At 46.0% G+C, this 64,548-nt stretch overlaps 2 protein-coding genes across 2 annotated transcripts in view; one reads left to right on the top strand and one right to left on the bottom strand.

Moving 5' to 3' along the window:
• The first annotated feature begins 3,858 nt into the window (after positions 1-3,858).
• On the top strand, positions 3,859-40,277 carry PPL (periplakin). Its single transcript, XM_015819257.1, has 21 exons — positions 3,859-3,867; positions 4,988-5,142; positions 7,574-7,694; positions 9,271-9,396; positions 10,267-10,308; positions 11,332-11,493; positions 12,705-12,812; positions 12,949-13,044; positions 17,182-17,304; positions 21,132-21,278; positions 22,645-22,796; positions 22,957-23,054; positions 23,539-23,696; positions 24,441-24,619; positions 27,767-27,905; positions 29,776-29,966; positions 32,724-32,874; positions 33,624-33,707; positions 33,829-33,945; positions 34,794-34,886; positions 36,531-40,277. Exons 1-21 carry the CDS (start codon positions 3,859-3,861, stop codon positions 39,192-39,194), a joined length of 5,115 nt encoding a protein of 1,704 aa, XP_015674743.1. The 3' UTR covers positions 39,195-40,277.
• A 4,768-nt stretch (positions 40,278-45,045) lies between these two features.
• Positions 45,046-64,548, bottom strand: part of UBN1 (ubinuclein 1) — a 41,585-nt gene continuing 22,082 nt past the window's right edge. The window contains exons 9-18 of the mRNA XM_015819256.1: positions 63,236-63,365; positions 61,745-61,863; positions 61,003-61,131; positions 59,445-59,588; positions 57,535-57,585; positions 55,514-55,556; positions 53,802-55,052; positions 51,115-51,367; positions 48,845-48,916; positions 45,046-45,110 (exon numbers count right to left, since the gene is read on the bottom strand). Of these exons, the coding sequence (XP_015674742.1) occupies positions 45,058-45,110; positions 48,845-48,916; positions 51,115-51,367; positions 53,802-55,052; positions 55,514-55,556; positions 57,535-57,585; positions 59,445-59,588; positions 61,003-61,131; positions 61,745-61,863; positions 63,236-63,365 (2,245 nt within the window). The 3' untranslated portion in view covers positions 45,046-45,057. The remainder of the gene's footprint in view (positions 45,111-48,844; positions 48,917-51,114; positions 51,368-53,801; positions 55,053-55,513; positions 55,557-57,534; positions 57,586-59,444; positions 59,589-61,002; positions 61,132-61,744; positions 61,864-63,235; positions 63,366-64,548) is intronic.

Raw genomic sequence — 64,548 nt, 5'->3', positions numbered from 1 at the left:
TCCGTAACGTCTTGGCCTCAAGTGCATTGAAAAATAGGTTGTCCCCATCTTCTTTGTGCATTGAAATATAGGTTGTCCCCCTCTTCTTTGTGTCAGCATCTCAAATATTGGAAGACTGCTATCATGTCACTCCGAGTTCTTCTTTTCATCGGATTGGACCTATCCAGTTCCTGTAATGTTCACTTGCATATAGTAGTGGAAAAAAATTGTATTCATTCATTTCTGTAATCCATATTTCCTTTCCCATCCATGTTTGCCACACTCTGGTAGAAAGGATCTCCAGAAGGGCCTTTTAAATTATTGTCATGGTTCATCACACAGACAGCCAGATGTTTAGATTTGGCATTTTTATCCATCTCTAGAGTCCTTCCCAAGGATCTGGGATAGGCAGATGTGGGTGTTTGATGGTGTTAAAGGTATCTTCACAGGATGTAAGCTGTTCCAAGTAAAGCTGCCTTTTGCAATTGACCAGTGGAGATTTTGTCAATGCCAGTGGTGCTCAAGTGGTGCTCCAGTTGTTTTGGATTGTTATTATTAGTTTCATATGTATTTTTATTAAAGCTTTGTGTTAGAGTTGCTGAAAATCAAATAACCCAAGAGTTGGGGTGCCCATATTGCTTAGTTTCTCCAGAAGAGGTTGACTGTTGTCAGCTCCGGGCTCAGATCAGCAACTCACGTAGAGAGCAATTTGCGTTTTCGTACTCTTTGAACCTTTGGAATGTAAGAACGAAGGGGAGGGAGGATGTATTCCAGCTCTAGAAAAATGGGGATGGGATTGCTTAAGAAAATCCAGAAAGAAGAGCCAGACTGCAGATGGAGGAATCAGGGGTACAAATAGGAGCTGAGGGCGATTAACTGATCCTCAGACGGGAAAAGAGAGACATGTCTTGACTTACATAAGGCATGAAGGAAGATAAGGGTTGGCTGTAAGATTATCTGTCTGTCATAGAAAATGTCACGGTTGGTTCCCAGGCTAATGAGAATGTGGGAGACAAAGTTATCAACAGCTGCCTACATGCTATCAGGGAAATGATCTGCAAATTTGTAGAAAACTATTTTTTTAAACAAGCTAAAGAGATCTCTGCCTAAGTATCCTTAGGGATGTATTGGCTCTCGAGGGGCTATGTCCAACCTGCCATCCTTCGCTGTCTACTGTGCTCCACTAGATGCCAATCTGTCACAAGCTATGGGGGGAGGCCCCAAAGGTGCTTTTGTCACGAGGCAACTGGACTTCCTTGTCTTTCTTTGAACACATTTCGCTTCTCATCCAGGAAGCTTCTTCAGCTCTGACTGGAAGGTGGAGAATGAAAGGATTTAGCTATCCGCTCCCCGCCATCCAGTCAGAGCTGAAGAAGCTTCTTAGATGAGAAGTGAAACATCTTCAAAGAAAAACAAAGAAAGCCCAGTTGCCTTCTGAAAAAGCACCTTTGGGACAGTCGTGACTTGGATGGCGGAGAATCCCCATAGACATCTATGGGGGGAGGGAGCGATGGGAAGATGGGGGAAACCAAAAGCTATCTTCGTGCCACCCTGAGACATCCCAAGGCCGCCGACCTGTTATTTGTAGCTCAGGATTGAAATGAGGGGTCCCTGGTGCCCTCTGTGCTTGGTTGTTTTCTTGCAGATGTTTCATTACCCAAACTAGGTAAAGTCATCAGTGCTAGAAGAGAGGGGTGGTTTGTGGAGAGGAGGAGGAGGAGGAGGAGGAGGAGGAGGAGGAGGAGGAGGAGGAGGACTGTGGGATCCTTGGTACTCTCTGAGCTTGGTTGTTTTCTTGCAGATGTTTCATTACCCAAACTAGGTAACATCATCAATGCTAGTCAGTGAAAGGTCTGCAAGAAAGCAACCAATCTCAGAGAGCACCAAGGACCCCTCGTGCGTAACTCTTGAGTTTGCTAACTTGATGGAGCAGCATTGAGGTAGACAGGTTCTAAGCAGACATTAGTTTCTCTCTCCAGTGCTAGGAACCATCCCAAGTAGGACAACTGCCACAACTTGTTCGGTTGCAGAACACCCACCGAACTTGCTCAACACTACTTCCAACTTTGCCCAGAGCTGGAGAGAGAGAGAGAGAGACGTCCTTGCCAAATCTCCCCATTTCTGGAAGCTTCCTGGTATCTTTAGCAGCAGTCTGACATGAGGAGGGGAGGAGAAAAAACACTCTCAATTAGCCAGCATCAAGTCAGACCAAGTTTCATTTGTGTAATTGATTGAAGATCCAGGGAAGGCCAGAGACAAAAGGACTTGGCAGCTCCTCCCTGCAAATCTGCTTTTGGCCAAGGGCAAAACAAAGTTTCCCAAACAATAACGTGTTGCGGTTCGGGGGAATACGCAAGTTGCAAAACCATTTTGTAAACTGAAAGGAGACCTACAGCAAAAGTAATTCTAAAATGGTTGGTTTCTCTCGGCGAATGAACCATCACAACTGTTGCCGTTTCATAAGCTAGCTAGGTGAATTGGGGACAGAAAAACTACCCGTGACATTTTTCTGATGTTCAGTCCTTAAAATATTGAGGGCAATTCAAAAAACGTTTGAGAAATTCTTCTGTCCCTTAAAGCTCTGTGGAAAGAAGACGCTTGACAGAATCCCTTCGTGGACTTTTTGCAGGAGATGGGGGGGAGAGGGGGGAGAGAGAGAGAGAAATCAAATTCTGACATATGAATTTGATCATTGCAAAAAATTAAAAAAGAAAAAAAAACTTTGGGGGGAAAGCGGACACTATACAGGTAGTCCTTGACCACAGTTGAGCCCAGTATTTCCAAGGCCAGGGGTAGGCAACCTTGGCCCCCTCATGACTGGTGAACTTCAAATCCCAGAATTCCTAAGCCAGCATGGGGGAACTATGGCCCCTTCATGACTGGTGGACTTCAACTCCCAGAATTCCTGAGCCAGCATGGCTCAGCTTGGAAACCTCTCCCTTTCCCCTCAGCGTGGCTGGCTCAGGAATTCTGGGAGTTGAAGTCCACGCGTCATGAAAGAGCCAAGGTTGCCTACCCCAGTCCAAGGCTAAGCAAGACAGTTTTTAAGTGAATTTTGCCCCATTTTACGACTTTTCTTGCCACGGTTGTTAAGTGAACCGCTGCAGTCGTTAGGTTAGTAACCCGGTTGTTAAGTGAATCTGGCTCCCCCCCATTGGCTTTGCTTATCAGAAGGTTGCCAAAGGGGATCACGTGACTGCCGGGACAATGCAACGGTCATAAATATGAGTTACTTGCTAAGTGTCTGAATTTTGATCCCGTGACCGTGGGGGATGCTGCAACGGTCGTAAGTGTGAAAAATGGTCATAAGTCACTTTTTTCAGTGCCGTTTTAATTTCGAACGGTCACTAAACGAATGAGTGTAAGACCGAGGACTACCTGTGTTACGGTGTTAAACTAAACGCTGAAGGTGTCTTTTATATCCTGGGAGAAGAAGTTGGACGTCATTGTTTGCGTATATTTTTCTTTTCTTTTTATGCGTCTTTCTGCACCTCCATCTATCTCTCCCTTTCCTCTTTGGCTTAATCTTTATCTTTCTTTTTCTTGATTGTCGGTTTATGTTCGTTTTTAGGTGTTCGTTTTGTAAAATGTAATAAAATTATTGCGAAATACACCTTATGTAGATTATGGTGGAGGACAATTTTTTTAAAAAAAGTCTCTGATTTCTACAGCCAAATCTGGGTCTGGTTAGACGGAACTGTGCTCCCCCCTCCCTTTGGCACACACTTCAAACGACAACAAGGACAACAAGTAACAAGTAACAACTTTCTTGCGTTCTCCTTTCACAGCATTTCCAGCAAGGAGTTGTCAGAACTGATTGAAAAGCTCCAGAAAAATGCTGACCAAGTGGAAAAGAACATTGTGGAAACGGACTCAAAAATGCAAAGTGTAAGTTGCGGTTGTGCCCTGGGTTGTGAGTTGCTGAATTGTTCATTAGATTTGTTTAGAAAGAGCATGTTAGGGCTTGAGTCAGCTGGAACTCTCTTAGGGTGAAAAGGGTTAGTTTTTGTTCAGGGCAGATCTGTGTCTGTTTGTGCCATCTGGCATTTCTGTTCTTTCATTTTCTATTTTATTCTTCTGTTTTTTTCCTCATGGATGTCAAGATTAATCCTAATCTCCATTTTTTAGGTTAAATGGAAGATGTAAATTTGGTCCATTGCATCTATCAATAAAATTTGTTTTTCTGCTACTACTTTGATGTCTAGCATGTTGTGTTCTAAATGTTAGTCTATATCTCCTTCCTTCCTCCCTCCCTCCCTCCCTCCCTCCTTCCTTCCTTCCTTCCTTCCTCCCTTCTTCCTCCTTCCTTCCTTTCTTCCTCCTTCTTTCCTTCCCTCCTTCCTCCTTCCTTCCTTCTTCCTTCCTTTCTTCCTTCCTTCCTTCTTCTTCTTCCGCCTCCTTCCTTCCTTCCTTCCTTCCTTCCTTCCTTCCTTCCTTCCTTCCTTCCTTCCTTCCTTCCTTCCTTCCTTCCTTCCTTCCTTCCTTCTTCCCTATACCTCTGTCCTTTCTATCTGTAAATATTCATTTGAAACAGAACATAAAGAATTAAAACCCTGCAAATGTTTAGTGATGCAACTCTTATGGAGATGCCAGGTGATCCCTTTTGAACGTAGCAACTCTTTTATTAGGAGAGCTTCTCCTTCAAAGACTCTGTTTATGTTCTGTTTTAAAAAAAATTCTCACACTGAGGACAAGAGAATAGAATTGTATTGGATTTATAAAGGGTTTCCAGCATCTATTTGTATCATGTCAGTTTGGGAACTGGGAGGAAAGCGCAGGGGATAATTTTATGCCATTTTAAATGTTATGCATTGTGATTGTAAGTCAAGGGTTATCTGTAGTTGAAAAAAAATATTTTGAAAATATTAAACGTTGTCTTTGAGCCAAATTAATATACTTTCTGCCATTTCTATTTTCCAAGCACACGATGATGCTAGGACGTTGCAAAAATATGTTTTGATGAAGCTTTATTCTCATTGTTTGTCTCTGACAACTTGTTGGTTTCTAGGACCTGCACAAACTTAAGGCTGGGCAGCCCACACAATACCAAGAGCTCACTGCTGATAAATTGATTGAATCTGACAAACTCCTTTATGTTCTGGATGGAGACGCTGCCATCGCTCGCCACATGAAACACCCCCAGGGGGACATGATCACGGAAGAGTAAGTCTGGGGTGATAGCACAAAGGCCACGTTGACCAGGAGACCTGTGTTACTTTTTGTCGTGTGGTTCTGGGTTCTTCTCCGGTTTCAAAACGAGGCATGAGGATAACACCTGTTTTTAGCTTTTTAAAGAAATATTTAATTCGGGGTGCGCCTTGGTGTTGTTCTCGGATTCAAGTATTTTTAGTCGTTTATCAAAATATAAAATACAGAAATAAAAAGAAAAAATGAAAATAATGGGAAAATAGGAGAGAGGAGGGGAAAGAAGAAAAAGTCTAGGGTAAAGGGGAGAAGAAAAAGAGAAGCATTGACTTCTGACTCCGTTTGGTGCAGTAGAATAAGGTAATAACACACAACCTCAACATTTTACTTTTACATAATAATAGGAATAGAATAGAATAGAATAGAATAGAATAGAATAGAATAGAATAGAATAGAATAGAATAGAAGCTGGAAGGGACCTTGGAGGTCTTCTAGTCCAGCCCCCTGCTCAAGCAGGAAGACTTATACCGTCTGAGACAGGTGAATGTCAAGTCTCTTCTTAAAAATCTCCAGTGATGGAGCGCAAGCTGTTCCACTGGTGGATTGTCCTCACTGTCAGGAAGTTTCTCCTTAATTCCACGTTGCTTCTCTCCTTGATCAGCTTCCAACCATTGTTTCTTGTCCTTCCCTCTGGTGCTTTGGAGAATAATGTGACCCCCTCTGCCTTGTGGCAGCCCCTCAGATACTGGAACACTGCTATCATGTCTCCCCTATTTCTTCTTTTCTTTAGACTGGCCAAACCCAGGTCCCGCAGCCATTCTTCATATTTTTTTAGTCTCCAGGCCTTTGATCATCTTAGTTGCTCTTCTCTGAATTTTTACCAGTCTCTCAACATCTTTTTTGTGATATGGTGATATATACTAGCCACTTCTCTAACAACAACAAACCTACCTAATCAGCAAAACCCAAAATCAAAATTTCATTTTTTCCCACCTCAATTGGTATTATTCTCAAAGAAAAACAGCCAAAGGCTTGTGAGCTCTTTCATGGAGGTTTTTTTTTGTTTTTTTTTTTTTGGGGGGGGGTTGAATCCAATTCCTGATGACTTCATGAAAAGATCCATATTGTTTTCTCCACTATTAAATGGAATCATTTGGCGCTGCTTTCTTATGGGATCTGTTTTGATAGTACCCTGGTTTAACACATTGCCTTGGTGTTCCATTTAAATACTTCCATTTTTGTAGGTCAACTAGAGGCTGTTTTTGACCTATAGATATGAAAGGGAAACCTGCATGCTACCTCTGCAGATTCAGATACAGGAAAACATCAGTAGGAAATTGCTGTGATTGTCCTAGCTTGCCAGCAGCTTCTCAGGGAGCTGAGCTACACATTACACTCACTATTTTTTTTTCTTTTCGACATTTTATGCCCATTTATAAACCAGAAAATATAAATAGCAGCTGGCATTTTTCACCCTTTTTCTTCTATGCAGTTATTAGGACTGCAGTCCTGATCTAACCGTGTTCTCTTCTGAAGCTGATATTTGTGTTGAGGGACCACACTTGGAATATTGCATCCAGTTTTGGTCACCATGATACAAAAAAGATGTTGAGATTCTAGAAAGAGTGTAGAGAAGAGCAACAAAGATAACTAGGGGGCTGGAGGCTAACACATATGAATTGGGTATGTCTAGTTTAATGAAAAGAAGGACTAGGAGTGACATAGTAGCCATGTTCCAATATCTGATGGGTTGCCACAAAGAAGACGGGGTCAACCTATTCTCCAAAGTCCCTGAAAACAGAACAAGAATCAATGGATGGAAACTAATCAAGGAGAGAAGCAACCTAGAACTAAAGCGAAATTTCATGACAGTGAGAACAATTAACTAGTGAAACGATTTGCCCCCAGAGGTTGTGAGTGTTTCATCACTGGAGGTTTTAAAGAAGATATTGGACAGCCACGTCTGAAACAGTATAGAGGTTGGATTAGAAGGCCTTCAAGGTTGTTTCCGACTGTTATTCTGCAAAGTTCTTCCATCAAGGCCCATGGAAATTGGAACTTCTGAGTGGAGCAAGAGAGGCAGAACTCTCCAGTTTGGGCTAAATTCAGTTTATAATGGAGAATTATAATGGAGTGGGTGTAAGGAGGTTGAAACTCTCGTCCAAGGGTCATTGTAGGAGAAGGAGTGGCAGAATCTGGGGGTGGAGTCAAAAGAGGAATCAACCTAGAGTCTCTACATAGTCACAAATGGACTAAGTCCAACACCTCTTGAATTCTGTTGACCCTTATCTAGCCAAACCAGGACTCACTGTTAGTTGAGTAGATTCCTGTGCATAGGCATGAGGAGTAGTAGTAAATTAACTGGACCTTCATGTGTGGTCCTGATCTTTTGCTCCTGATGGTCATGGAAAAAAAAACAGACGAGAATTCTTGGTTTTCTTTTCTTCAGTATCCGGCAGTTAAAGGAAAGAGTGAACAATTTGCGAGGGAAACATGATCAGATTTACAATTTCACCCCACGTGAAATTGAACCCGAGGTCAACTGGTCCTCAACAATCGAAGAGAAGCAGGTAGGCCTTCTCCAAATCAAGAAATACCCTTCTTTGCTTTGAGACATGGGCTGGGAGGGGGGGCTTATGGGTCTTCAATCATAAATGTAGCCCCAAAGAGGAAATCAGCTGGGCTGGACTGTTTTTTCCTAAATTCTGCTTAAAAGGACTTTTTTTGAAATATTAAATGAGTTTTCTCCGAGTTGGTGACCGTTCAAGTGCATTGAAGCCCACCCCAACTGGGTGTGGTGGGAATTGAATTAATCTGGGGACATCCATTTTGGGAATGACAAGTTCCAATTGTTCAAATCAGCTCCCCGGCTCGGTTTTTCCAATACTACGTTACTTTCATATCAGAAGCACCTTCCAGGTTGCAAGGAGTAGCTGGTGACATCACTGCTTCCCCGAGGGAGGCCTTTCATGTCCTTGTTATTTTTCCCACCCAAGTGGTACCTATTTATCTACTTGCATTTGCGTGCTTTCGAACTGCTAGGTTTTTTTTTTTTTAATAGCCATGCAAGAAGCAGAGAAAGCTAAGAAGTAGGATCAGGATAAGAAGTATATGGAATATACTTAGCCACCTCCTATCTTCCCTGCCGTGTTATCCACGAAAATTATCCTTCACCAAGCTGTTACTTTCATTGGGAGAGATACCTACCCACTGCTAGCAATCCCAATAAATGCCCATTGCATTACTTGTCCTTTTCTTACCCGTAAATCAGGAAGCATTACATATGTGCTCTGCAGCCTAGCATGACACTTCTAGATTTGGGGGCTGGCATTCTTCTACAAAGAACCACTTTCTCCTCCAGATTGTATCATCATCATCATCACAATTTGATGGGGAGGATGGAGTTCACTTTAGGTCAGCAATAAGCAACCTGCAGCCCTCAGCCAGGTGAGCCACCAAATCTAACTTGGCAGCTCATTGAAATGGTCTTCTGAAAATTGGTGGCAGATAGTCTTGACTCCTTCCCAGTTTTCAGCACTCACCATAACAAAGGTGCAAGAGTTGTGAAGCGGAGGAAGACACACAGCTTCTAGCATTTCCAAAACTGCAACAGGTTTTGGGTGGACCACAAAGGGCCACCTCCTGCTACGTCCTTCTCCCAAGGATTCTCATTTTTTTTTAAACTTTTAATAAAAGCTATCTAAAATCTGCAGAAATCATAATCAGTAGATGCCACCGTGCTTGTGTGGTGGAATGTGGTCTGGAGTCACAGGAGGGAGGGGCTCCTTCCCAGAGGGCGAAGAGACAGCAGAGCTTGGAAGGTCTGGTAGACAGGAAGAGAGCAAGGTTGGACCCTCCCTAGGAATTCAGAGAGTGTATCTATAGCTATGCAAATAATTGCAGATAATTGCCTTAGTCTGAAACTTTAGATTCTGTCTGTAGGCAAACGACAACAAAGAAGCTACTCAAAAGTTACTCCATTCTTGGTTCTTTGGGCAGGTCCAAATGTTCTTCGGAGCATGAGATACCACTGGTCTGACTTGCTAAGAGGCCCATTCTTGGTGTCTAGATTTATTTGTGTGCCCGGGCTTCTGGGGCTATGGGGAATGATGTCCTTACCACCTTTCCTGTGCCCTCTTTCCCAAGGAAACCTTGAACAGCAGAGGCTTTGGCACAGACCTGCCGTCAGTCAACGGTCAAGTAGAAGAGCACAATATCTTCCACAATGAGGTGATGGCTATTGGACCGCATATCAACAAAGAAGGCGAAAAGGTATCCCCCCTGTCTCTTGGGTCTTTGATAGGATGGGGAGTGGCGGGGAAGCAACAGCAGATGTTTCTATGCTGCAAGAGAAATCCAGCACATGCAACTTTGGTAGAGCAGTGCTTCTCAACCTTGACCATGCTGGTTGGGGAACTCTGGGAGTTGAAGTCCACACATCTTAAAATGGCTGAGGTTGACTACACTGGAGTAGAGAGCAAGGGACATGAAGATAGGAACCATCACCTATCAAGGTGATAGGGGCTGAAACATTTTTTAAGTCCAGAACAACAAGACAACACTCAAAAGCAACTCAGACAGACATCTTACGAATTCACGGCAGTATAAGCAGGGGCAGAACAATCAGACATTCGAGTTTCTGTTTGTTCTAGCCCAGAGGTAGGCAACCTCGGCTCTTTTATGACTCGTGGACTTCCAACTCCCAGAATTCCTGAGCCAGCATGGCTCAGCTTGGAAACCTCTCCCTTTCCCCTCAGCGTGGCTGGCTCAGGAATTCTGGGAGTTGAAGTCCACGAGTCATAAAAGAGCCGAGGTTGCCTACCCCTGGTCTAGCCAATCTTAATTAAAGTAGTTCTACTCTTTCTGTGGAATTGTTTTCCTGGGGGGTGGGGGGCAACAGTCATGTATGTTCATTTACCTGATGGCTTTCCAGGTATGTTAGAGTTAAAATTCTTAGAATTTCCTGTATACTCAAGTCAAGAATTTGGGGAGTTATCACATGAACTGGACACCTAACTATGGAGGCTCTAATAAAATGGCCAGACGCTTAACTGGGATGCATTTACGATAAAAGTATGGTCTTGCTGGTCACCTTTTTTTCTTTTTCTTTTTTTGAGATTGGTCTTTTCTTTTTGTTTCCAGGAGTATACAAGTGAGCTTCAGATGAAATACCAGAAACTGCTGGTAAGATGCTTTTTTTTTTTGTCTAAACAGATGTGTGTAATTATGAAACATCTAAGCAAATCAGAGATGAAATGAGAAATCCTGCCTAGGGCAGAGGACACAGAGAAGAAGATGCATTGTTTGGTAATCATCAAGGAATAAAATTATTGGGCCAGGGAGAAGGAGCATGCTTTCTGCAAATTGGGTCATCGTCACATCTGGAATATAAAAAAAATAAAACTTACAGTATTGATGATGGGATTTTGCAGTTCAGGTTCCTGTATTCTTCTGGGGAATAGAGTAGATGGGAAGAAGGACAAGAATAGGCCATAAGACAAATTTCTGCAACTGTGTAATTTCCAGAATTCTCAGATTTGAAGTCCATCACATCAAATCGGGTGAGCTACTATCCATAAAAGAAAACATAGCAGTCCATGGAGAAGAGACTTTAAACACACAGTGAAAATAATTCAGGGTTTGTTGAATATAGGATATAGCCAATAAAGATCAGCCAATTTTTTTTTAACCCAAAGCCATTTTAGGAAGCTAAGAGAACCATTCATTTATAGGGGAAGACTCAAAAGCGCTTTTTCCAAAAGGCAACTGGACTTTCTTGAGTTTTTTTCCTTGAAAAGGTTTCGCTTCTCATCCAAGAACAACTGAAGAACTGAAGAAGCTTCTTGGATGAGAAGCGAAACTTTTTCAAGGACGAAAACCAAGAAAGTCCAGTTGCCTTTTGTTAAAGCACCTTTGAGACAACCATGACCTGGATGATTGAGAATGCCCATAGATATTTATTGAGAAAGAATTGTTTTGTGGTGCTAGCTGGATATTTTTTCTTGCAGTTCCTAATCCGATCTCAGCTGGGGTGGGGGGTTTGCATACGTTGGACCCATCAGCAAGCAACCAGCTCTAAAACTCCTGGATTTTGCCCTCTGGAGACAGAGATGGTTTGAAAACTGTCTTCAGGCGAGACTTTTTTTCCCCCTAGAGCTGTTTTTTTCCATCTTTCAAACCTTGAGCAAATGCTCTTTCTGTTTGCAGTCGGAATCCCAACGAAGGCAGGAAAACCTGAATTTATTGCAAGATTTTATGCAGCGCTGCACCAATAAACTCTACTGGCTAGATCAGCAGGCGAAGGACAGATTGCAGTTTGACTGGAGTGACCAAAACCTTGATTACCCGAGCCGCCGTCGCCAGTACGAAGTGAGTCTTACTCTTGACAACCTCTTTCTCCTAAAAAAACAAACAAAACAAAAAAAAGCACAGGAGGACAGTTAGATGTTGAACGTCGGAGTCTGCAGGAAATCATTCTGGATCTGCAAATTTTAGCTAGCTCCATAATTGGAGCAGAAGTTGAATATTTAAAAGGAGGTGGATGGGGCTTTTTCTTCCAGCTGTTTGAGGTGGGAACGCTGGAACAATTCAGTTGTGCATATTTCAAATTAAATTGCACGTTAGGCTTGCAGCTGCAAAGTGCCACTGTAACTTTGAACCATCACTAAACAAATTATTGTAAGTCAAGGAGGACCAGTTGAGTACTTTTATGGAGACAGAATTCAGTGTTGGAGCAAGTTGGCAGGAACTTCTGTTTGAAAGTGTTCAAATGACCTACCCCCCGACCTACGTACAGTTGCGGACCTGCGCCTTTTTCGCCGAGCCCTGAAGGCCCATCTATTCCATGCGGCCGGCCTGGCGTAGTTTGATCATGTTTTAGTGGGGGGTTTTGTATGGGTGTGTTTTTAGAACAGGCCCGATATTTAATTTGATTTTAGAACTGCCTATATTTATCATGGTTTTTATTATCGCCTGTTCACCGCCCTGAGTCCCGTAAGGGAGATAGGGCGGTATATAAATTCAATAAATAAATAAATAAAGCATTGAGCAAACAAAGTTTACCGTAACTAGCTTTCTAGAAATAGATATTGTATGGGGATTCAAGTGAAACCTGATCCATGTAATTTGATTTAAGGTGGCTTTCCTTCAGCGATGGAAACCACAAAGGGAACAGTGGCTATTCTATAGTCTAGGAAACTCTTTTGAAGAACTTGCATAAATGTCCCAAAGTTGCTTTACAAAAGGCAACTGGACATTCTTGGTTTTTTTTCCCTTGAAAAGGTTTAGCTTCTCATCCAAGAAGCTTCTTCAGTTCTGAAGTGAAGAAGGGAACTGAGCTGAAGAAGCTTCTTGGATGAGAAGAAGAACATTTTCAAGGAAAAAAAGCAAGAAGGTCCAGTTGCCTTTTGGAAAAGCACCATGACCTGGATGATTGAGGACCTCCATTGACAACCTGCATCAATGCTCTTTCTTTTCTGGTTCCCCTCCCTTTCACTCAACTTGGAATTAGACCAAGCCACCTGCAAGTGGAGTGGTTCCATTTGGCTTCTCTGTTTCCTCATTCCTTCCCCTCTCCTTAGAATTTCATCAATAGGAAACTGGAAGACAAAGAGGCAGCCATCAACAAACTGCATGAAGATGGTAATAAACTCCTGTCAGAAAATCATCCCGGGAAGATCGCCATTGAGGTAAGCTTGATTTGAAGATGGCCATATTAGGAAAAGTTGTCTCAATGTAGGTGGGTTCTCGCTGACTCCCAGTTCATGTCTTATTGTGGGCATCAATGATTATTCTCCTGAGGTTCTACTCTTTACTCGTCTGCAGGCTCACATTGAGGCCGTCCATGCTGACTGGAAAGAATATCTCAATCTGCTTATCTGTGAGGAGAGCCACCTGAAGTTCATGGAGGACTATCACCAGGTACCACTTTGAAGCCAAAGACTAGTCAGGGAAATCTGCGGCAAGATGCTATCTCGCTCCTGGGGAGGGTTCTACCTGAACTGACCAGGATGAGAGTTGAATCTTAACAAGAGAGTATCTTCTATCTTTCCTGAGGCTGGGAAGCCAGTTTTAGGGAACACATAGCAATAGCAATAGCACTTAGACTTATATACCGCTTCACAGTGCTTTACAGCCCTGTCTAAGCGGTTCACAGAATCGGCATATTTGCCTCCAACAATCTGGGTCCTCATTTTACCAACCTTGGAAGGATGGAAGGCTGAGTCAACCTGGAGCTGGTCAGGATCGAACTCCTGGTACTGAGCAGAGTCAGCCTGCATTGTAACAACTGTGCCACTACGGCTTCCTCCCTCCCTCCCTCCCTCCTNCCACCACAGCTCTTAGCTGATCACTTTGGCTCCCAAGACTTTGCCAATAATTCTTGTTCTGTGAGGTCCTTGGTGCTCTCTGAGCTTGGTGATTTTTTCCCCCAGATGTTTCATTGCCAAACTAGGTAACATCATCAGTGCTAGGGCCAAGGACTAAAGAGCCCACAGTTCAAATACTGTCTTCTGTTGGTACTTTGGCATGACCTTGGCCCTTAAAATAGATGCTTGGTGTGAAGGCTGGCCCCGTTGCTCAGTAGGAGGATGCTTGGTTTGTATGCTAAGAATATTGCACCTGTAGCATCTTGAGGTAGGGTGAGAAAAACACCTTCTTGACATGCTACAAAGCTGCTTATTAGTGTGAATAATACTGAATCCTGTGTCGTGATTAAATCCAGCCAAAAAAAAAGGAGCTGAGAGGAAAAATAATGGTCCCATGATCATCGATTAAGTCCACTACAGATAGTCCTCAACGTAGGACCATAATTGAGCCTGACAATTATGGTCATAAGTTGTGACGGTCCTAAAGTGCGACATCCTGTGACCAGCCCTATTTGATGACCTATTTTTACGGCAGCTGTTATGTGAACACTGCAGCCATTGGGTGAATGGTACAGGTGTTAAATGAGCGCTGCTGTCGTTCAGTAGAGTTTGTTGGTGCAGCGCTGTGTAAAATCTTGCTCACTTTGGGCTGGATTTTGCGGAAATGGGCAATAAACATCTGTTACCGGTGAAAATCTTGTACATCACAGTCAAGGTCATAAATATGGGCCAGTTGCCCAACACCCAAAATGCAGGGTTAGAGTAAAATGCAGGGGGAGTCAAGCCATCAGAATTTTGAAACCAAGTCATAAGTGGTTTTTAGATGGGGAGGGCATCCTTTGTAACTTCAAACAGTCATTAAGCAAACCGCCATAATTCGAGGACTATCTGTATTGTTCCTTCTAGGGCTATTTGGTTTCAGTGAATTCCTTCCGTACTCATTTTGTAACTCAGAGCTTCAACTTTTCCAGACAAAGGGTGACCCTTGATCTGAATGGCAGAACTTTTGCTTTTCAAAAAGGAATGGGTGAGGCAAGGATAGAAACTACAATTGGTTAACATGGACATAATTCCTGTGGTTCCTTTCTCCAGTCGCACATTTGATGATTACGGTGATAATTTGTGATGGTCCTAAAGTGGGACATCACGTGACCAGCCCGATTTTATGACCTATTTTTAATGGCATCTGTTATAGGAACACTGCAAAAAGGAATGGGGCATCACAGACACTTCGTCTAAGTGCTATAGTGTCAGAGTTTGCAAAGATGGAGCAGCTGGCTCACACCCAGCCAGTTATGTTGTGAGATGCTGGGTTGATACCTAACTAATGCTAGTTAAGGGTGATGGAAATTGTGGTCTATCGCGTTTGAAGCACCACTAGTTGCCCTTGCGTTCATTAGGCTTCTTCTTTTCATTATTTTTGTCATGCATTCCTGAAATCATTCATAATTTGTTCTTGTTTTTTTTAAAAAATGTAAATCCCTACAAACACATCTGCTTCGCAAATAGATTGCACGTTATTTGATGGACTGTGTTTGTATAGTGCTGAATGCAGATTCCCAGGCTATAGAGTAGTGGTTCTCAACCTTTTTAATGCCGCGACCCCCCAACCAGTCGTAAGTCGAGGACTAAACCGGTCGTAAGTCGAGGACTAAACCGATCGTAAGTCGAGGACTACCCAACCGGTCATAAGTCGAGGACTTTCCCTGCCCGGGAGCGCCACGCATGCGTGGTTCCGCCCCCTGCGCCAGCCGAGGCGTAGCTGGCAAGCGGCAGAGACGGAGCAGGCCGACCACCAGCTGGCCCAGTCCAAGGGAGGTAAGGCACCTGCCGGAAAAGGGGGAAAAAATGGCGGACAAAAAAAATGGCGGACAGCCTTGCTTGGCGACCCCCGTGAAATGGTCGATCGACCCCAAATGGGGTCCCGACCCACAGGTTGAGAACCACTGCTATAGAGGAATAGAAAGATCTGGGCAGCTTTCAAACTTCTCTTGTTATAAGCAATATCAAAAAAAAAAAAAATAGAGAAAGGATAGAAACTACAATTAGTTAACATGGACATAATCCACGTAGTTAACAAAGGACATAATCCTTTGTCCAGTCACCCATTCGGTGATTATCCTGTTTACAATTATGGTTGGGGAAAACCTTTGGAAGACGGAAGTTTTGAGGTCTCCAGCTGAGTTCCAAATCGCATTCTTTTGTTAGAAAATTGTGCAGAGGTGCAGAGGTGTGCACCGGAGGTGGGAGAACGTTTCCAGGTGTGCCGTCACTGTAGGGCTGTTCTTCTTACATAGCAAAACCAAATCTGCTTTGTCTCCTTTGTAAGGGAGGAACCGGGAGGAGGCCACCTTGCATCCCGCTAGCAAACAAACCTGACAGACAGTTTGTCTAGCGCAGCTTTGCGTGAAGGTTGTCGAGGCAGGTCAGGTGTTGCAGCCGGACCTGTTTACAGAGGGAACATCTGAAAGAGCTGGTGGGAAAACAATCTTGTCAGACGAGTTCTTCTCCAAACCTCTCTTGTGCTGTAAGAGATGAGGCAACGCTCTGCTTTTGGAAGGTGGCTTAGGAGAAGACCTTCCTGGCCCATAGAAACCTCTGCCCTAGTCTCAAGGATGCGTTCGGTCCGTTTTGTTCCAAGGGCTGAATTTCCTCATTGGGTAGACCAGGGGTAGTCAACCTCGGCTCTTTTATGACTCGTGGACTTCAACTCCCAGAATTCCTGAGCCAGCACAGCTTCTGGGAGTTGAAGTCCATGAGTCATAAAAGAGCCAAGGTTGACTACCCCTGGGGTAGATGGTCCTGAACAAGGATGTCTCTGTCCTTCCCCTGCCGGAGGACGGTGCCTCCCCTTTGCGTAAGACAAAAGGCTCGCCTGCAACTAGGGGGACCGCTTTCAAGTCATGTTTTCATATGCAAGGGCGTGGCTTTGTCCCGAGGCCAACCGCATGAATGGAACGGCAGGGCTTTTTATGACTTGCGTAGAGCTGAGATGGGGGCTTTTCACAGGGAGAGGAGGGAAAGGAATAGCTGTACACGCCAATTATTTCATGTAATTGAACGGTATTCAAATTAGAGGGAGGGAGGGAGGGAGGGAGGGAGAAGAAAGAAAGAAAGAAAGAAAGGAAGGAAGGAAGGAAGGAAGGAAGGAAAGAAAGAAAGAGAGAGAGGGAGGGAGGGAGGGAGGGAGGAACAACAACAACAACAACAACAACTTTATTGTCACTTTGAATGTACACCAATCGGCATACATCAAAATGAAATTTCGTTGCATACAGCTCTCAAAGGGTCACCACCTCCGATATACACTCCTTGTTTATGGCCAGCTCAGGAAGGAAGGAAGGAAGGAAGGAAGGAAGGAAGGAAGGAAGGAAGGAAGGAAGGAAGGAAGGAAGGAAGGAAGGAAGGAAGGAAGGAGAGGGAGGACAGAGGAGGGAGGAAGGAAGGAACCACAGGATGTGTCAGTAAAGTCAATATGGTGGTCTTGAGCAAAATTCTGCCAAGGGGCGAGGCTCCTCTCCTCTCCTCTCCCTTCTCCTCTCCTCTCCCCTCCTCTCCTCTCTTATTCTCCCCTCCCCTCTCCCCATTTCCAGGTTTTCAGTGATGCTACCTTCTCATCTCTTCCCTCTCAAGAATGACTTGTTATCAAAAAGAAAAGAGGATTTGACTTTTTCTTCTCTCTTCCCTGCAGTTCCAAAAAGATGCCAAGGATGCACAGGAACTTCTCAGAAAAGTAGACACAGATCTGGACCAGAAATATAGCCCAGAATTCAAAGACCGGTACCAGATGGAAACCTTGTTGCATGACCTGGAGGCAAGTATTTAGAAAGAGAAAGGAAGGCTATTAATTATTTGGACAAGCCTGGGGATGGAGGTTGGCGGTAGGAAGGAGAATATCTTGATTGCGTGTGGCACCATCATGTTCCAAAATTGTATTAGTTTATCAAAACATAGTACAAAATACAAAAATACAAAAGAAAGTAATGGGGGAACAAGGGAGGGGAAGGGGAAGAAGGGGGAAAAGTGTAGGGTGGGGAGGAAAGAGAAAGAAAAAGTGTTGACTTCCAACTCCTTTTGGTGAAATCAAATAAGGTAACCTCAACTTTTTACTTTTATATTATAATATATGCTAGCCATTTCTACAACAACGAAGCTACCTAATCAGCAAAACCCAAAATCAAAGTTTCACATCACGTGGCACCATCATGGAGGGTGGCAACTCCCGGTGTTTGGGGGTGAGGGCAGTTGGAGCTGAAAGCATCTTGGCATGATGTCATGGTTCCGACTAATGAAACACCTCAAAGAACTTCCAGGCATTGTTTATCCTAAAAAGTCTTTATTCACGTAACAAAATGTCGGCATGGCATGAATGAAGGATGCCAAGATCTAAATTCTCCTCCCCATAGCACATATTTTGCCAGCATGTTCCCTCCCTTAATTTGCTCTCATAAATCACGTTCTCCAATCAGTTTGAAGGCCAAAGATTCCCTATTTGCAGCGCTGGATTTTTTTTTTTCTAAAATAATTCCCCACGTACATTCTTTCTCCTCCCCTCCCCAGCATCATCTTAAGTTAACTCTAAAAATACCACACAGCTCTGCATATTTTGTCAAAGCAAGAACATCCAATGTTAGCAGCGTTGACATCTAGCGTCATCCATCCCACTTGTTAGTTAGCAGAGAAAGTCTCCTGGCCCATCGTTTTCCAAGAGTATACTTCACTGAAAGCAAAAGTGGTTACAGAAGTCACAAAGCGGAATCTGCTGGTTTGGCGCACAAAGAACACAGTTAACTTTCTTTCTCCCCTGGCCAACCCCCTGTAATCGGTCAATGTCCAATTAGAAGCTCTCAGGTTGTTTAGGTAACGGACTCTCAGCTCGCACCTTCTTCGTCTCAACATTCCTTTGGGTGACCTTGGGCTGGATTGGTGCGTTTCACTGTTCGGGCCAGCACGGCGCGGCTCCCAAACCCTCCCTTGTCTTCCCGCATTCCAGTCTCTTCCTCCTCCCCCCCTCCCGTTGCTAATGTCAGGCTGGCAGGATGTGATGCAAAGCTAGCAGAATGGCAGCCACGATAGCTACCACAGCAAGCTAAGATCTACGCCAGTGGTGGCGAACCTATGGCACGGGTGCCAGAGGCGGCACTCAGAGCCCTCTCTATGGGCACGCATGCTGTTGCCCCAGCCCCGCCTCCTCCCCATTCTCACCAGCAGCCCACCCGCAGGAGAGTTGTCCCTGGGCATGGCCCGCATGGAGCAGCGCAGCCAAGGACATGGCAGCTGGGCAGTGGGGACAAGACTCCACCTTCACGCTCCATTGTGCACAGATGATGCTGCGGGGCGTGGGCGGAGGGCATGGCCGCCATGGTGCTGCTGGGCCACTTGGGCAATCTGCGGCAGGCCGTGGAGGTGGTGGGTGCCCCTGCAGGTGGGCGGGGGGCAGGACGGCGGGGTGGGGTGGTTCTTGGGCACTCAGTCTCTAAAAGGTTCGCCATCGCTGACCTATGCATTCCCTCGATTCGTCCTAGTTCTGACTTACGTACCTATTGATCATATACAAATACGGTAAATAAATAAAATAAATAGATATGCATTGAGCAGAATCTGTGTAGAAAAAGTGGAGTGAAACAGCAACAGTTTTTGGGGGAAGTGGATCTGATTCATGGGCTCCAAGCCACCAAGAATCTACACATTACACTGAGCTATGATTTGTCTAATGTGCAAGCCATTTTTGAATACGTCCTTTTTTTTTTATTATGGAAGCTGTGCAGGAATCAAGATATCATTCCATTCAATTTGTCCCTCCAGCAACTAGACCAAGGAGAATTTGCTAACCTGCTTGAGGGAAATGACATATACTGTCTTCTCTGGAGTTCAGTCTAAGTCACTATCTCCAGGTTACTGTCCCCCAGAGTTAACTATTATAACACTCTCCTCTTTGACCAGTGTGGAAATAGTCCATGCTGGACCAAGGCGTGATGGGCTTGTGGTCGAAGGCATCACAACAATGGATAACAGTCACAAGAGAGCAGAGTCTGACTGCATGATGGGTCTTCTTAACAGGAAGAACAGTTGGACAATGGCCTTATTTTCCCAACAAGATGATATCACTTTCACTGGAAGATGGCACTCCATTGGTTGAGGGTGCTTGGCTTAGATCAGTGTTTCTCAATCTTGACAATTTTAAGGCATGTGGACTTCAACTCCCAGAATTCCACAGCCAGCATTGCTGGCTGTGGAATTCTGGGAGTTGAGGTCCACATGCCTTAAAATTGTCAAGGTTGAGAAACACTGGCTTAGATTCTTGCATTAAGCAAGGTGTCTGGTATCTTCCAATTTTAGGATTTGGGGATCTCAAGGGCAGATCCAGCTTGGCTCTATAATTAATTTCCATTTTTTTTCTCTTATAATTATAATTGCATTACGTTCATTCATAGTTCTGATTTTATGGTTTATACTTGTTGAGATGCCCAGAATTGCTGGCTTAAAATTGGAGAGATTTTCTGAGATTAACAATACATACTTTTTTATCTCCTTCCCTGATGGACCCATTCTGGAGATCCTTAGCAAAGTACTAAGCACATGTGCTTTGTTCACAAAAGGTGTGGCAAGTAGGCACAGCTCTCTTTAATTAGCTCACAATGCCTCCTTCCAACTTCCTATCAATCACAGTAGTGTAACGAGCGCAAGGAATAATTATCTTCTTCCCACTTTGCTTTTCAGCAGAAATTGTGATCTACTGAGAGATCTGCCTGATAGGCAAAATCCTTGGGCTCTCCCAGTGCCCTCTGCTGAGAGGTGCTTGAGGGAGTTGCAGTGACTTAATTCCCACACAGTGCTCAGTCCTGGTGGATGGGAATCACCATCCGGGAAGCAGAAAAGAAAGGAACCACATTGTACCAGATCAACCACAAAATTATAATAATGGATGTACGATGGAATTACATCTTAGCATTCTGGGTCAACCAGTCTGGCTCTGGTGCTCTTCCTGGCCTAAATTATAGGAAGCAAGTTGGAGTAGATGTTACTTAGGAACTCATTTGGTTCGAGGGGGCGCGGGTGGTTTAGTGGTTAAGACTCTGGGTTGTTTAGAAGATTGGCAGTTTCAGACCTAAGCACCCTGTGAGGGGTGAGCTCCCATCCTTGCTCCAGCTTCTGCCAACCTAGCAGTTTGAAAGCATGAAAATGCAAGTAGGCAAATAGGTACCACTTTGATGGGAAGGTAACAGTGTCCTGTGTGCGTTTGGCATGTAGTCATGATGCTGGTCTTATGGCCCCCGAAGCGTCTTTGGATAATGCTGGCTCTCTTGGCTAGGAAACAGATATGAGCATTGCCCCCTAGTGTTAGATGACTGGACAAGGGAAACCTTTTTATTTAGTTCTAGTTCTGAAGTTACTGGGTTCAGATTGATTTAATTCTAAGATAAATCATTTGCACCAACTTTCTGATGGGTCTTGGCCCTGGATAGCCCAGTAGATTGCACAGCCATGACATCTGCCCACTCCTGGATTCAAAGGTCCACATAAAAGTTGGGCTTGGGTCAAACCCAACTTGGGTGCAACCATCTCTGCATTCCTCCAGCTGTTGCACCTCAAGCTTTCCTTTCCTGGCGATTCTAGAATCTTTGCTTTCTTCTCCTTTAGGACCAGGAAAAGGCCTTGGACAAGTATGAGGATGTGGTGAGCTCCTTACAAAAACGTAGTCAGCAGGTTCTTCCACTGAAGTATCGAGGAGAGCCCCCCCTTAAACCTATCCCTGTGGAAGCCCTCTGTGATTACGAAAATGAGCAGGTAAGAGACTGTGATCCTCTGGCTCTACACAGGACACACCTGCGATAGGACGTGCCTTGTAAATGCATCAGTAATTGACACTGGAGACTGATTGCTGCTAGTGGCATCACAGACACTTCGTCTAAGTGCTATGGTGTCAGAGTTTGCAAAGATGGAGCAGCTGCTCATCCAGCCAGTTATGTTGTGAGATGCTGCATTGATAATAATAATAAGAACAATAAAGTTGGAAGGGACCTTGGAGGTCATCTAGTCCAAACCCCTGCTTAGGCAGGAAACCCTATACCATTTCGGACAAATGACTGTCCAGTCTCTTCTTAAAAGCGCCAGAGATGTACCACCCACAACTTCTGGAGGAAAGTTGTTCCATTGATTAATTGTTCTAACTGTCTCCTTAATTCCAGGTTGCTTCTCTCTTTGGTTAGTTTCCATCTGTTGCTTCTTGTCCTGCCTTCAGGCGCTTTGGAGAATAGCTTGACTCCCTCTTCTTTGGGGCAGTCCCTGAGATATTNTGAGGGCGCGGCGGAAAGTAAGGAGATCCGGAATCATCCGGATCTCGGGGGGTAGTTCATTCCAGAGGGTGGGGGCACCCACAGAGAAGGCCCTCCCCCTGGGGGTCGCCAGCCTACATTGCTTGGCCGACGGCACCCTGAGGAGGCCCGCTCTGTGGGAGCGTACCGGTCTATGGGAGGGAATCTGTGGCAGAAGGCTTCTTCTTTTCATTATTTTTGTCATACATTCCTTAAATCATTCATAATTCCTTTTTGTTTTGTTTTTAATTTAAATCCCTACAAACACATTTGCTTTGGAAATAGATTGCGCGTTATTTGACGGACTGTGTTTGTATAGTGCTGAATGCAGATTCCCAGGCTATAGAGGAATACAAAGATCTGGGCAGCTTTCAAAATTCTCTTCTTATAAGCAATATTTTTTTACAAAAATAGAGTTCTGGTAGTTTTTGTATCTCTTTCTTGTGGTGTCTGTTTCCTACCTCAATGGGCTGATATCAGTCTTGAAAACCGGAGAGCATTTAGTTTTCTCTCCCTCTTGTAACACAGAGAATCAAGGTCCTGGACCTGTGAGTTTATTCCTCACCCGTTTCTGTCTTTCTGGGTTACGTTCATTATTTTCCTAATGGCTGCCCCATATCTGCTTCAAGGCTGTCTCAGTGCTCCTCTAAACAAGCTCACTTTTGCTGGAAATTTTGCATGATTCAGGGTAACAAGCAGAGGCCTTGACCCTTCCTTGTTACAAAAAAGGGGCAGCTGTTTTGCAAAAGCATGAGCTGGGTTCTGTCCACACTCCAAGGGGCTGCAAAGATTGGGGTGGGATCGGACCCCAGACTTACCCCAAAATCTTTCCGTCTCAGTATCAGATTTTACGTGGCGGCCGATACACTCTGCACAAGAACAACGAAGAGTTCTGGGAAGTCACCGACAGCGGAGGAAATACAATCAAAGCCCCAGGAGTCTGTTTCATGATTCCTCCCACCGATCCAGAATCGCTCACCACGGCTGACAAGTAAGCATTGCTTGACCTAGCTTGCATCCACACAAGCCGAAGGCAAAGTGTGTGGATGGCCTCCTCCAAGGGCCTTCCTTCCGTCTCTCAAATTCTCATGTTCTTTGAAAGCTCCCGAGAGTTCTTTGCCCAACGAGGTCTGTGTCCTTTTGTTCTACAGCATTGCTAGCCACTATCAATGTGTGAAACAGAAAACTGGTTGCACAAAGAATCGTCTGGAGGATCGCTACAATACCTTAAAGGCAGAGAGCATTGGAGGTGGGTACACCGCAAGGTATCTAGGAAGACCCTGGGCTCCGCACAAAAGGGAACCATGCGCTCAATTCTTCTGCGGTTCTTTGTAAGAGAACTGTACATGAATCATGCAGTCGTTAAGCGAATCTGCTTTTCCCCCCATTGACTTTGCTTGTTGGAAACTGGCTGGGAAGGTCAAAAATGGGGATCCCATGAGATCCTGCAAGTGTTGTAAACGCATGCCGCTTGCCAAGTACCCAAATTTTGATCATGCGACTGTGGGGATGCTGCAATGATTAAGTGTGCCAGGGCCAGTCATCAATCAACTTTGAGCAGCTGCTAAATGAATAGTCATAAGTTGAGGACTGCCCGTATGATGAATTAAACCTGTGACGTCATGACACATCAGCAGGCCTTTACATTGAGAAGGGTGTGTGTGGAACTGTTCCCTGCCTCTTCCACAAACTCATTGCTAGACCAAACTAATTTTTCCCCCAAACTTCCTCAGACGCAGCGTCCGTACAGATACGGCAACTGTTGGCGGAGTTGGAGAAAGTGAACAGTGAACTAGATAAGCAGGAGAAGGCCACCACTGCAAACCTTCGACCCCCCCTGGAGCAAAGCAGGGCGGTGCAAGATAGCGCGGAGCGCTCCAAAGACCTTAAGGTAAAGGCACTTTGGGGTGGATGGGAGCTTTCCACCATTTGCCAATGCTGGATCTGGGGGGGGGGGAATGATACTTTTTGGAGCAAAGGTGCAAAGACTGTAGGAGAAGACAGGGGACAGGTGAGCTGTGTGGCTATAAGGAAGCAAAGAATCCTGAAAATGGCAGTTAGGCTTGGGCTAAGACTAGGTGGGACAGAACCTTGGATTAGCACAGTGGTTCTCAACCTGTGGGTCGGGACCCCATTTGGGGTCAATCGACCATTTCACGGGGGTCGCCAAGCAAGGCTGTCCGCCATTTTTTTTGTCCGCCATTTTCCCCCCCCTTTTCCGGCGGGTGCCTTACCTCCCTTGGGCTGGGCCAGCTGGTGGTCGGCCTGCTCCGTCTCTGCCGCTTGCCAGCTACGCCTCGGCCGGCGCAGGGGGCGGAACCACGCATGTGCGGCGCTCCCGGGCAGGGACAGTCCTCGACTTACGACCGGTTTAGTCCTCGACTTACAACCGGTTTAGTCCTCGACTTACAACCGGTTTAGTCCTCGACTTACGACCGGTTGGGGTCGCGGCATTAAAAAGGTTGAGAACCACTGGATTAGCAGGACAGAAGCATTTATCTTGCATTCAGTTACAAACCTAAGTAGGACAATACCGTGGAGATCTTCTCCAGCTGGCTTAAACATTACAGGGATGCTGCCATGATCACTACTCATCTGCATCTCTCACCTTTTCCCCTCCGAAACATCTCTGCAGAATGTCACCAATCAGATCCGTCGCATTGAGCCAGAGAAAACAAGCAAGATCCAGGAATGTGAAGCCCTCATCGAGTCGATGCCCGAGTCCAGCAGTACCACCTTGGTGAAAAGCAAAATAGAGGAGACCAACAACAAGTACAACTGGGTCACCCAACTTCTCAATGCTGCTCAAGAGAAGTAAGTGCGTCTCCTTTCCTGCAGTTTCTCCAAGACAGGAATTCATCCGGTGCCTCACAATCCAGGTCTTTTCCAGTCCCTCTTCCAGGCCCATTGACCAGCTGTCTTTGAGAACTTTGCAAGCACTTTTGGACAGCATGCGTGCTTTGGAGAGATGCCACAGCTCGTCATTAGACCCTTTGGGTTGCACATGGAATATCACAGTTCCTCTTTGGTATCTTTGGGTTGAAACGGGAAAACTTCAGCAGAGCTGATTCTGCTCTACCATCTTCTTCTTCTTCTTGTGCCATATCCGTTATCGGATGTTGGCGATCATGTTGGCGATCCTGGTTTTATCAGCAGCCACACGAAAAAGTGCTGCTGAGTTTTGTCCAAACCAGTCCCTTAGATTTTGAAGCCACGATGTTCTTCTTCTGCCTGGACCTCATTGGCCTTCCATCTTTCCCTGGAGGATTAAATGGAGTATGCCGTATTTTTCTAGGTGTCGCATCACCTGTCCGAAATATTCTAACTTTTGTTTTTTAATTGTTTTGATGATTTCCCTTGGCTTTCCCAGGCAGCTTATCACCTCCTCATTTCTGATCTTGTCAACCCAGCTTATACTGTACGTAACAGCCGCCTGTAAATCCACATTTCAAATGCTTCTAGTCTCTTCCATGCTCTACCATGGAGGGACCAATCTTCTCCATCCTGGAAGGTTCCAAATATGATAGGCTACCACTCGCATCATTTTCACTCAGGAACATTAGGAGCACGCTGGCTCATGTGGTTAGGACTCCGGTTTTGTGGTTAGCAAGTCCACTTTCAAGGCCCAAGTCTTGAACTAAAACTATAAAACCCAACCAATCAAAACATTAAAAACAACAGAAACCTGACGCTGAATCAAAGTTCATTCTGGACCAGTTGAAGTTTCCAGGGTAGCAGCATTGTAGAGCACATTGCAGTAATCCAGATGGGAGGTGACCAAGGCATGAGTGACCATGAACAAGGCCTCATTGTGAAGCCACAACCTTGGAAGGATGAAACGAGCAGTGTAGGGTCACGATGCTCCCTGTCTCTCTGCTTCACTGCAATGCTGCATGTTGCAACTCCACCGAGGGATCCTTTACTCATGCAGGACCTTGTTCCATCCCATCTCTCTGGTGGGAAGGACCTCGTACTTTGTAGTGGAAGATCCCAAGATAAACAACCTTGAAGTAATGACAGAAGCATTTGCCTATTCTTGGGAACGTCCAGCCATTACCCCAAAGCTTGTTGGTGCAAACCTAGTTCCTTTAATAACATTTAATGCCTTTTATGTAATTGGTACTGAATTAGGTTAAGCTGCGGAAGGACAGCTGAGCTCTTAGCCCTGGGAGGTAGCAGAACTGAGTTAAATGCTAGTGAGGCCGGCACTGGTTGGGGTGGAAAATGAGCAAGCTGGAAAGAAAAGCTCTTAAAGGGGAAGAAAGGGATGGGTGAACTGCCCCTTTGATCCCTGTTCTTCCTCTGCTGGAAATTTGGCCCAAGGCCACTGCCTCAAATGAAAATAAACCTTCTTCCTAAGCACGGATCGCTTTGAATTTTCGCGAGGATCTTTAGGATAAATGGAGGAATGTTACAGGAATTTCTGGAAGCGGATCCTTTAGAACCAAAATATGTTGGAGCGAGGATTAACAGCACGGAATAAAGAGACAGAAGGGACCTTGGAGGTTTTCTAGTCCAGCCCCCTGCACAAGCAGGAGACTTTATACCATCTTCTGGACAAGTGGCTGTCCAGTCTCTTCTTAAAAGCCTCCAGCAGTGGGGCACCCACAACTTCTGAAGGCAAGCAGTTCCACTAGTTAATGGTTCTGTCAGGAGGTTTCTCCTTAGTTCTAGGTTGCTTCTCTCCTTGATTAGTTTCCATCCATCGTTTCTTCTTCTGCCTTCAGGTACTTTGGAAAATAAGTTGACCCTCCCCTTTTTTGTGGCAGCCCTCAAATGTTGGAACATTGCTATCATGTCACCTCTAGTTCTTCTTTTCACTAGCATAGACGTACCCAAGTCTTGCATCCATTCTTCATATATTTTAGCTTCCAGACTCTTAATCATCTGTTGCTCTTCTCTGTACTCTTTCCAGAGTCTCTTACTCACAATCTCACTGTGTAACCATACTTAGATATGGTATATACAGTATGTGTATGTCAGCTGTTATGGATTGCTTAATAGTTACCCGAATTCTTGATCTGAGAACTGTGTTTTATACGGAGAGTGGGAGTGAATTTGTTGGAGTTCCTGCAGATGGCCAATGAGCAGAAGAGAAGCTGTCAGCCCTTTAAAGTAGACCATGTCAGGAAACAGATGTTACAAGGATTATTGTGGTTGGTCGTAGAGTTAGCCAGATGTTTGGACTGGATTTGTCATTTTTATCCACTTATCGAGTCCTTCCTAAGGACCTGGGATAGACAGATATTGCTAAAGGTATGGTCACAGGATGTAAGCTGTTCTAAGTCAAGCTGCCTTTTGCAATTGATTGATGGCGATTTTGTCAATGCCAATGGTGTTCAAGAGATGCTCCAGAGTTTTGGAATTGAACCCAAGGGACACATTACTATGAGTTCTATCTTTTGCTATCTTGCCACAGTTCTACTTCTATTTGCGGGTCTTTATACTTTCTGATTTTCTTTTTCTTTTTTTCCTTCCTTCCTTCCTTCCTTCCTTCCTCCCTCCATCCCTCCTTTTTTCTTCTTTTCTTTTCTATCCTGCTGTCACCAGCCACTGCCACGTCCACTGTTCAGACTTCTTTTTTCTTTTCGAAAATTGTTATTATTAACACTATCTTATTGTTGTAGGGTACAGTAACAAAATCTTTCCTCTCTTATCCTAAACAGAATCAAAATGGGGTTATTTTGAGTTTCTTTCTCATTCTCGGTCCTTTCTCAGGGCTGAGATGTCCTTCATTTTTTCCTTAATGGCTCCTGCACACATTCATCAAGGTTATCTCCATATTCCTCTACACAAGATTCCATTGGGGATGAGAGTTGCAGGTTGTCAACCAGCTTGTTAGAATAAATAAACTTTAGATAGGATGGAAATGTATACATGCACAGGTCATCCCAACTGGGAATTCTAGCTGAAGGAGATGGGATGAGAAGAATGAATAATTCTTTCCATCTGTCCTTACAGGGTTGATGTTGCCAATCACCTTGAGAAGGTCCTTCAACAAGGGAGAGATCTGCTTTCTGGCTATGAGAACAAGCTGGCTATCGAAGACACAATTCCTGAGGATGTTCACGCTCTGGAGCACAAGAGAGAAGAATTGATGGTGAGTGGCTGTTATTTGAGAGAGGAGGAATGGTTTCAAATACAGGAAGGAAAATGTTGGCTTGTCTGTATGAATGAAGGCATCTTGTGGATGGTGGGTGGCTTAGCTCTCTTTCTCAGAAACCTACGGAAGCTAGAAAGTGGAAATGAAGAGTTCTTCATTTTATTTATTTATTTATTTGTTTGGATTTTTATCCCGCCTCTTCATGTTGGTGTCCTTCAACTCCAAAGACAATATGGCCTTCTGAAATTATAGACATTGTAGCCCAACAGAGTTAGAAGGCTGCAAGATGGAGCAGGCTTGTCTGATTGTCTTTGTGTACCCGTGTATGTATGTATGTATGTATGTATGTATGTATGTATGTATGTATATACGAAAACAAATCTACGAAAACATACACACACACACACACACACACCAATACCAGAAAGTGTTTTAATTTTCTTAGCTATGTATGAGACTCCTAGATCTGCATCTCAATTTATTATTTGATACCTTTCTGCCTAACCCAGGGATAGGCAACCTTGGCTCTTGTATGACTCGTGGACTTCAACTCCCAGAATTCCTGAGCCAGCCATGCTGAGGGGAAAGGGAGAGGTTTCCATGCTGAGTTATGTTGGCTCAGGAATTCTGGGAGTTGAAGTCCACGAGTCATAAAAGAGCCAAGGTTGCCTACCCCTGGCCTAACCTATTCTTGGGAGTATACACAGAGTATAACCTTGACTAGGCAAGCTTGTGAACTCTTGTGAGGCCCTTTGAGAAAGGCTGGCATCTGAGTAAACATCCAAAACAGCTCGTGTGTTTTTTACCATTGAGTTGAAGTCATAGTCAGCTGAGGCTTCCAGGATCCGATCTGAGTCGGTCACCAGGATCAAAGGTTTATTCTTCCAAGCTTTGGGGTTCGTGCTGGAGCCGATCCTCAGGAAACTTCTCTCTCATCAGAATGGGAGCACTGAACTGTTCTAAGCATTGTATTTATGTGGTGCCTGGTTGTGTGTAGCTTTTAGTTGTTGATTAGGGTGTTGACAGAACAGCCCAGTAGATCAGCTCATTGCAGACATTCTAGAGAGAGAGAGAGACAGAAGTTCCCTGAGGATGGGATCCAGCACAAGCCCCAAACTGTGGAAGAATAAATCTTTGGTCCCGGTGACCGACTCAGATTGGATCCTGCAACATTATTCTGGGACACGTATATTAACCTTCATTAGCTGAGGCTTCCATATATCCATGTTTATTAAACAGGTACTTTCCTTGTGGTGTTTCGATTAGCTGTGGCCTCTTCAGCTGTGCACTGCCTTTTTATCTTGAGTGTAGTTTTTGACATGCCGTAGGACAGTGGTTCTCAACCTGTGGGTCGGGACCCCATTTGGGGTCGATCGACCATTTCATGGGGGTCGCCAAGCAAGGCTGTCCGCCATTTTTTTTGTCCGCCATTTTTTCCCCCCTTTTCCGGCGGGTGCCTTACCTCCCTTGAGCTGGGCCAGCTGGTGGTCGGCCTGCTCCGTCTCTGCCGCTTGCCAGCTATGCCTCGGCCGGCGCAGGGGGCGGAACCACGCATGCGCGGCGCTCCCGGGCAGAGAAAGTCCTCGACTTACGACCGGTTGGGTAGTCCTCGCCTTACGGCCGGTTTAGTCTTCGACTTACGACCGGTTTAGTCCTCGACTTACGACCGGTTTAGTCCTCGACTTACGACCGGTTTAGTCCTCGACTTACGACCGGTTGGGGTCACGGCATTAAAAAGGTTGACAACCACTGTCATAGGAGATAGAAAATCCTTGACTGAAACAGGGTTGTGTGCACTCCAAAATATAAGACCGTCAGAATCCTCATCCCCGGCGTTTGCTAAGAACCATCCTCCTCTTCTTCCCAGGTCCTGAATTCTGAACTCCAGGTCCAGCAGCTACTGAATGAGGCCCATCAAGACTTGGAGAAGGCCAAGAAATGTTCCAGTACCTTGGCAAGCCAGTTCCAAGAACACTGCCCAGACATCGAGCGCCAGGAGGCTGAACTCCACAAGCTCAACCAGCGATTTAGCAACCTCAACAAGCAGTTGGATTACAGGTCAGGAAGGGGAGGGGGAGACGATGTCAGGGGGGTCATCAAGGAGGACCTGGGGGAAAAGGGAGGATGGACTGGCAAAGTGGCAGGAGAAGGAAGCACCCATTTAAGAATAACAGAATTGGAAGGGACCTTGGAGGTCATCTGGTCCTACTGCATCCAGTTTTGGTCGCCACGATGTAAAAAAAGATGCTGAGACTCTGGAAAGAGCACAGAGAAGAGCAACAAAGATGATCAGGAGACTGGAGGCTAAAACATATAAGGAACGGTTGCTGGAATTCGGGATGTCTAGTTTAACGAAAAGAAGGACGAGGGGGGACATGATAGCAGCCTTCCAATATCTCAGGGGCTGCCACAAAGAAGAGGGAGTCAAGCTATTCTCCAAGGCACCTGAAGGCAGGACAGGAAACAACGGATGGAAACTGATCAAGGAGAGAAGCAACCTAGAACTAAGGAGAAACTTCCTGACAGTGAGAACAATTAAATCAGTGGAACAACCTGCCTCCAGAAGCGGTGAATGCTCCAACACTGGAAGTTTTTAAGAAGAGACTGGACAGCCATTTGTCTGAAATGGTATAGGGTTTCCTGCCTGAGCAGGGGGTTGGACTCGATGACCTCCAAGGTCCCTTCCAACTTTATTATTATTATTAATTATTATTATTATTATTATTAATTATTACTTTACACCAGTGGTGGTGAACCTATGGCACGTGTGCCAGAGGCGGCACTCAGAGCCTTCTTTGTGGGCACACACACCATTGCCCCAGCCCCACCTCCCCCTGTGGTCCCCTCCTCACCAACAGCCCCCCCCAGAGTAGAGTCGCCCCCAGGTGCAGCCCATGCGGAGCAGCGCAGCCAAGGACATGGCAGCCGGACAGTAGGGATAAGACTCCGCCCTCATGCTCCGTATTGCGCAAATGATGCTGTGGGGTGCAGGCAGAGGAAGTGGCTGCCATGGCACTGCAGGGCCGCTTAGGCGATCTGCAGCGGGCCATGGAGGTGGTGGGTGGCCCTGTGGGCGGGGCGGTTTTTCGACACTCAGTCTCTAAAAGGTTCGCCATCACTGCCTTACACCCTTCCAAACAAGTGGCTGTCCAATCTCTTCTTAAAAACCTCCAGTGATGGAGGATCCACAGCCCGTTCTACCGATTAATTGTCATCAGTATTAGGAAATTTTTAACCGTGAGAACAATTAACCAGTGGAACAGCTTGAAGTCACCATTTTCTAAACATGTTCTTCTGCAACAGAGCTTTTTTTGTTTGTTGGTTGGTTTTTTGGCTTCATTCTTAAGGTGCTTTAGAATTTCATGGAAGTTGCAGCCTCTGTTGTTGCAAGGCAGTCAAGTGTGTTAAGTAGCACTCACTGTGTGTTTCCTATTCTTTCCATGTAATGCAGTGTTTCTCAACCTGGACATCTCTTAAGGTTTGCGGACTTCAACTCATGCTGGCTGGAGAAATTCTGGGAATTGAAGTCCGCACATCTTAGAGTTGCTAATGCTGAGAAACACTGCTCTGATGTTTATTTGCTTTGCTTCCTAACTTAGAAAAGCTCCACGAATTCCTTCTTGATATCTCCCTGGGATTTAATGCCAGATAGATAGATTACTGTATTATGCAGTAAAAGACCAGACATTTTTCCCTAGCCCATTTTGTGATAACGGCAAATGCCAGCTTTTCACCCCGATATTAAGAATGTCACAAAAATGTTCTACAGAGGTGAAAGATGGGGTTGTAGAATAGAGATGTTGGGGGGGGGGGGGAAGGTAGGAGAATAGCAATAGCACACTGGTAAGCTGAACTTACATTCTTCTAAGGATCTAGAACCTCACCGTAGGATGGTTGAGTAATAAATCTTCACAAAATATAATTAAAAAATCATTGGAGAAATCACTTAGGTTTTGAGTATTGGAAGTTTTGGAAGAACGAAGGTGAAGCTGAAACATTAGCTCTTTCAAGTCAGTTATATTGTTGTTAGTTGCGAAGTCGTGTCCGAGCCATCGCGACCCCCATGGACAACGTTCCTCCAGGCCTTCCTGTCCTCTACCATCTTCTGGAGTCCATTGAAGCTCACGCCTACTACTTCAGTGACTCCATCCAGCCACCTCCTTCTCTGTCGTCCCCTTCTTCTCTTGCCCTCCATCTTTCCCAGCATCAGGCTCTTCTCCAGTGAGTCCTTCCTTCTCATTAGGTGGCCAAAGTACTTGAGTTTCAACTTCAGCATCTGGCCTTCTAAAGAGCAGTCAGGGTGGATCTCCTCTAGGACTGACCGGTTTGATCGCCTTGCAGTCCAGGGGACTCGCAGGACTCTTCTCCAGCACCAGAGTTCAAAGGCCTCAATTCTTTGGTGCTCAGTTATATACATCTTAATAACCGTTCAAAATTAGGATGAACTCCCCAGAAGCAACTTACGACCCATTTTCAAAGTTATGACGCCGATGCTTTCCCTGTCACATGATCGCATTTGGCAACCACCTCACTTTTGCAGCCGTTCGCTGCATCCTATGGTCACGTGACTGCAATTTGCAATGTTTATTTTTTCCTGGTTTCAAGCATCGACTTCTGGTTTTTCCAGCAAAAAAAAATACCCCTGGGGGAAGATGGATTCAATTAATGACTATGACGTTCCGTTTAAAGACCACTTAAAAAAAAAAATCAAAAATTTGATCGGGTGATATATTTCCTTAACTTATGTCTGCAATGGTTTTGACTGCAATTCTGGGCTCAGTTATGTATGCGAGGACTCTTGTACCCCCCTTCTAGATCCCAAGTCCTGCAGAAAGCAAAATCTGCCTATTCCAACTACCGTGCTGGCTATGATGGACTGAAACGTTATTTCGAAAACATCCCCAACTATGAGCCTCAAGAAAATGACCACGTCTCTCAGGTGGAAACCAAGCTGAAGAAACAACAGGTAATCAGACAACTGGGGGGAACTGCAAAGATTGTACAATACAACTCTATCCAGTCTATTGCATTTTTTGGGGGGAAAACAAAAGTGATTTCTGTGCTTCACATAGCTGATGGGCTCCAGCTGAGTATTCTCAACAAAGCTTAGAAGCAATTCCCAGTTTTTTCACTCCAAGGTTCTCTAACTGCTTCCTGCAGAGGCCAGGAATTGAATTCTGGACGTCCTACAGCTATGCCACATGCTCTTTGGTTGCATGACGGATCAGAGCTAGATATGAGCCCTAAAAGAGGAGGCTTAAGCAACAACGGTTGAAAGGAAGCATGTTTAGATATCTACATTGATTATGTGTAGTCAAGATGGTGTCAACTCTTGGTGACTAGTAGATTTTCTTCAGGAGAAATCTGTCCCAAACCTGGTCCTTCAGGTCTTCCAACGGTGCACCCATCACTGCTGTTGGGTGTCCTCTACTTTCATTTTTTATACATCTGTATAGCAAGTTTTAAAAACCCGGCTGAATTAGCATTTTTCTAAAGCTAAGGAATTGGAAAGAAGGAGAGATGGAAGGGTTTCAAGCTCCACCCACTTTGGGCTAAGGCTCCATCCATCGTTAGTTGTTCCAACCTGCCATTGGCTTTTCCCATAAGTCGTGGGCCCGATAGGCCAGGAACACCCCTCTCCTGCCCCTATTCAAAGTAAGATGGCGCCATCTACCTCCTGCTCTTTAAAAACTGTCACCTTTGTTTGCTTTGCAGAAACTTCTGGAAGAAATTGCAAGCAAGGATAAAGAGGTCCAAAAGGTCTCTTCAGAAGCCCAGCAGTATCAACAGGCAGTGAAGGTAAGGAGTGGCACAGAGGAATGACAACCCCCCCCCCAAAAAATTACACCCCATTGCAGAATTGCACTTCGTAGGTGCCTCTAGCATCGTTTGAATATTACACCCTCTCTCCTCTTCCTAGGACTATGAACTAGAAGCAGAAAAGCTGAGATCCATCCTGGATCTGGAAAATGGCCGTAATGGTTTCATGAACAAGAGACCAAGACTCCAGTCTGCAGCTTCTAGAGTGAAAGAAGAGGTATGTTGAGCAGGACTGTACCAAAGGTTCAGAGCAAGCTACTCTAGGTGTAGGACTCCTGGCCACTAGCTGGGGAAAAGAAAGCATCTGAAATCTAGGATGGGGAAGCCAGCTGGGTGACTTTGGGCCAGTCCCTTTCTCTCAGCCCAACCCACTTCAATGGGTTGTCGTCATGGGGAAAATAGAAAGCAGAGTGTTAGGTACGTTCAACGCCTTGCGTTGACTGGCTAGGCTTCTTTCAGTTTTAATGATATTAATATATGAAGACCTGCAAATAGAGCGACTGTGGCAAAAGAAAGCAAAGATAGTACCAACAGTGATAAGGCACCTTGGGTGCAATCCCAAAACATCTGGAGCATCCTTTGGAACACTATTGGCATTGACAAAACGGTCACCAGTCAATTGCAAAAGGCAGCTTTGCTTAGAACAGCTTACATCTTGCAACTATATCTTTAACACCATCAAATGACGTTTGCCTACCCCAGGTCCTTGGAAGGATAGGTGGACAAAAATGCCAAATCCAGCCTAAACATCTGGCTGACTGTGCTGCCCAAGTCCCAGGGCTGTTTGCAAATTGTTAAATATATTTAAAACCAGAAAATAAGATAAAGTCAAAGGAGCCAAACAAGTCAAACAAACCTCAATAAATGGATCCTTCCAGTTGATCCCACCATTCTCTAAATCAGGGGTCTTCAAACTTGGCCCTTTTATGACTTGTGGACTTCAATTCCCAGAATTCCTCAGCCAGCGTGCCTGGCTGAGGAATTCTGGGAGTTGCAAGTCCACAAGTCATAAAAGGGCCAAGTTTGAAGACCCCTGCTCTAAATGAATCCATGTTCCATTTGCAGGAAGCTCTCCTGGCTGCCAAATTCACTGAGGTCAATGCCATCAATAAGCAAAGGCTGCAGAACCTGGAATTTGCTCAGACCTTGTTGAAACAGGTAAATAGAAAAAACTCTTTTCTACTAGTTCTTGTTCAGAAAAATGCCCCAACTTTTATGGATAAAACCCAACCTCTAAAGGTGGTTCATGGATGGCCACCTACAGATAAAAATTTTAATGAAACTGCAGAATATGAGAAAACTTAATTTGAGGAAGCACCTGAAGGTAGGACAAGAAGCAATGGATGGAAATTAATCAAGGAGAGAAACAACCCAGAACTAAGGAGAAATTCCCTGACAGTTAAGTTAGAACAATTCATCATTGGAATGACTTGCATCCAGAAGATGCTGCTCCAGCACTTTTAAGAAGAGATTGGACAACGATTTGTCTGATGATGTGCATAAGGTCTCCTGCTTGAGCAGGGGGTTGGACTAGAAGACCTCCAAGATCCTTTCCAACTCTGTTATTTTGTTATCATAATATTCATGGGCTCTATAGAGTCATCCCAGGAAATATAATTTGCCATAATAAACAATGACATGGCTGGTCTTCAGTGGCAGAAGTATTAAATTGGCCCTAAAATGGAAGTTCACCTTTGCTTTCGTAATCATTGTTGGGTGGTTGCCTGGAAAAAATTGTCCAGTGCTGTGGGGGGCGGGGAGAGAGAGGGGATAAGGCTTTTTACATAATTTAGGAGATGCTCTTGTATTTTCCAAAGCACCTCCTTTGAATATTTAGCACAGCCCTGCAGAGAGACAAAAAAAAAATTCCTTTTTCCCCCAGGAAGTATCACGGGTAAATAATTTACAGCTCCTTGGAAAAAAAGAGAGCGGTGAAATGCTAGGCAGTTAAGGGAAATGCACAACTGTCTAATGTTGTGTTCCAGCAAGTGGTTTCAGTGGAAGAATAAGCACTAACAAGCTAGGGGCATAATTAGAAAATATGTCTCAGATAATCCTTGGACAGTAAAACGTACAGATAAACCAGAGTGGAATTTCACATTTTAGAAAATGTTCTTTTTGTGCAAAGTATCTCAAAACGTCAATAGGACTTCTCATTTAGGAAACCAAGTCCAGGGAAATGATGGGAAAGATAGAAGATGCCAGCAAGACAGTTTTAAAAAGAGTATGTGTGTTGCAGTATAATGTTCCAATCCTAACTATATTTGCTAAAAAAAATGAGCCGTGGTAGCGCAGTGGTTAGAATGCAGCACTGCAGGCTACTTGTGCTGACTGCCAGCTGCCAACAGTTCGACAGTTCGATCCCGACTGGCTCAAAGTTGACTCAGCCTTCCATCCTTCCGGGGTTGGTAAAATGAGGACCTAGATTGTTGGGGCAGGAGGCTGACTCTGTAAACCGCTTAAAGAGGGCTGTAAAACACTGTGAAGCGGCATATAAGTCTAAATGCTAGTGCTATTGCAATTACCTCAGCTGAGTAACTATGCGTAAAATACTACCAAATGGACATTAAGATCTGAGCTGCATTAAAGTGTGTATGTGGGGGGAGAGAATTTACTTCCTAGCTTAGCCTTCCCAAGCTTGATGTTCTCCAGAGAAGTGGAGGCTTCAACTCTCAGGATGTCCAACCAGCAGAGTTGTATATTCTGGGAATTTCCTGGAGGGAGTTTGAGGAGCTATGCTCTTTGCTTTAGGGATGCAGTTGAGATGGTTTAACTGACTCCTTCTTTTCTGCTCAATGACAGCAACCTGACCTCCAAATGGTAGAGGAATCCATCCAGATCAACAAGTCTAAGAAGCCCTTAGAAGAAATCTGGAAGTTAAAGAAGGAACTGGATGATGAGACCCAGTCTCGGCAGCATCTGGAGGAAGAGATCAAAGTCATCCAGCAGAACATCTTCCAGCTGCAGAACCAGAAGCCACAGGAGATTGTGCTCAGGAAGGAAGTGTTCAAGAAAGTGCCTGACCCTGAGCTGGATGAGAACTACCACAAGATGCAACAGAACCTGGCAGACGAGCAGGGCAAGAACCGGGGGCTTCAGGAGGAACTACAGGCCCTGAAGCAAAAGCTTGGACTTCTAGAGCATGAGAAAAGAGAAGGGGGACAGGAGTACGTGGTCAAGGAAGTCCTGCGGATTGAGCCAGACAAAGCCCAGGCAGAGGAAATCTTGAAGCTGAAAGAAGAGCTCGAGGAGCTCAAGAGACAGGAAGGAAACCGGCAGAACGAGATGGCCCTTCTCTACCACCAGATTGCAGCTCTTTCCAACGAGAGGATCAGGGAGCAGGAGAGAGTGACTGAAAAGGCGGTGGTGAAGATGCAAAACGATCCCCAGGTGGAGATGGAGTATAAGCAGCTGCAGGAGAATAAGCAGAGGGAGAGTACGCTGAGGCACCAGCAAGAAGAAGAGCTGCGTTTCCTCCAAGACAAGCTGAGGCGGCTGGAGAAAGAGCGAGCCATGGCAGAAGGCAAGCTCACCGTGAAGGAGGTGTTGAAAGTAGAGAAGGACATAGCAACAGAAAGGGAAGTGAACGAACTGCGGCGCCAGTACGAGGAAGAGAAGGCCAAGGCCCGCTTGAATGAGAGAGAGAAAGGCGAGCTGCTCAGGAAGATTCAGGCTCTGGAGGAGGAGAATGCCACGGTGATCGTCCAGGAGAAGGTGCGGGAAATCGTTCGTCCAGATCCTCAAGCTGAAAACGAAGTGGCCAACCTTCGCTTCGAAATGATGGAGCAGGAGAGACGATACCTGGGTGGGGAAGAGCAGCTCCGGGCCTGCCAGAATGAGCTGGCGACTCTGAAGAGCAGAGGGCCTCGGGTGGAAGTGCAAGAGATCATAAAAGAGGTCATTAAGTACAAAACAGACCCGGAAACTCAAACAGAGATGAAGCGACTCAGAAATGAGATTGTGGATAGGACCAGAGCCATTGAGAGAGCAGATCTGGAGATCTATAAGTTGAAGCAAGAAATCGAGGCCCTGAAGGAAGCCAAGCCTCACATCCAAGTGAAGGAGGTCCTTCAAGAGATCCTGCAGTACCGGGAAGATCGCCAGAAGAAAGAGGAAGTGGAATCCCTGCGAGCTCAATTGGTTGAGGAGCAGAAGAAGCACATGGACTTGGAGAGGGAGAAGAAGCAACAGGAGGAGATCATTAGGCAGAAGGAGGAAGAGCTTTCCCAGGTGAGGGAAAAAGTGGTGAAGCAGGAAGTGGTGAAGCTGGAACAAGACCCTACCTTAAAATCGGAGGTTAACACTTTCTCCCAGAACATCGAAAATGAGCTGCAGCAAATAGACTCGCTTCGGACCGAGATGCGCAAGCTGCAGAGGAGGAGGTCACAACTGGAACGCCAGCTGGAGGAACTGGAGAAAGAAAGGCAGGCCCGCAGGGAGGCCGAACTGGAGGTGCAGAGGCTGAAGATCAGACTGAGTGAGCTGGAGCAACAAGAGAAGGACACAACAGAAAAAGTCACCGTGAGACAAAAGGTGATTCTTCAACAAGATCCTCAGCAGGAGAAAGAGCACAGTCTACTTAAGTTGGAGCTGGAAGAGGAGAAACACAAGAAACAAGTCCTACAAACTGAACTGGAAGCCCTGCGGAAGAAACTGCAGGCACTGGAGAAGATGGGGGTCAAGGAGAAAGTGGTCTTTTCAGAGAGCATCCAGGTGGAGAAGGGAGACACCGAGTATGAGATTCAGAAGCTGAAGAACAGTCTAGAGGAGGAAAGCCGACGGAAAATGCAACTGGATTCCGATATTAATACGTTGGAGGCCAAACTTTCTGAAATGGAATTTAACAATTCCAAATCTTCCAAGGAGTTGGACTTTTTGAGAGAGGAAAACCACAAGCTCCACATAGAAAAGCAGAACCTTCTTCTGGAGATGAGGAGGTTGCATTCGGAGATTGAGCTCACCACGATGGAAGCCCAGGATTTGAAGAACATGGCCCAGGTAGATCGACGTGTCAATCTCGATTTGAGGTTCCACAGCCTGGAGAATGAACTGGAAGATCTGAAAAGGTTGTCTCGAGAAAAAGACGACGAGATCGAACAGCTCCAAACCCGCCTCCAGACTGTTGCTATCAAAAGGGAACAGCGAGAAAACCATCTGAGGCGCTCGATTGTGGTCATTGACCCCGACACGGGGAAGGAGATGTCTCCAGAAGAAGCCCATCGATACGGCCTTATTGAGTGGAGCTTGTATGTCAAGTTGAAAAGCCAAGAATGTGACTGGGAAGAGATCACGGTGAAAGGGCCCAGTGGTGAATCTTCTGTCATCTTGGATCGAAAGTCAGGGAGGAAATTCTGTATTGAAGAAGCCTTGAAGCGTGGAAGATTAACCATGGCTCAATATCAAAGTTACCTCAACAAGGAGATGTCTATTCAGGAGCTGGCTGTTTTGGTATCTGGACAAAAATAACCCGTTTCCTTCTCAACTTAAGCAAAACTATTTTTAACTGGTCCAGAGCTGTCTTGCTACAAATCCAGATATTTTACTATTTAATGCTTCCCTCAGATCTATCTGCCAAAGCCTACGGTGTCTTTATTCAACATTTGGGCGCTCTTTAGCTTTAAGTCACCTGCATCAATCTTGCCCAAAGCTAAAGTTTCTGCTCCTACATTTTTGCCAAGTTATTCTTCTTCCAGTTATGATGAACTCTCTTCCTGGCAAAGGGACAGCAGATATCAAGCATTTATCCAGTGCACGTATTTCAGTTTGGCATCTCAGCTTCTGTCAACTATAAAATCCTGCAAAATAGCTTCAGGGTCGAACTGAAATCTGGGCACTATAAATTCAAAATTATATGGCCTTGAGTGAATGCTTTTTTTTGGGTCTTACTGCAGCATGGAGAGGATGCTATCCTACCTTTTGTAATTATTTTAAAGTTAATACAGTGTATGGGAAACTCTAAGCACTTTAAAGCATCACCTAAACCTTATTATAACTGCATCAACTGGTTTGTTTCTTCTGGAGAATGCTTAAAAGTTTAGGAAGTTATCCAAAGGAAGAGCGGGTGGATGGTACGGTAGATGCTTAATAATCCTTCATTGAAATGGACAAGTGAAAAGTGATTGAAGATAATGGGACTGGCATTAAAACACGATATGACTTACAAGAAAGATGCAATCATACCAGGATCCAACTAGCATTTTGGCACGTTGGATCTTGAGTTTATCAAAAAGTTATCTACATGATATGGGAGCGGTCAAATTTTAAGGCAGTAAAGATGTATGTATATATGCTTATTTGATGGTGGGCTTCGTCTTGCAGCTCAGATTATGTAGAGATGGCTCTAATCCTTTGAAAAAGGGGAGATTTAATAGAGAACTATTACCAAATCCAAGTGCCTTTATTTTCCCCAAAGTCTCACTTGTAAGATGCATGCACTGTTTTGCTTACTTATATTTGACTGTATGTATTCAAGTTATTTGTTGGAGAAGGGAAATGGGAAAAGTTATTTATACTCTTCAGTTATAATAAAGAAGTAATCCAAGTTAATGGTTCTTTAAAACCTTTGCCTTTCTGTCAATAAATGAAAATTATAGGCACTGAATTCGTACAGTTGTATACAAAAAGACACAGAAGATGGAATTGAGTATGTCTAGTCTAGTGAAAAGGACTAAGGGCAACATGTAGCAGTGTTCCAAAGAAGAGGGGGGTCCACTTATTTTCCAAAGCACTTGAAGGCAGGACAAGAAGCAATAGATGGAAACTAACCAAGGAGAGAAGCAACCTAGAACTAAGGAGAAATTTCCTAACAGTGAGAACAATTAACCAGTGGAATGGCTTGTCTTCAGAAGTTGTGGATGCTCCATCACAGGAGGCTTTCAAGAAGAGATTGGACAGCCATTTGTAATGGTATAGGATATCCTGCTAGAGCAGGGGGTTAGACCAGATAATTCCAACTCTCATGATATTCTATGTTCTATGGCATTCTTTTGACATTTTCATGGAAACCCTGAAGAGGCATATAGCAATGCAAGGCAGATGCAGAAACAGGGCAGTTTGAGAATATTAGCCTTTCATTGCCATAAATTAAGCCGATTCTTTTCCGGGAGGGTCATTGACCACTGTGATTCCAGAATCAGATTGAAGGACACCAGGACTGATAAGAATGAAACTTCAGGAGTCCATCAATGTGGCCCTAGGTGCCACTTTGCAAAATATATACCAACAGGCACAAGAGGTGCAGACTGCAGACTCCAAATGTGTTTTTCTACAACTATCCCTAATTTTGGTCTTCAGCATAGCTACCAACTTGCGGGCCTTTCTGTCAACCCTCTACAACTCCCCCCAAATTTTCATGTGTTAACTACAATCCTGCCTTTTCCATGTATGTCTGCAGGACATGTAGGCACGGAAGAATTTTCAACAATTGCTAAGCTGGAAGCTAAACTCCATGCACCTACAGCTGTGTCTGAAGGGTGCTTTTCCAAAAGACAACTGGACTTCTTTCTTTTTTTCCTCATTGAAAATGTTTCGTTTCTCATCCAAGAAACTTAAGAAGCTTCTTGGATGAGAAGCAAAACATTTTCAAAGGAAAACCCAAGAAAGTCCAGTTGCCTTTTGGAAAAGCACCTTGGAGACAACCATGACCTGGATGATTGAGGAACTCCATAAACACCTAGAGCTGTGTGATTCTAACTTTGGTACCTGCCAGATCTGCAGACTTCTAACTCCCAGAATTTTCAGCAAAGACCTTGCTGGCTGGCAAATTCTGGGAGTTGAGATCCAGCCATTCGTCCTTATCCATCCATTCATGCAGCCATCCATGTTCATATCCATCCATCCATCCACCCACACCATCCATCTATCCATCCCCGAAGCTGGGGAATGCTAAAGCTATCAGGACTCTTTCCCTGCAGATGGCAGTTTCTAGGACAGTGGTGGCGAACCTATGGCACGTGTGCCAGAGGCGGCACTCAGAGCCCTCTCTGTGGGCATGTGTGCCGTCGCCCCAGCCCTGCCTCCCCCACAGCCCCCTCACCAGCAGCCCCCCCAGAGAATTGTCTCTGGGCGCTGCCCGGGCAGAGCACCACAGCCAAGGACATGGCAGCCAGGTAGCGGGGACTCCGCCCTCGTGCACCATCATGCGCAGATGATGCTGCAGAGCGTGGGTAGAGGGTGTGGCCATGGCGCTGCTGGGCCACCTGGGCGATTTGCTGCAGCGGGCCGTGGAGGCGGTGGATGGCCCTGCAGGCAGGTGGGGCGCGGGATGGGGGCCAGGGTGGTTTTTGGGCACTCGGTCTCTAAAAGGTTCGCCATCACTGTTCTAAAACCTTACACCTGACATCTCATCCATCTTTCAGCGACGATGCCAAGGAGTTTTGCCTTTCATGTGGGTAGCCCTGCCCTTCAATAGACCGCCCCTTTCCCCAACCCTCCTTTTGGAGTAAATGAAAAATGTTCTGGAAAAAAAAAACAAACCAATTTTTATTTCAGTTGCAGTATACAAGATTAATCCTTTTCCACGTCACCGCCACCCTCCTCATTTCCTAGAAAGGCTGCCTTTTCCCCCAGCAGCCCCGCCCTTCTCCCAAACACACAAAAATAAATCGCAGCTCTTTCTGCACACAAAAGAGACTGCTTTTTAATTATTTGTTTAAGTGCCATCTGGCGGTGCTTATGCCCGCCGTAAACAAAATCTCCCCCAATTAGTTGAAGCCAAGGTAGACACGCTCCTCGGCGGGCAGCAGCTCCGTTGCACTGCCCGCCCGCTTGCTCGCCCACCGCTCTTCGATCCTGCCCTGCCATGGCTCGCTTTTTAAGTTCTACTTCTTAAAAACACAAAGGAAAGGGGGAAGGGAAGAAAGCAGGAAGGGGAGAGATTGGGCAGAAGTTCCACCACATAACATTTCCCTGAGGCAAGAGGCTTTGTGAACATTTCCTTTTTTTTTTTTTTTAAACAGACAAGGGGTTCTGCTCCAGCTATGGCGGGCACCAGTACACACAGCGACCAAAAGCTTTGGGGAGAAGAGCGAGGAGGGGGAGGCGTAATGGCTCATGCAAGGCCCAAATTCTGCCAAGTGCCAAACACTTGTTCCTATGACTGATAAAAGCAGCTTTTTTGAGAGGTAATTAACAGAGAGTAGGACTGAGCTCTGACCGAAAAACAAACCCCCACCACCACCACCAAAATCCATGTACTTAAAGGGGGGGGGGGGGAAAAGATGCGCTTCGAAAAATGGGCAACCTTAAAAATGCATGCAGTCTTTGGCTCTTCTGCTGCAACTTTTTAAACAGAAGTAACTGTGGCCAATGAGGCCCAAAGTAAACTTTTGGGAAAAGAAAAGAGGGAAAAACAAATGCAAAAGACTCGAAACAATTTTGCACAGGTTAACCAAGAATCCTCAAATAGCTGAAAGAAAAGAACTTGTTTTTCTAAACTGAAGGGGTGCGTGTCTCAAATTAAACAGAACTCGTGGTGCTTTTTAAAAAAAATAAATGGGTTCAACTAATCGATAGATCAAGTGCTTCCTCTTGTTTGAGTGGAAGAATCAGTAAATTGGGGTTAAAGATGGAAGAAGATTCTGCGAGAAAAAAAACTGGCCGCAAATAGACCTCAAGTTGGGCTGACAAGCTTTCGAGTTGAGTTCGGGAGTTTGCCAAAAAAAAAAAAAAAAAAAAAAAAAAAAAAAAAAAAAAAAAAAAAACCCAAACAAACAAAAAAAAACCCCTTGCAATTCTGGCTAAAGAGCAGCGACTAACCGCCCTACTAGTTTAATGTGTCTTGTACTGACTACTCAAGCGTGGTTTTGCTCCCCCCCCCCAAAAAAATGGGATAATTGATGCCTGAACTGTTACTTTTCTCCTCTCGCAAAGCACTTGTTTCTCCAGAAGGTGCAGCGGTTTGGAGAATCGAACAGCGTCAAGGCCAAGCCAAACCAAAAATTTGGGTCATCGCCTTTTCTCCAAAGTAACCTCCAGACCAGATGCTGCGTTAAGATTAGGAGGATCTGCCCCCAAACCTTTAGCACAGCACCAAAGCATAACCAAGGCAGGGCAACTGGCAGCCCTGGTTGGTTTTCAAAGAAAGGGGGGGGGGGAATCTACTTTTTAAGTCCTGAAATGGATTCTCGGCGTCTCCCTTCCGTTCAGAGCGTACGAAAAGCTCTTCTAGCTGCTCCAACAAGCAACTCCTGTGAGCAAATGTGCCACCCCATCAGGTCACTGGATGCTTGAACTGTGACAGATCTCACAGCAAAAGAGGAAGTTCCTACCTTGGCTCTTATTTGCGAAATGCTTGAGAGAACTCTGGCAGAGAACCGCCAGCTTTCCGAGGAATGCCCATGCCAGGTGCCAGTGTGGCATTCACCAGCGAGCGCAGTTAAAATGGGGATGATGACGGGCCACCCCCCACCCCACGCCACCCCACCCACCCACACACTCACCCCACCTCCCCAAGTCCCCTTAAATAAACCCCGGTGCGTCTTAAATAACAGAGAAGGGTGTTTAAAAAAGGAGAACGTTAAAAAGCTCTGGCGAGCTCCCGCCCGAGAGCTTGGGATAGCTTGCGTTCTGGCTCCACCATCAAAAGGCACTGAAATGACAGCTTCGTTATACACATTGACCCGGGGGGGGGGAGGAAAGGGGGGGGGGCTTAGTCCCGTCCGATGTGTTCAGTGGAGAGAAGGGGAGGAAGGGAAATTGAGCGTGTCGAGGAAAGGGAACTGCCGTAAGAGCCCCCCACGGCATTCAAGGTCCATGAGTGCATCTTGAAGCCCCTCAAGTCTTGACTTCCTTCTGAGAGGACCGGCGAGCTGCCACAGAGAAGGAAAGATCTTCCAGGGAGGGAAGGACCAGCAAAGCTTTATGAAAGGGGGCCATCAGGGAGGAGAAGCCCACCCCACGGATTCACTCTCGGCTGAGCTTCGATCAGCCGGTATTTCCACGCGCAGAAGCGAGGGCCTTCCCAGAATCCGTTGCAGAATTAAGAGGCACCTGGCAGGAACGCAAGGACCTGGGCTTCTGGAGATCTGTTAAGGATCTCGCCTCCCCCGGATCTGGACCCTGGAGGAGCTGAAGTGAGCGTTGGGCCTGCGAAATGCTTCCTTTTTCAGCATCCATCTCAGACCCCCCACCCAACCCCTACCCCTACCCCACCCCGGGAAGAATCTTAGTCCAAACTGGGATAAGGGGAAGAGGGGGAACCTACAGATCGATCCCACCGAAGAAGGAAGAGCAAGGAAGCCATGGGGGGGCTCCCTTGCTGCATTCTGCAGGCTTTTTCCCAGAGCTGGTTGTGTTCTTTTTTTTTTCTTCGTCTTCTTCTTCAGAATTGTCACAATTTCCGCGGTTGCACATTGGGCCCTTTGCTGTGTAGCTGAGAGCTATCTGAAAGAGACACAAAACAAAAGGTCATCAATCTACATGGCAGCGTCCATTGAGCTTAAGTTTAAATGTGTGAAGAAATACTGTATATTCTTGCTTTGACAATAGGTTTTTATAGATTAAATTTTTTTTATTGATTAATACAGTTGATGGTTAGACATAGTAATGAATGAATTCATTTGAAAATGTATTAATTTGATTATAATATTCTATATAGATAGAGAGGGAAATTTTTAAGAAATAATGGGTATATATTTACTATGTTATTGTTTGTTTGTTTTAAAAATGGATCACCATGTTTCCATGTGGGTTCTTAAGCTGTGTTGGTGTAAAATGGAAAACTAATAAAAATTGTTTGGAAAAAAAATAATCTACATGGCAGCGAAGCTCCGAAGTCTTAAGTTATTAAAGATACTCAATCACAGTTTTGACTTCTTTCAAGAATACGGAGTCACAGGGCAGGAGGGAATTATGATGTCCAGCCAAAATGTTCTGCATCGGGGGGGGGAAAAATAATACCCATGAACAGGATAGGCGATTGGGTTTGTCTTAACCGAGACATCCTCTATTATGTTACTAGTGTGTAAAGCACATTTGCCGTGTGATTGGTACCATACTAGAGGCAGGTGGGGGCAGGGAGAGGTTATTTAATTTATTTATAAACTCTATCTTCCCTATTGTGGCAGAATACCGTAGATTACATGGGAAAGATCAGGCAGAACTGGCTGATTGGCCGAATAAATACATTTTTAGATTAATAAAGAATATTTATAAGTCAGGGTTGAACTGTGGGGTCCTTGGTGCTCTCTGAGCTTGGTGGTTTTCTTGCCAACGTTTCATGACCCAACTAGATAACATCATCAGTGCTAGAGGGGAGAGGAGGAAGAGGAGGACGACTGTGGGGTCCTTGGTGCTCTCTGAGCTTGGTGGTTTTCTTGTCGACGTTTCATGACCCAACTAGGTAACATCATCAGTGCTAGTGTGACTAGCATTTCATTACCCAAACGAGATAGCACGACTAGCACCGATGATGTTACCTAGTTTGGGTAATGAAATAATGTAAGAAAACAACCAAGCTCCAAGAGCACCAAAGGCCCCCACATTTTTAGACTGTCCGACTCCGGAACAATTCTGGGTGGCTTCATAAATGAAACTTTATACAAAAAAATAACCACAGGATAATGCAATTGATCACATCGACATCAAACTCAAAAGAGGCCCAGCTAACCCCCCCCCATCTCTACAATCCATTATTATTATTCTAATAATAATAAAAGAAGACCTTGCCACAAATAAAAAAAAACTAACACAACCAGTCCTGAGTGCCACTTCATGTTTTGCAAGGAAAATTTTACACTGCAGAAGTTGCTTTGGCAAAACAAAAAGCAAGCATTCCAGAGACTTGCCCAGCTCAAACATCAGAAAATATTATTGATCTTGTTACTGGGCTGTGGTCCAATAAATATCCTCTCTAGCTTAACCACCACAGCTTCTCATTCATTTCAACAACAGCTGGATAAAAAAAAAATCATAAAAAGGAAAGCAGGACTCAGGGAATGAAGAGTCTTTAAAGACACTACTGGAATTCACCAACACAAAGGATTTTTTTTGTGCTTAGGATTCGTGCACATAAAGGCAACAAGAATTGTCTTCTTTAGACCTGCTTTAAACAGTAAAACCTCTATAGATCAGTGGTAGAGCAATAAGTGTTTGGTTTTTTTTTCAATTCTTCTGTGAAATCTTGCGATTGTCAGTTTTTGTAGACAATATCGAGTTAAATAAAACCAACCGACTGACCTGGTAATTCCCAAAGAGCTAAAAACATAAAAGGGCACAACAATACATTTAATAACAGAAACAAATCAAGGTCACTAATTAAATCTGCTATAACAGTGAGCACACAATACAGATGGTCCTTGACTTATTACCAATTGCTTAAGGACCGGGTCAAAGTTATGATGGCATCAGGAAAAAAATTACTCATGACATGTCCTCAAAGTTATGACTATTACACCACATGATCACATTTTAGCTAGTTGGCAACTAGACATTTAAGTCTGATTGCAGTGTCTTGCGGTTATGTGACCATGTGCTATGACTTTTTTTTTTTTGCCATTTTCCAGAAAAAAAAAGCCCATTGGATAAATTGGATTCAAATGTACATTCAGATAATTCGCTTAACGCTGTGATTTGCTTAATGACCACGCTCGTTCACTTTACGACTGTTGTAAAAAAAAAAAACCAATCCAATCACTTAGGATCTCTGACTAAAATACGTAACTAAGTCTGTCTATACTCAGAGGCAATAATCAAGTCAGACTTTAATGATGTTAATTAATCCACCCTCCGGCATCACAAAGGGAGAAGTGCATCCGATAATTGGAATGGGATAATGTGGAATTTGTACGGAGAAGCTCAGCTTCCAGGAGAAAGAGATTCCGCTGGTGGGATCCAGGCCCGCTGCTTTTGGAGAGATGTAGTAGCCTGGGGTTTATAATTCGTGAATATGGAAAAATTGTGAATAACTCACTTCTACCGGCGTATGCCAACCTTTCCCATTTATCAGCTGGAAGACTCAAATCCAGGAAGAGCCCACTGGCACTTGCACAACATCTGCCCAACAACTTTAACATCGGTTCCCAACAGAAACCCAACCGAGTCCCTGGACGCCCAGAGGTAGGAAGACATATGAATGACCCCACCCAAAAACAGTGACAGGCTTTGAACTACTCCGGCCAGCAATGGACAATCCTGAATAGGATTCACCCCTCACATGGTGTCGGTTGGGGCTCTCGGTATAAATGGGGCATAATATCCTCCCCTCAGTGGGACTGTGGGGTCCTACACCAAACTGTAGATCACATTGTAACTGGCTGTAAGCCGGGGGCATCTACCGGTCCAATATCTGATTATTTTTTTTAATACAAATGAAGGTTAGATGGCCTAGACCTGTGGTTCTCAACCTTTCCTTCACCATGGACCCCCTTTAAATACCTTTTGTGGCCATGGACCAGGACCCCCCCAAGAGTTAGCTCAAAATTTAAATCATAACGTTTCTTCGAGCCTTTGTGGACTCCCTGTGACAAGGGGTCCGAGGACCACAGGCTGAGAACCACTGGCCTAGACATTGTTATCTGAACATAGATCTTTTTAACATTTATATTCTATTCGGTTCTACTGAGATAAAATGTCAATATACATTATATTGCTAGTCCATGTACGATATGGCTTATGCCAGTGGTGGCGAACCTATGGCACGGGTGCCAAAGGTGGCACTCAGAGCCCTTTCTGTGGGCACACGTGCCGTCGCCCCAGTCCTAGGCCTTCAGCTGGGTTTTATAAAACCTTTTCGCTTTAGGCCTCCGCCACCGTGTGCAAAAAAAAAAAAAAAAAAAGGTTCAATCAATCAATTTCAACTTCTCGTGGGGAAAAAAAAGATCTTGCAAAGTTGGAATTGATTGATTGAACTTTTTAGTCCCACCCAGTCTGCCGTTACCACCGCAGCCACGCCCACCCAATGGGCCACACCCACCCAATGGACCACACCCACCCGGGACCCGACGATGCATAAGTGGGTTTGGGGTTGCAGTTTGGGCACTCGGTCTCTAAAAGGTTTGCCATCACTGGCCTATGCTAAACAAATAATAATTCGCGAAGGGCAGGCAAAGCTGGCAGCTGTCCCGGGAGGTGCCCGTTGAATGACTCAGAAACCAAACAAGAGCAATTGGAGGAGTTACCTGGCAAGCTGTGGGATAAATGGGCAGGCGGCGCTGCCTGATGGAGGCTGGAGGACAATCCAGCCAGAAGACCTAGAAAGGAGAGGGGAATTGAGGAGGAGGAGGAGGAAGAAGAGGAGGAGGAGGAAGAGAAACATATGTACATTGAAGACAAATGAGCCGAAGATGGTCTATGGATGGATTCAGATGAAAAATGACCCCCACCCCATCGCCGCCCTCACCGTTCCAACCTTTGCCAAAAACTCGTTCTTTATCTCGTATCTGATTGGCTGCTCAGCAAGTTTACCGGTAAAGGTACAAAACGTTTGGCTGACGCGCCACGAGTTTGGCCGGTGGTGGCTGAAGGCATAAACCAGATGCTCTGAAAAAGCGACGTACCTGAAGGGGCGCAGGGCATTGGATGGGGCAAAATCCCAGCAACGGTTCCCTTCCCATAGGTCAAGGCATCACTTGAAAGTGCAGTTCTCAAGGAATGAGCTAGCAGGGGCAGCCTGGACTGTCTCCCTGCCAGAGCCAAAACATTAATTCTCTGCTCCCGTCTCACAGGTTTCATTTCAAAGAATTAAATATACCACTGCATATTCCAGCTGTAGCGCCCGGCAACAATCAAAGGACAGCAAGGCGAGCCATTGCAGTACAACAGGACGGAAGCATAGCCGGAAGAAGGGAACAGGGACCGAGGAACACAACAGATGACGTTCAAGGTCACGTAATGCCTGAACGGAGGAAAACCGGCCGTTTCTACTGCACATACAAAGCCCATCATCCAGCACCAACAGCACAGAAAAGGCGGCAGAATTTCAGCAATGGGTCTCCTATTTGGGACATGTTTTACCCCGGGGGGGGGGTCTGTGTCTCATTTTAGAACAGTGGTTCTCAACCTTTTTAATGCCGCGACCCCAACCGGTCGTAAGTCGAGGACTAAACCGGTCGTAAGTCGAAGACTAAACCGGTCGTTAAGTCGAGGACTTTCCCTGCCCGGGAGTGCTGCGCATGCGTGGTTCCGCCCCCTGCGCCGGCTGAGGCGTAGTTGGCAAGCGGCAGAGACGGAGCAGGCCGACCACCAGCTGGCCCAGCCCAAGGGAAGTAAGGCACCCGCCGGAAAAGGGGGGAAAAATGGCGGACAGCCTTGCTTGGCGACCCCCGTGAAATGGTCGATCGACCCCAAATGGGGTCCCAACCCACAGGTTAAGAACCACTGTTTTAGAAGCATAGATCACCAACTTCAAGACCATGGTTATAGGAGGGGGGGGCAGGTTGACCTTCCAGAAACCTAGGGGAGGGGGCTTGCTGGTCAAAGAGACAAAACAGGCTTGCCAGTAAAGGAGAATATTTGTAGCTCAGGGTTAAAATGAGGGGTCCTTGGTGCTTTCCAAACTCGGTTGTTTCCTGGCAGATGTGTCACTGCCTAAACTAGGTTAACATCAGTAATGTTAGTGATGCAAACAGACTTGGTGCTAACTTGCACTCGTTACAAAGCATGTTCATGCCGACCTGTCTGAAGGTTTGTGTATAATTTTTGAGGTCCCTCTGGGAAAAGCCTGTCACGGTCACTTAACCCGATCGTGAATAATGGGTGTAGCACTAGAAACAGCACTTAGGACTTATACACCGCTTTACAGCCCTCTCTAAGGGGTTTACAGTCTCAGCCTATTTGCCCCCAACAATCTGGGTCCTCATTTTACCGACCTCGGAAGGATGGAAGGCTGAGTCCACCTGGAGCTGGTCAGGATCGAACCCCTGGCAGTGAGCAGTGACTTAGCCTGCAATAAGGCATTCTAACCACTGTGCCACCACGGCTCATTAGATCCGTGCTATTGTGGACTTTGAATTCGGAGATGTACCACACAAGGACTTTTGATCTCGGACCCTTCCCACGGTGTGTCAATGGATGAAAGGAAGGGAAAAGGATGCTGAGGAGATCATGTACGCGAGAGGTATTCCAGAACGGATTGTCCCAACCGAAGGACGGCTTTTGAAGAGAGGATGGGACCCAGGCCCGGAATTGTTGAGATGCAAAAGCAGAGCAAGACAGCGGCAATGACAGACATAGACATGAGCGAGACAGGAAGAGATCTTGGTAACTCATCGGAGGACACATTCGTGGAGATGAGTTTTTTTTTTTTAAAGATCCCTTCGGACGAGGACAGACGCGCAGGTAGCAGGAAGAGGGAGCACGTTATCTGCAGCAGCAATGCTTACCGGCTGTAACCCCCAGCATGGGAGCCCCCCCACCCCCCCCACCCCCACCTTTCCCAACCAACACTTACTATGGCCAACACCGTGATGGAATGTTCCTGGGGCCGGTCCTGTGACTATCACATCCTTTGACACCCCAGCTTTGGCGGAAGAGTCAGAGCTGTAGGAAATCACGTGGAGAGGGAAGGAATGGATCGGCGATATAATCCCCAGTGGAGTAGAGCTTAGTGCTGTGGGCAGCTTTGGGCTGTTGGGTTTGTAGGAAGGAGACAGGACGTTCAAGGAAGACGAACTGGTCAGCAGGACTGCTCCACCGGGTCCTTTCTGGGGGGGGGGTAGACGGGGGAGGAGGGAAAGGGTGGGTGAAAAGAACACCAGTTAGAGCAGAAGAGCAACCGTCCCCTTCCTCAACTGTCAGCCCCTGCAAGGGTAGATCCGTGGCCGTATCATTTTACAAAGGAGACGTCTTTGCCTTCGCCCACGTCCCAAAATTATGGAGCAGTTGATCATCACGGGTTAAAACAGTGGTTCTCAACCTTTTTAATGCCGCGACCCCAACCGGTCGTAAGTCGAGGACTAAACCGGTCGTAAGTCGAGGACTAAACCGGTCATAAGTCGAGGACTACCCAACCGGTCATAAGTCGAGGACTTTCCCTGCCCGGGAGCGCCGCGCATGTGTGGTTCCGCCCCCTGCGCCGGCCGAGGCGTAGCTGGCAAGCGGCAGAGACGGAGCAGGCCGACCACCAGCTGGCCCAGCCCAAGGGAGGTAAGGCACCTGCCGGAAAAGGGGAAAAAATGGTGGACAAAAAAATGGCGGACAAAAATAATGGCGGACAGCCTTGCTTGGCGACCCCCGTGAAATGGTCGATCGACCCCAAATGGGGTCCCGACCCACAGGTTGAGAACCACTGGGTTAAAACAAACATTGGCCCTTGCAAAAAAAAAAGTTCCTTAAGAGTTAACAGAAGTATTCTGCTTAGAACTGCCGTTGTTTTCCTATGGGATGGTTATCTTTTGAGGCATTCAACAAATCTCTATGTAGGCTTGTGATAAGAGTTTGGGTTTTTGTAAGGACTAAAAAAAACCCCGTTTGGCAATCTACTTAAATGGGGTCAAATGTTCACATACCTGTGTGCACTGTGTTCCGAAGTGAACTGAACTGAACTGAAAAAGCTTCTTGGATGAGAAGCAAAATGTTTTTAAGGAAAAAACACAAGGAAGTCCAGTTGCCTTTCAGAAAAGCCCCCTTGGGACAACCAGGACCTGGATGATTGAGGATCCCCACAGACATCAAGAAATTGAGGTTTTCTTCCATTTTTAATGAATGCAATTAAGATCACCATGAATTTATGGATATTACATTTATAGATGGCACTAATAGGCAGGGAGGGAGGATTTACCCCTTAACACAAGGATCAACATGTCTATAGTGTTCCTCAATCATTCAGGTCAGTGATGGCGAACCTTTCAGAGACCGAGTGCCCAAACTACAACCCCAAACCCACTTATTTATCGCCGGGTGCCAGGTGGGCATGGTCCACTGGATGGTCATGTGGTGGTCATGGCAGATTGGGTGGGTGTGGCCAAGGTGGGCGTGATCACCTCAATGTTGCTCATGGGGAGGGACGCCTGTGGGGGATGGGCAGGGTTGGGGGAGATCTAGGGGGTCTCTGGCAGGTGGGACGGTGGGCAGGAGGCTCATCCTGCGGGGTGAGGAGAGGCAGGGTGGCGGTGCCATTGCCATGGGGCAAGGCAGGGGGCGGCGGCTGCCTGACACCATCGGCCCCCGCACACAGAGGCCAGGGAGCGCATGGGGGCTGACGGTGTCCGTCAGCAGCCATAGCCTGCTGGCCCCCCGACCGGTGCATTCTGGGGCTCCGCAGCCCATCGCCAGCAATTCAAAGAAGCTGCCTCTGAGCTGGACAGACAGCCGACAGCTGAGGAGGCGATGCAGTGGGTCGTGCCCGGGAAAAGGAGAGCATGCGAGGCCAGGAGGGATGGGACCGGGGGGGGGGGAGGGAAACTAGCCGTGCCGGGATGCATCCGGCCACGTGGGACCTCAGTGAGTTAGCAGGTGGCTGGTTGAAGAGGAACAGTTGCCATCTCCGGGGCATGGCGCGCGTGCCCACAGAGAGAGGGCTGTGAGTGCCGCCTCTGGCACGCGTGCCATAGGTTCGCCACCACTGATCCAGGTCATAGCTGTCCCTAAGGTGATTTTCCAACAGGCAACTGGACTTCCTTGGCTTGTCCTTAAAAATGTTTTGCTTTTAAAAAAAAAATAACAACTGGCCAAAATCTGAAAGGTCACCAAGCCTTGCTTGGTTTCAGCAGGAGGTCTCATAAAGTGGGTTCCAGGAAATTTGGGCAAACCTGCTCCAGTTTGCAAGTTTTAGATCAGGGGTAGTCAACCTTGGCTCTTTTATGACTTGTGGACTTCAACTCCCAGAATTCCTGAGCCAGCCACACTGAGGGGAAAGGGAGAGGTTTCCAAGCTGAGCCATGGCTGGCTCAGGAATTCTGGGAGTTGAAGTCCACGAGTCATCAAAGAGCCGAGGTTGACTACCCCTGTTTTAGATGGTTTCAAAAAAAAAAAAAAAAGAAAAAAAAAAAAAAAGAAAGAAAGGGGCAGGGAGACAAAAGCTCCAGGACGGTATCTGCAGTCTTAAAACAGTTGCCCCTTATCTGGAGAGTGCAAATTTGCACTTTGGACCCTGAAACTCCCCCAGCCAACTCCTGGCCTTCCTCAGAAGCCACTCACCGGCCCAGAGGTAGAGGGTGTGGAGCTGCTGATCATGGCAGGTTTCAGGGAAGATGTCAACAACTTGGCCACTCCTTGCGTTCCTCCGCTGGAGCTGACGTTGGGACCCCCCGGCGGAGCCACCAAAGTCAGCTTTTGAGGGACGAGGGTTTTCTTCACCAGGGAACCGGGCGACGAGCGACTGGGAGCCTGGCCAGAGGAAGGGACACAGGCGCCCGGCAGGATGCTGCCCGAAGGGGAGCTCTGAGTTGAGGCAATGCCGGACGATACGCTTCCGGTAGAAGCCGCCACGTGCCTGGACAGGGCCACAAAGGGCGACTTGAAAGACTGCCCTGAGGAACTAGGGCTACTTGGGTGCTTCCCGGCGAAACTCAGAGACACCAAAGAGTTGGGGGTCTTGGGAGAGATGGTTGAAGAGGAGGAGCAGGAGGAGGAAGAAGAGGAAGAATGGAAGCCGGGGGCCTTGGCGGGGGCCTTGGCTTGCTGTTGGAGGAGAGGGCGCTGAGCCAGCGGGGAGACAATCTTGGGGTTCTGCAGCTTGACAAAAGGCGGGGAAGGGGGGAAGCTTTTCTGCTGCTGAGTAACCAGAGGAAACACTTTGACTTGGGGGGTCTGCACCGGGGTTGAGGTCTGAGGGCCCTGCAACGCACGGGGCAGGCTGTGGTGTTTCGGCTTGGCCACCTGGTGGGCGTCCAAGTGCTTGGAAGGAGGGCTCTGGCAAGGGAGCTCTTTGTACGTGGGGCCCTCAGCTTTCTTCTCTTGGGGAGACTGGCCCAGCGCCAAAGCCTGTTCGGCCAAGAAGTTGAGTGGAGACTGCACGGAGCCCCCAACAGCTGAATGGGCAGGGGCGGGAGCCGATTTGGGGAAGACCCTCTTCTCTTCCAAGCTGCTCTGACTGGAGGGCTTCTCCGCAGGCGCCTTCAGAGCCGGAGAGACGGTGAAGTCAGGGCTGTTGCCTCCTGTTCGGCTGTTGAGCGCAGCCAGTTCCTTGGAGACAGCTTCCAAAGAGGAAGTCGTGTGATGGATCAAGTCCTCGTCGAGAGAATCGTCCAGGCTGAAAGGAGGAGGAGGAGGAGGAGGAGCAGCCATGGTGCTGGTGACTGGATTGGAACTCATAGCCAACAGTTCCCTAGTCTGAGGGCTGAGGCCGACGACAACTCCCTGGGAATCTGGAGACAGAGAAACTGCACCGCTGGGGTGGATCAACGGGACGGGGAGGGGAAGCTTCTTCTCCGGTTTGCCAAAAGGCTCCTAAAAAGAACACAACGGTTGTGTGAGAAGTGTCCTTTCAGAGGTCAATGCGCGCGTCAAACTGTTTCGTGCGATCCCTTCTGGAGAGCTGCTACTACTACTACTCTGGAGGCCTCAGAAATACATCACAGAAATAACTCAACCCATTGGGGGTGTTTTTTTCAGCCCCCCACCCCTTTTTTTTTTTTGGCTATCTCCACGCCCAACACTACTATCTTGCTACTTATTAGATTGCGAAGTCCTTGGCGCACAGGCTTCATACAATTCTGCAAAGCAAAACTAAGAAATCCACACACGTGCAAGAAAAAACAGAAGCCAGTCTGGAGGAGACCTCCCCCCCCTCTTTTCATACAAACCCAGTCACAGCTTTGTCATTGTGGCATCCTCCTGCGATCACACACACACCCCCCCCCGCCCCCGAGGGCTGAAAACTATTTGAAAGTCTCAACCAAACCACTCACCTTTCCTTTTACCTTTGGAGGAATCATCACTTTTTTTTTGGTTCTGAGGGAAACACAACAGAGAGAGAGAGAGAGAGAGAGAGAGGAGATATGCTTCATTTCCGGGAGAAGGAAATGCAGCCTTAACAAAACTTGCCAGAGTTGACAACTAGAGGCCCTTCTTGTGCTCGGGGCAGGCCATCAACTGCTCAAACCGGAACACAAATCCAATTATTTAAGCAACCTTCTCTAAAGATATTTGGAACATAAAAAAAAATGGAACGTGTCCCTGCTGAAAGTCATTCATGGAAGTTGCTTGCACTTCCAGTTAAAAGCATACTGAGTAGAAACCTGGGGAAAAAATCTGTAGGTATGAGTTCTTAGAGCAGTGGTGGCGAACCTATGGCACGCGTGCCAGAGGCGGCACTCGGAGCCCTCTCTGTGGGCACGCGCGCCATGCCCCGGAGATGGCAACCGTCCTTCTTCAACCAGCCGCCCGCTAACTGGCCAAGGTCCCACATGGACGGATGCATCCCAGCACCCATGTGCTCGCTGGCCTCTGTGTTCAGGGGCCGATGGTGTCAGGCAGCCGCCGCCCTGGCCCCTGCCTCACCTTGCCCTGTGACAATGGCACCCCCGCCCTGCCTCGCCTCTCCCCGCAGGACGAGCCTCCTGCCCACCGCCCCACCTGCCAGAGACACCCTGGATCTCCCCCAACCCTGCCCCGCCCCCCCAGACGTCCCTCCCCACAAGCAACATTGAGGTGATCATGCCCACATTGGCCACACCCACCCAATCTGCCATGACCACCACAGCCAAGCCCATCCAGTGGGCCACCCACTTGGCACCCGGCGATAAATAAGTGGGTTTTGGGTTGCAGTTTGGGCACTCGGTCTCTAAAAGGTTCGCCATCACTGTCTTAGAGAATAGGAGAGGGATGAGTTTGACACTATATAACAGAGAAGATGTCAACAAAGGTCTGTTGGCCTCATTGTTTGGTACCCGTGTACCTTTTGCTACTTAGTAGTAAAATTATATCCTCTTGATATAGTTGCAGTACATTTGTAACATCACCTTAGCTGTAATACAGCTTTAATTCTGAGTCATTTTTTAAAAAAAAAAATCAGGTCCTCACAAAAGTTTAAGCAACAGCATGACAAGACGGTTGCATATTGAATGACAGCAACAATTAAACTTGGAAAAGAAAAAAGAAAAAACAAACAAAAAAACCCTGTCAGCATCTGTACCACAAGCCAATATACAAATTTAATTATTTCTTTGGAAAAGAAGGAAGGAAGGAAATAGAAAGAAGAGGAAAAAAAATATTATTATTAGCCCCAAATACGAGATAGGAGACTTAGAAATTGGGGTCATTTAAAATTTGGAAATGATAAAAGATTAAACGTTAAATTTAAATACCAATGGGAAATTAAAGCTAAGAAAAACGTACTAGGTTATTGTCTAAAAGATGGAATGCTAAATCAATTAAGATATGCACAGACTGAAGATTATTGATGAATACCAGAAAGGTATTTTCTGTTTGATTGACAGAATAAGAACTATGTTGGTCCAAACATGAGACAGTAGACATTATGGGGGAAAGAGATGGAATTAGTTGTTGTAATACTTTGAGATTTTTATTGATGATATTCAAATGTAATGGAACTACTGTGCTCAGCCGCCACGCTACTTTTCAAATATGTAAATGTAATATTGGAAAATTAATAAAAAAACTTAAGGCAGAAAAAAAAACCAATTAAACTTGGTAGGCAGCAAGGGAACCCCCCACTGATGGAGAAAGAAGGCAGAACGTGGGGGCGGAGTTAAAAAAGGGATCAGCCTAGTATCCCTATGTAGTCACAAGTGGATTAAGTTCAGCCTCCTTTCAGTGCTCTTGACCCTTACCTAACTCTAAGGAAGTGCTAACTGTGAGTTGAGAAGATCTTTTAGCAAAAGATCCGTTTAACTGTACTTTCACAAGTGGAGCTGGTCTTTCACGCCTGACCTTCGCATTCTGTACTGGCAATGGAAGAAATACTCACGGGATTGAAGTGAGATGACTGTGCACTTTTCTGGTCTCTTTGAACAATGTCCTGAAAAAGGAGAGGAGGAGGGAGAAACTGAGACAAAACTGGTTGTCAAAGGAAAAAAAGGAGCGGGGAAGGGGGGGGATTGAAAATAACAGGAATAAGGATTTCTAGAACGAGAACTGAACCCACTGTAACCAAATTGCAGGAATCACATTTGCTGTGAAAAAATGGTCAGGTTTGCAGTTGCAAAACAAGCCACGAGAAAAGACAGAAAGCACCTCTTGCATGTTACTGGGTCATCCCGAAGCAAAGTTTGTCCCTCCAATCTTGTTTTATCTGAGCCAAATAAAACATTACCGGAGGTTTTTAAGGGAAAAAAAAAAACCCAGAACAGAATACTTTATTGGCCAAGTGTGATCGGACACACACAAGGAATTTGTCTCCAGCACATAAGCTCTCGGTGTACATACAAACAACAAGGTAATATAATCATAAGATACCAACGGGAGAAGATAGTGCAAAAGATGAAAAGAATAGCAATGCTGCCTTATTACATGGGGAAATATCGTTAGACGTAAGACAGTACTGTGGGAATTAGGTGTTCAACGGAGTGATGGCGCGAGGGGAAAAAAAAACTGTCTTTGTGTCTAGTTGTTTTAGCATACAATGTCCTGTGGCGACATCTGAGGGGAGTAGTTGAAACAGTTTATGTCCAGGATGTGAGGGGTCTGTAGATATTTCCTCAACCCTCTTTCTAGCTCACGCAATATACAGGCCCTCAATAAAAGGCAGGCTGCTTGCAATTGTTTTTTTTTTCTGCAGTCCCTACTATCTAAATTGGACATTCTAACTAACTTGGGCATGCTAGCTAACTAACTAAATCTCAATTAAATCTAACAACTAACTAAACTGGGCATTCGTGGAGGTTGGACTAGAGACTTCTGTCAATGGCGTCCCTTCCAGATCTATGATTCTAGGATCATTCTGAGTGACAAAGCAAACAATTACCCCATTCTAATGCCATTCTGAAGAAACAAGCTGCACAAATTCCTGCTACAACTATTAAACTACCTAGTTGGGACAAAAGGTTTCTGGCACTTGTAGGCTCTTATTTCTACACAGTCCCCATTGACACAAAAAGTGCCAAGAGGCACCACTTCTTCAGGAAGTTCATAGCTGCCATTCCTCTCAAAGCAAACAAGACTTTTATGGGCCTTTCATTCACAATATTTGCTCTTCGTTGGTTTAGGCCAGGGCTCTTCAAACTTGGCCCTTTTATGACTTGTGGACTTCAACTCCCAGAATTCCTCAGCCAGGAATGCTGGGAGTTGAAGTCCACAAGTCATAAAAAGGCCAAGTTTGAAGACCCCTGGTTTAGGCTGAAGCTTTGATCGTTCAATAGCCATCTAGCGTCTCTTTATAGCATAAACACGGCACTAGAAACTTCATTGCATGCCAAATTCCAGATCTGACATTCATTAGGGATACTTACAAAATTATTTGCTTTTCATACCTCCGGTCTCTTTTATTTATTTAGTGTATGACACAGAGCACAGGGATAATAGTAATAAAATTATATAGAAGGAGCACGTAATACGGTGGTATATGTATGATGGAAATACGTAGTCAGGTTTGTAAGGTTTGAGGAATTTAAAAAAAAGACATGACACCTTGTGGCAGGGGTCCCCAACTGCCAGGAACTGGGTCGCGGAAGCGGGTGAAGGCCCACCCACGCAAGCACCAGATCCAGGCAGCGCGAAACCCTCCGGTCTGTGGAAAAACCACCCTCCATGGAACTAGTTCCTGGAGCCCAAAAGATTGGGGGCTGCTGACTTGTGGATCAAACCCTACTATATCTAAGGTATTTATGGGCTGATTAAATGGGGAGGAAGGAGGAATCCGTGGCTCCTTTTTTCTTTTACCTGGCCTGCATCCAGCCCTTTGGCCAAAGAGGTTTGACTTCGGTGTCTAGGAATGTTTTTATGTAGTCTTCCATGGACAGAGCTTTGTTCTTCTCCAGGTCATACCCGTCCAGTTTGATCTTCACCCCTTGGCAAAGCAAATCCCTACAAGGGGAAAAAGGTTGACCGGGTTTTCCAAAGCTACGGACAGTGTCTTTCAACTTGAGACTGAAAAAGGCATTTAAAATATGATCTCACCTAGAAAGGCCTCAAATAGCCTCAAATTCCACCTCAACTCAAATAGCAGTGACATCAACTCTATGGGATATGTTCCCCAGATTTCACTGTTTCAATATCTTGTGTTGCTGACAGAAATCTGGTTCTTTAATAGCTTTAATAGAGTTCAAACTGGTCAGTCCCAGAGGAGATCCACCCCGACTGCTCTTTAGAAAGCCAGATCCTGAAGTTGAAACTCGAATACTTTGGCCACCTAATGAGAAGGAAGGACTCACTGGAGAAGAGCCTGATGCTGGGAAAGATGGAGGGCAAGAGAAGAAGGGGACGACAGAGAAGGAGGTGGCTGGATGGAGTCACTGAAGCAGGAGGCGTGAGCTTCAATGGACTCCAGAAGATGGCAGAGGACAGGAAGGCCTGGAGGAACGTTGTCCAGGGGTCGCGATGGGTCGGACACGACTTCGCAACAACAACAAATTTAGCTGGAGATTGGGCAGACTTCTGACAGATGAGATGCATCTGTTCTTTCCCTTTCTCAGTGGGTTACCAGGCTCTGCTTGATCATTTCATCATTGCTTGTTTCATTTCCTACTGGATTTCATTTCTCCCAAAGGTGGGTTTTCAGGAGCTGCTTGTGTACTATATTTTTTTCCACGTAAGTCACCAACTACACTAATGCTATGCACAATATTATATACGTTAGCAGGGATGTTTTTTTGAAAGCTTAACAGAAACCAGTTAAAAAATGACACTGAATAGTCTTCAGTGATAAATATCCCAGTTAAGTCTCTTGCTTTGAAACCGGATCTCTTAAAAGATCACGGCACCAAACGATCTCGCCAAGAGACCTTTAAACCAGATTAGAGGTAATCCTTGACTTAACCACCAGAGTTAGGACCAGAATCTCTGTTGCTAAGCAAGGCGGTTGTTCAGTGGGCCACACCCAATTTCACTTTGTTTTGCCCCAGTTGTTAAGTGAATCACTGCAGTTGTTAAGCGAATCTGGCATTCCCCATTGACTTTGCCTGTTGGAAGCCAGCTGGGATGGTCACAAATGGTGATGACGTGATCTCAGGGCAGCGCACGACATACCGGTGGCCAATCAGCTGAATTTGGACGCTACAATGGCCGTTAAATGCGAGGAGGACCAGTCATATCTCCCTTATTTCCATGCTGTTGTAACTTTGAATGGTCACAAAGTTAACAGCTGTAAGTAAGCGGTAAGGACTACTTGCACCAACCCTGAAAACGGGACAGCCAAGGCACACACATTCCCGGAGGGGGGGTGACACTGTTCTCCCCAAACCGGAAACAGGGTTCTAAAATCCAGATTTTTTCAGCAAACCTGATTTCATTATTCCACTGAAACTTCTTCCGAGGTCCCATGATCCTCTTCCCTCCTTTATCATCGTCGTCCTCATCCTCGGAACAAATCCGGTCTTTTTGCTCCTTGTCCTTCTCCTCTTCCAGCATCCTGAGAGAAGAAAAATGGTCATCGACGCACGAGGTCCTTCTCCAAAAAATATCCTGCCTGCCCAGGATCAGCCGGTAAGAAGGCACCCCAAGAGTTCTCAGCGATTATGCTTCTAGACCAGGTGTAGGCAACCGTGGCTCTTTTATGATTCGTGGACTTCAACTCCCAGGATTCCTGAGCCAGCGTGGCTCAGCTTGGAAACCTCTCCCTTTCCCCTCAGCGTGGCCGGCTCAGGAATTCTGGGAGTTGAAGTCCACGTGTCATAAAAGAGCCAAGGTTGCCTACCCCTGCCCAAATGCCTGAATTTTGATCACGTGACCGTGAGGAAAAAATATTTAAATATTTAAACCAGGGGTCTTCAGTCTTGGCCCCCTCATGACTCGTGGACTTCAACTCCCAGAATTCCTGAGCCAGCATGGCTCAGCTTGGAAACCTCTTTCCCCTCAGCATGGCTGGTTCAGGAATTCTGGGAGTTGAAGTCCACGAGTCATAAAAGAGCCAAGGTTGCCCACACCTGGTCTAGACTCAAGGGCTTACCGAGCCTGGAGTATCTATGGAGAACTGCAAGGAAGGGCGACCAGAGAGAGATAACAAAAACAAACGAAACACATACTTGGCAAACTTGGCCTGGGTGTGTGCTTGGCATTCTTCCTGGTATTTGACCATCTGCTCGGGCATTGCTCTGCCAATGGCCTCTTTCAGCTTCTGAAGTGGCTCCTTCAGCCGACCCCCCTAAAAAAGGACCGAGAGTTAGGGTTCAACCTGTTCAGCTGTACCCACAATCAGGCAGTGGTTTTATTTAAAGATGGGGGAGGGGGGGAAGGGAAGCACAATTGTGTACACTCAGAAGGGCTATGAGACACACAAAAGCTTCTTGTTAAGTGAACTCCAGGCATCTTTCTCAGGAGGCAAGGAGCCGGTCGTTGTTTAGGTATTACTCAAATGGCATGGAAATGGAGGTAGTGACAGATTTTATCTTCCTGGGCTCCAAGATCACCGCAGATGGGGACTACAGCTAAGAAATTAAAAGACGCTTGCTCCTGGGGAGGAAAGCTATGGCAAATCTAGACAGCATACTAAAAAGCAGAGACATCACCCTGCCAACAAAAGTACATATAGTCAAGGCCATGGTTTTCCCAGTTGCAATGTATGGCTGTGAAAGTTGGACCATAAGAAAGGCTGAGCGCCAAAGAATGGAGGCCTTTGAACTCTGGTGCTGGAGAAGACTCCTGCGAGTCCCCTGGACTGCAAGGCGATCAAACCGGTCAGTCCTAGAGGAGATCAACCCCGACTGCTCTTTAGAAGACCAGATCCTGAAGTTGAAACTCAAGTACTTTGGCCACCTAATGAGAAGGAAGGACTCACTGGAGAAGAGCCTCATGCTGGGAAAGATGGAGGGCAAGAGAAGAAGGGGACGACAGAGAATGAGGCGGCTGGATGGAGTCCTTGAAGCAGTAGGCGTGAGCTTAAATGGACTCCAGAAGATGGTAGAGGACAGGAACACCTGGAGGAACGTTGTCCATGGGGTTGCAATGGGTCGGACACGACTTCACAACTAACAACAACAACATTATGGATCCCTCTTCCTAAAGACTCAGCTTTCTCTTCGTGACGTTTCCAGAGAGGCAGCAATAGGTCCTTATTCTTCCTGCAGCTACTGGGTTCACCTCAGTCTCCTTTCATCCCTTATAATCTGGGACACTTTTAAGCGGCGGCATTGCGTGTTTTTAAGGCTCTTCCCTTTCTGAGCAATGAATTATCTCAGCCTAGCTGAAAAAGGGGCATAAATGCAAATAAACACAGCTTCCTTTCCTCAGCCAGGAGTCTTCCCCCAAGGTCAAATAAAGAGGAGGTGGGGCTGATCTTGAGCTCCTCTGGGATTAGATCTAAATCGTGGGGCCCCGTTTTCACTCTTTTTCCAAGTGCCCTTTCCTCTCGGCTTCCTCACCTAGTAGACTTTAAGGAAAAGGCCAGACTGCTCCTGCTAAAAGCCTGACGTGACCAATTGCAAAGCATTTTCAATTTTGGGGGGAGGAGGATGCAAATTACCCATCTCTGTGCAATGGTTCATGTGTCAGTGGTTGTGTCCCCCACAATCACTCACCTGTTCATACAGGTACAGTCGCCGGGCCCGCTTGACCAGGGTATCTTTGTTGCAAGGCAAGAAGGAGGCCAGATGTGCATAGACCCCCGATCGCATTTGGCTGTTCAGCTCCCGGGTTTGCAACTCTATACTGAGGGCAGAACAGGAAGAAGAATTTAGCTCTGGTTCGGCCACTTTCCCTAAGCGCCCCCGAAGAGGGACACACGCCACCTCATTAAAACAATGCCAATTAAAACTCTGAAACCCCTGGAACAAGGGTTTTACCCCTCTCCCGTATAACACTTAAGAACATTTCATCGTCGCCCTCAAAATAAAATATTAATTTCCCCTGCAAGTAAAATAACGCCACTGGGAATGTCCCCTTCCGTGTATCCCCCATCAAGCAACGGAGTTGTTAATTCCCCCAAATTGTTCTGCTTCTAAGATAACCTTGTCAGTGATGGCCCAAAGATCCTTCTTTTTATCTTTCAGGTGACAGTCCCTGCCACATATTTGATGGCAATGCAGGAATCATTCTCAAATAAACTGATCCAAAACATCGGCTTAAATTTGGAATACATGCTCCTGCCTGCTGGCATGCTTTTGCACCCAAGGTGAGAAAGAGCAGTCAGAACAGCCAGCTGCTGGTCAGCTCTACGTGTTCACAGCATTCCTGCCCTCTTTCATTTTGGGGATCGCTACATACATACTTAAGAGTTAGCATGACATCTCCTTTTGTCTCCTTCCTGGACCTGTCTCACTTAAGACACCGTAGGCAGTCCTTGACTTAGAATGGATAATTGAGCACAGCAATTAGAGCTGTAAGCCGTGACGGTTGTGAAGTGGGTTATTGTGTGACTGGACCCATTTTTATCTTTCTGCAGTGGTCATTGAGCGAACAGAGCGGTCATAAACTAACCCCATTGTTCGCTATGGGCCAGATTTTGCCATAAATCGGTTTCTGGCAAAAAGATTGTCAATTGCAGTCACAATTTGTGGGTTTGGTAGTGATTAGGGCACCAGGCTACAAAGGAGGAGACCTTATCCATGATAGCCAACTGGGTGATCTTGGGCCAATCACTCTCTCTCCGCCCAACCTACCTCACAGGGCTGTTGTGGGGAAAAACTGGAGGAGGAAGGAGGGTTAAGTATGTGTGCTGCCTTGAGTTATTTATAAAAAATAATAAAAAGGCAGGGTACAAATGACAGAAACAAAAAAGCCAAACTAACAGCTGCAAACGCAGGCCAGTAGCCCAGTGCCCCAAGTGAGGCCATCTTAAATGACCAGTCACTTGAAATGGATGCCACAACCATCAGTTGGGACAGGAGGGTGT

Source organism: Protobothrops mucrosquamatus, unplaced genomic scaffold (genome assembly GCF_001527695.2).
Source record: "Protobothrops mucrosquamatus isolate PMUCROS unplaced genomic scaffold, P.Mucros_1.0 scaffold880, whole genome shotgun sequence".
Classification (NCBI taxonomy): Eukaryota; Metazoa; Chordata; class Lepidosauria; order Squamata; family Viperidae; genus Protobothrops; species Protobothrops mucrosquamatus.
This window is presented reverse-complemented; position numbering and strand designations above follow the sequence as displayed.

Bases quoted from the DNA above. Each gene is read 5' to 3' on its own strand.
- PPL (XM_015819257.1), top strand. The intron at 24,620-27,766 runs GTAAGTGCGTCT...CTGTCCTTACAG, and splicing joins CTCAATGCTGCTCAAGAGAA to GGTTGATGTTGCCAATCACC. The intron at 29,967-32,723 runs GTCAGGAAGGGG...CCCCCCTTCTAG, and splicing joins AACAAGCAGTTGGATTACAG to ATCCCAAGTCCTGCAGAAAG.